Source organism: Amblyomma americanum, chromosome 2 (assembly GCF_052857255.1).
Source record: "Amblyomma americanum isolate KBUSLIRL-KWMA chromosome 2, ASM5285725v1, whole genome shotgun sequence".
Lineage (NCBI taxonomy): Eukaryota > Metazoa > Arthropoda > Arachnida > Ixodida > Ixodidae > Amblyomma > Amblyomma americanum.
In genome coordinates, this window is record NC_135498.1 from 182,668,602 (window position 1) to 182,740,690 (window position 72,089).

General features: G+C 47.2%; 1 protein-coding gene across 1 annotated transcript; it reads right to left on the minus strand.

Moving 5' to 3' along the window:
• Positions 1–14,899: 14,899 nt before the first annotated feature.
• Positions 14,900–33,009, minus strand: LOC144120290 (sulfotransferase 2A1-like). The gene is made up of 2 exons (XM_077652682.1): positions 32,901–33,009; positions 14,900–15,886 (listed from the first exon to the last, which is right to left on the minus strand). The coding sequence occupies exon 2, from the start codon at positions 15,857–15,859 to the stop codon at positions 14,900–14,902; it is 960 nt and encodes a 319-aa protein (XP_077508808.1). The 5' UTR covers positions 15,860–15,886; positions 32,901–33,009.
• Positions 33,010–72,089: the final 39,080 nt, after the last annotated feature.

Below are 72,089 nucleotides of genomic sequence, written 5' to 3' on the forward strand. Positions count from 1 at the left end.
TGGCCTCTTCGCGCCGCCGCGGGTTGGGCTCTCAGTCGTGGATATTTATTGTATTTCTTTTTATTTACGTACGTACCTGCGTGCATAAGTGGCTTTTTGGTCGGTGCTGGTGAGCGCATGACTGCTTTGGCACTTAACGAAAGTAGTGCGTGTGGCAATGCACTTGCGCACCGCGACAGCAGTGCTTGCAAACGGCCAATCGTGAACGTAGCAGCGCTCGATGGTGCCGTAGGTGTGACGTGGCTGCTGTCGGGAAAAGGTGAGGAAACACCTGTGACCTTGCCCCGTTTACTGCGGGAAACAGCGTTTGTGTTTAATCGAGGTAGTGGTATGCAGGCCGAAGCAATGAGCAGCGTTTCTGGTCGTCAACTGGCATTTCGCGTCTGGGGTCTCATTTATGGTCTCTTACAGTCTTGACGCCATACTTAGCTCCTAAAATCAGCGATTTTTGTGCGGTCCAGCAGACAAAATTTTGGGGAGACCTAACTTTCACGTTTAAGAGTATGACAGGAGTTGCGTATGTTATAATCGCAAAGAAATTTTAACTTAGCCCACAACGCATTTATGCCGTCGTCACAAAAGGATGAGAAGGCTTCTTGCAGATAATGCGTAATACATGAGTACGAACTGCGAGGCTCTCGACCTGTGCCTGCAATGTCGTCGTCTCGTCACGTAGCCGCGTTCACGCGTGTTAGACTGCCAGTATCTCACGCTGTAGTTTGAAAACGTGGTCTGCATGCAGCAAACCGCACGAAATGGCGGGAGATTAGATGCAATAAAATTCAGAAGACCCAATGCCGTCGCTATGTCACCAGGTAATGGTAGTTAGGCGACCTACTAATTTTCCTGGCTCTGAGGCTGTTCTGTGCTTCCAACTTATTGTAATTGTCGTGGTAAATGCTACTGCATTGTTTTCTGGTTATTCTGGGCGTATTTTAGTTTTTGTACGCAGACAAAACAACACGCTGACTCATTTTAGCAGTGCATATGATTAACAATGAAATGTTATAAATGTAGGGCACATGTATGCTTGCAATGCGTGCCAGAAGTAAAGGCAGAATAATATTTGGGACTCAACTAATAACTTCCTCTATTTTTTTCTCACGTGCTTGCTCAAACAACTTATGCACACGTCCACAGACAACAACATTATCATCTAGCCTCTCGCCTAATCGTGTCTTGAGGGCTTGTATTATATGTTTATTACTGAGAAGTGTCGCCAGAAGTTGCCGACTACAAAAAATAACTCGAGTTTTAAAGCAACTGTTAGTGAGAGTGGGGGAGGGCCCACGATGTAAGGGTTAAGGCGAGAGAGGGCCAAAAATTTTTTAAAATTGAGGGTGAGGGAGGGCGGACAAATTTTCAAAATGAGGGTTAGGGAATGCTATGAATTCAAAAGTTATGGTGCGGGAAAAAAAGTAAAAATAAGTGCATTGGCCCACCTCCGCTCCAAAGGCATTCGGGTGACTCTCGTCCCACAGAAATGATGTCTTTTTTTTTGTAAGAGGTAAGTCGCCTTGCAATTCCTGCAAAATTAGCGATATCCCATGTGTAGTAACCAATCAGGCCGAGAAACTTTCTAACTTCCTTCAAAAGTCCTCCTCTTCCTCGTCCTCAGCGTCTAGAGCTACACCTTGCTGTGACACTCTGTGTCCTTAATATTTCGAATCGGTTTCCAAGAATTATCATTTTGATGGTTTCAGTTTGTGTCCTGCCCCTCCCAGTTTCTTTAAAACTAGGGAAATATTTTTCAGACGTTGTTCAAAGTTCGCGCCACAGGTAATTACATCATCCAGATAAGCATAGCACGTTTTTCCTAGGCTGCCACACAGTATGGCACCAGCAATCTGCTGGAATTTCGCTGCGCTGCTAACAAGGGTCATAAGGACCCTTGTACACTGGTAGTATTAAAAGCCATCTTCTCTCTCTCCCTCTAGTTCATCTTAATTCGCCAGTAGCGTGATGCCAAGTCGACTGCAGAAAAATACAGCGCACAGCGTTGTATTCCAAGGGTCTCAATGTTCAGTAGCAGATACAGATCTATTCATGTGACTTTTCTAGGTTTTCCATAGTCTCTGATGAACCGATTCAATCCATCCCGTGTCTCTAAAGCAAGGCTTACGCTCCCCAAGGCGACATTGACGGTTCTAGATGCCCTTTTCAAGCATCTCGTACACTTGTTCCAGGTCTCCTCGTAAAATGTAGGATATCTCTGTCTTTGCACTGCTTTTTTTTCTGGAGTGCCCTGCTACATCACACTGACCAAGGTCAAGACGATTCCGTGAGAATGCGCTTACGTGGTTCTTTATAAGCACGACTAACCGGGACTTTTCTCCCGCTGTCAGATGTTCGGGATCAAACGCCAGTGCAGTAATATCAGCGTCAGCGTTTTCATGGCGCTATGTATTTCTGGAGACGCTGGCTTGATTACTCCAAAGGACCTTGTCTTTAAAGTACGTTAGTCTTCACCAAGGTTCAGTTCGAGAATCAAGCCGGCATTGGTGGTCTTTGCCTTCTAACTTTTGGAGCGCCTGGAGATGATTAGAGTGAATTTCAGCCTTTCTAAGATTTACCGACACTGAAGAATTAGAAGTGGCCACCCCGGCTGTCCGACCTCCCACGATGGCATTAGGGTCGCCTGCCAAAAAAGCCAAATGTCTCTTTGGGCCTCCTCACTGATAGTCTCCTTTCAGTGCCGCGTCTGCATGAAGCTCCCGGTCTTTGAGCGTCAAATAATTTCTCATTATTGGGGTTCCTCTAGTTTGGCCTTAGCAATGCCACAATAGGTATACCTTGGAAGCACTCCCAATGTCGCCCTCTGCCACTCCCAATGTTAGGACCATGTTCGGCCTCGACTTACTTGAGTAGGGCATGCTTAATGTATTGAGAACGAGAACTACTTCGTGGCGGGTATATGAGAAGCGACATAAATCAACCACTCAGCTCACAAGCGCCCGCTCATCGACGCTCTGTGCAAAAGAATGCTGAATTCTACAAAAAATACGCTGTGTGGCGCAATTTGCTCAGAGGGCAGATGTCTTAGAAAATCTAATGAATGGCTAATTATTATTTTTCTTTACTTCTTCCTCAACTACAACGGCGGCCCACTAGAGCTGCTCTTTCGCGCGGAGCGGCTAGAACGGTGAATGACGGAGCGCACTTCCGAGATATGCGCCACCGGCTGCTGACTGAGCGTTGTCCCAGCGCGCCGTCAGTAGCCGCTGCCGCTCATCTCGGAAACAAGTGCGTAGGCAGCGCAAAATGCGCGAAGTAGAAGCGCTTTACAAGAAGCAGATGACACCGCTGTAATCGCGGCGCAGTTGGGCACATGAAGCGCGCAAGCACAGGGTATCTTTTAAGGTTTATTCATTAATTTATTCATTGAATACTGTGAACCCTAAAATAGGCCAAAGCAGAAAAGGCGAGAAATACCTAGAGAAAAAGAAGGTTAATTAAATCGCAGGAAACTAACTTATGTGCAATTAAACATAGTAATAAAGAGAAACTACAACTCAGCAACTCCCAATTAGAAATTTTGTCAATGGCATTGATGCTGTTTGTTTAGTACCTCAGAAGAAGTTTATTCGAGTAAATTTGCGAGGGAATAAAGAGGCTTTTGAAAGCAATGATACCAGCGCTGCATGGTTTTATTGATTCCGTGTGACGATGCCTTGTTAGTCGCGTTGTGATCGGCTTAATCAGTAAATCAGGGTACATAAAGAGTTTGTTACTTTTGATTAAGAAAAGAAATTTCAATCTTTGAATTTTTTATGATGAATGCAATGTCGCTATGTTGTGTAGTGCCATCAGAGTGGTTGGAGAGTCAGTAGAACGATATTAATTAAAGATGGCTCAAACAGATTTTCGTTTGTATCATTTCCAACGGATTGATATTATGTTTGTGTAAGGGTCCGAGACGGTGCACGCGTACTCAAGTTTCGGTCTGAAGATGCATGTGTAGCTAAAAGCCTGAAAGGGGCAGCTTTTAATTTATTCCTGAGGAAGAAAAGTTTCCGTGAAGGTGCAGTACATATTTTTGTTATAAGCGTATTCCGCTAAGAATATTGGTTACAGTAACACCTTAGTATTCGTATTCATTAACGTTCTCAACAAACTCTTTTTCAATGTTAGACTTCATCTCCAATCGACTGCATCAGAAATTAATGTTCTAAAGGTTAGAATTAAGATTGAATTAGTATTCGCAGGATCTGATTTCATTAAAACAAAACGAAGTCATCAGTAAGACCTTAATTGACGCTGGTTCACTAATTACATCATCAATGTCATTTATAGAGACCAAAGAGAGTTGTGGCCCTAGTACACACCCTTGCGGTACGCCAGAAGTGACCGGAAGGCGTTTCTTACAATGATCAACAATCCTGACGAATAGAGGATATTCAAATTCAAATTCTTTATTTATCCATAAAAACACAATAAAAGTGTGTCCAGCACTGTTTGGACCCGTAGACTTAGTATACTTATGGGTCCAAAAAACTAAATGATATAATGCAGACACTTAGTCACATGCGCAATAAAAACTTGGAAGAGCGGAGATTAAAATATATACATAATACAATTGACAAAAAATAGTATAACAAGGAACAGTCGCCTCAATTCGAAAATATCGTGCATGCTATATTGCAATAATAGATCGGATGCGAACAGCAGACAGATGACCTTTAACATGGTGAATGCATGCACTGAAGGAAGTTTTTAGCTGTAAGTGCAAAAGTTTGAGCGTATTTTATTTCTTGTGGACGAGTATTCCATATCTCACCACCAATGAAAGAGAGCAGTCGTGCGTGGGTGGTAGATTCAAAATCCCGCAAGTGCGCTTTCCTGCATAACCGCGTCGCCAAAGAAAAATGGCGGACCGTGCGCTGCCAGCTGAAACAATGCACGGAGTAGTTTTTTTGTTTGATTCTTTCCAAATACGTTTTTTAAATTCTGTCCACACCTCTAGCGCCTGTTCCGTAGCCCACGCGTTTTTGTTTTTTTTTGTAGAGAAGTCGGCCTTCTTTTCTTTGGCAGCAGAGTTACGTGAGAAAGCGCACTTGCGAATTTTTGAGTATCCCTTATTGTGCACGGTCAGAAAGTTAAGCAGAACTCCTGTTAATTATGGAAGAAAGATGCCGGATAGATTCAAGCTTATGCATTAGTTTGGCATGTGAAACTAGGTCTGTTCTAAGTGGTATTAAAAATATTTACGAAAAGATTTTATCCGACAATATTTGCAAATTCTTAGAAAAGCATAACTTACTCTGTCAACAGCAACATGGATTTCGAAAACATTATTCAAAAGGATCTGCTGTCCTAACCTTGACGCAATTACTTAATACAGCATTACATGAAAACAAACTGGCCGCCGTTGTATTTGTTGATTTAAAGAAAGCGTTTGATACCGTGAATCACGCTATTATGCTCCACAAACTAAACCATTATGGATTCCGCGGTGAAGTCTACAACTTACTTTCTAGTTACATCGATAACCGTGAACAAGCTGTAGTTATCAGTAACATTATATCATCACTTCAATATTTACAGACCGGGGTTCCTCAAGGATCCGTTTTAAGGCCCGTGTTGTTTTCGTTATACTTGAATGATTTGCCGAAAGCCCTAAGTTGCTCTGATATTTTAATGCATGCTGATGACACTGCGATCTTAGTTACAGCTGACAACCATCAGGATTTAGAAGCAAAAACAAACGCTGAACTCAAAAAAATTTCAAGCTGGTTTTTTACTAACAAGCTAACGATTAATTCAAGCAAAACCAAATATATAGTATTTAGCTCATGAGCAAAATTCATTGACAGCAACCAAATTAACATTATATTTAACGACCAGTCACTTGAACGAACACACTCACTTAAGTATCTTGGTGCCATTCTCGATGAACACCTTCACTGGAAAAATCATGTTAGCGCCGTCTGTTCGAACTTGACTTCTGGCTGTTATGCCTTATTACAGACCCGCGATTGTTTTATTACACATACACTGCGTACCCTTTATTTTGCCCTTATTAACAGTCATTTAACATACTGTGTAGAATCATGGAGTTTGATATACAACACTTACCTTGATCCTATCCGGCGATAACAAAAATGGGCTGTCGAATTACAACACAAAGCAAGTATAACGAGCCAAGTTGATCATTTTTCCAGTTAATAAATGTCCTTCCTTTTGACCACTTGCTGACATTTAAGATAGCGATGTGTGTAACATATTAAAATATAATAAACCTTTCAATGCTTCCCTGTTTCGCTCTCCTTCTCGACTCACAAGAGACCTCACACATAGTAACTTTAATCTGCCCCCCGAATAATAACATCTACAGCGGAAGATTGGTGCAGTTTTCAGGAGCCAAGGTTTCAAAATCTTTACCCCCAGAAATAAAACAGTCCCATGAAACAAAACATTACGAACATATTTTATGAGTCTTATTGGACCTCTGTGGTAGTCGTTTTCTGGTTGTATTTCTCCTACAGTGTTGTTCTTGATAGATCTTTACTCATTCGGCTGTAAAATGCGCATTATTTTGTTTTCTTCTCATTGTATGCGCTATTTTTGTCTTTCGCCGTTGATTTTCTGCTTTTCATTTCACACAAGTGCTGTGTCATTGCCATTATGTATTTTGTTTCTGAACCCCACACTAGCCTCTGGCCGTGGGTTCAGTCAGTGTTTTGATAATTTGTATGGCAAGATTATGAATAAATGAAAATGAAATGAAATGAATGAAACACTTTCTTAAAATCTAGAAAAATAGCGTCCATCTGCATTGACTTGCTCAGAAAATCAGCAAAGCTGTGAACTAAAGTTGTAAATTGAGTCACGATCGAAAAGGCCTTTCTAAATTCATGTTTATGTGCCGATAGAATGTTCGATGCGTTTACATGAAGATGAATATGTAAGGAAAATTGGACGAAAATTTGTAAAAGATAAGGCCCTAGTTTTATTTAGCATTCGCAACTCTCCAATCCGAAGCATCAGTGCCAGTTAATAGGCTTGTACGGAACATTATGACAAGAAATTTGGATGCGATTTCACTGTAGCGGCGCAAAAACATATTTTGAATCCCGTAAAGGCCCAGCAGACACTTTTGTTCTTATCTCGCGTGTTTTTCTTTTTGCCGCATAAAAAAAGCTACGTAAAGGCATATCATCGGAAGCACCTGGGTCAGGATAAGTGGTAATGATCAGGACAGAAGGCATATTTTATTTTTAAAGAAGAAGAAGCTTTTAAATTTTCTTGCAGAAGCACAAGAAACTTATATGACGCTTTTGCCGAAACATATCAGCGAAGATTGCAGGGCAGTTCGATTCTTCTGCTTCATCCCGGCCACGGCGCCGTCAATGTTTATGGGTTTGTATACATACATACATACATACATACATACATACATACATACATACATACATACATACATACATACATACATACATACATACATACATACATACATACATACATACATACATACATACATACATACATACATACATACATACATACATACATACATACATACATACATACATACATACATACATACATACATACATACATACATACATACATACATACATACATACATACATACATACATACATACATACATACATACATACATACATACATACATACATACATACATACATACATACATACATACATACATACATACATACATACATACATACATGAATTTTATTGAGATATATATATATATATATATACAGTACATAGCGTGTGCCCGCAAAAGCGCAAGCGCTTGTGGGCGCGCCACGGCAGTCACAAGAATGCCCGGTCAGTACAAAACGTTGAAAGTACACAACTGCAATTTTTAGCAAAAAAGAAAAAGAAAAGTTTATAACAAAACAAGGCGATACATTGCATTAGTTAAGTCAACGAATTACCTATTGATAATCATGTAAAACAGAGGAAATCAGCAGCCAATAAGCAGAACACAAATTTCAATAACAAGGTGAAAATTACAAAGCAACTCAGTAATTTCCTTCATTGCAACTTTCCATCCACGCTTGCAGTTCAGATTTCACAGCTCTCATAGAATCACAACCCAACACCTTTGCAGGCAGTTCATTGAAATGTTAGGATATATAGAACTGTCATCACCTTTTACCATAGATGGTATAAACTCTAGGAACTTTGTAACGCGCTATGCGCCTGACTGATTTTTTTTCAAGCTTTTTAAACAGCACCTACAAGTAATTTCTGAGAACTACCACTTGCACGTACAAGTAATGCAGAGGAATAACTCCTGCTTTAACTATTCTAGTTTTGTGGTCGGATTTCTTGTGAGAAGTGCCATACAAGAAATTAGTGAAGATTCTGCACAGAAAACCATCTACCTTCTTGATCTTTCAAAGCCCACAAGAACGGTACACTGAAACACCGTATCTAAGTATAGATTCTCCTAAGTATCTATACACAGTCTGACGCAAATTTGCCGATTTAGTGTATATTATATGATAAAGCTGCAGAGAAAGTGAACGGAGTCGATCTAATAAATTGTCAATTTGGGAAGACCAACACATGTTGGAATCAAGATACAGGCCAAGATATTTAACACTGCTCGAGTAGGGTAGTGGCGAACATTCACAAGTGACATAGATGCTACCATGCAGACGAACAGACTGGGCAAGATCAACTCTCTTGTGCGGATTTCTAAAATATATTAACACATTTTTTTCTCTGTGTTTATGTATATCTGACTTCCAGATAACCAGCCTACTATTTTATTGATATCGTACTGAAGTAGTTTTCAGTGCGAGTGAGGCTGATTCGTGGGAAATTACTAAAACTCTGTCATGAGCATACTGAGAGAATTTTGCATTTAATTTTAGGTTAACCATATCATTTACATAAATATTAAACAAAAACAGTCCAAAACAGAACCTTGTGGAACACCGCACTGAATATCAGAGGAAGTACTAAATGATTCTTTAATTTTTACTACTTGTTTACGGTGCGAAAGCTAGCTTGCAAGAAATTGATGGTATGAACCACGGAATCCAATACTTTTCAACTTATGTAACTGTTGTAGCGGCGGGTGCCGCCCAAGTACACGAACTGCTAGCAGCCAAAACCATCCCGGTTTATTGCCACATACAGCCATATATATACACATAGCGACACTGGTGCCTCTGGCGGCAGGTGATCCCCAAACCGAAACCGAAACCACATATACAACATATTCCCTTCCTTATAAAAAAAAGACAGCTACATGGGTTAGTGATTTAGTAGGGGTAGTACGTTAGTGCTCTTTAACAGAATTATATTTACAGTAACAACAATGTGCTTGTCTTATGCACTTAATACAAAAATATAAAACAAAAAGAGGAAAACAAGATACAACTCCATTTATGTCCATATTTCACAACGTCAGCAAACTCAACACTCGTGCAGATTGTGACACGTTCATGTTCACTGCAAAACGTGTCTTTCTGTACTCAGAGTCCATAGCGGTCTGGAGGTCGTCTATTCCTTGATGGCTGTACCCTACGCTGAGGTCCCGATGCTTCTGAGAAACCACTGGCGGCAGGCGAAGTCTCTTCCGGCTCACAGCCGGTCACTGGTGACATAGGCGGCTGCTTCGCAGCAGCCACAGCTGAAGTTCCGGTTGGCGCTTCTGAAACGGGTCTCTCCAAGGTAGGCGGTGAGCTGCTTTCCCTAGCGGTGTCATTTGTCTCTTCCTTTTCCCCCACCCACATATAGATGCAGAAGCTCGTGGCATCCTTGACAACTTTGAAGCGTTCCACGTTTTTCCATCATCAAGTTGGAAGGACGATTGCCCCTGCCTTCTTATCATTTTTCTTGGGCGGCTAAAAGCCAGGTCACCTTTAAAAGCAATTTGTCTGCGTACTCGTACAAGGTCACCAACATTCACTTTGGTTTCCCTTGCGGCCCGGCGAGCGTCTGTGTATAGTTTACTGGATTGCTGCTTTTGCTTCACCCGCTCGCGTAGGCGGTGGGGCTCTGAAGTAGGGTCGGTTGCAAATATTGCTGACGGATACCCAACGACATCGAGCCGAGTCCTTGGTAGACGTCCATGCAGCTAGGAGAAGTGCTGGAGCAACTGCAGTTGTGGCATGCGGCGTACAACGGTAAATGCCCAAGTATTCTGTTACCGTTTGGCGTAAGGGACGCTGCTCGAGTGTAGCCACTTGAACAAAGCTTTTAAAAACTCTGTTGAACCGTTCTATCTGTCCGTTTGCTTGCGGGTAGTATACGGACGAATGCCGCAAGCGGATGCCGCGATCCTGCAGAAAAGCTTGGAACTCTCGAGGTGAAAACTGTGGCCCGTTATCGCAAACAATTTCCTCTGGGTAATCTTCACGTGCGAACACTGACACCAAGAAGCCTGTTACTGTGCGTGTTGTGGCTTGGTTGCAAAAGTATACTTCGGGCCACTAAGAAAAGTAGTCGACCAGCGTGATCGCATATCGACAATCGTGTGGTGCTCTCTCAAATGGGCCAACAATGTCCATGCCAAGCTTTAGCCACGGTTCCTTTGGTAAGGGGACCGGGTTCAATGGTGCAGCCATAACCTTGTGCTCTTGTCCGCTGCCTGGCATATACTACACGTTTGAATAGCTAGCTCGACTTGCCTGTCCATGGCTGGCCACCAAAATTTTTCTCGCAGACGTGCTTTCGTTCGTACAATTCCAGGGTGAGCCTCATGAGCAGCGGTAATTATTCGCGCTGTAAGTGATGCGGGAACCACAAGGCGTTCGCCACGCAAAATCAAATTGTCCACCACTGACAGTTCATCGCGAAGTTTGAGGAAAGGTTGAAGCTCACCCGGCAGAGATTTTTGCGCAGGCCAGGACGATTCAATGTAGGCCTTGATTCGTTGCAGAGTGCTGTCTTCCGACTGGGCCTGTTTAAACTCTTCCCTGGTAATGCAAGAAGATATAAGGGCAACTGATACAGTTTCATCTGGTAAAGTCTCTTCTTCCTGAGGAGGCGACGCAGGGAGGCGAGAGAGCGCATCTGCTACTCGATTTTGCGAACCCTTCCGGTACTTTACTGTATAGTTGTACTGCAGTAGGCGCTCCGCCCACCGTGCTATCCGCAAAGGACGCCTTCCTGGCCCTTGAATAGACAGCAATGCGACCAAGGCTTGATGGTCAGTAAGCAACGTGAAATGGCGTCCCCACAAGTAAACATGCCACTTCTCGCACGCCCAAACACACGCAAGCGCTTCGCGTTCTCCTACTGAATATTTCCTCTCTGCAGATGAAAGCGCTCGAGAAGCAAAGGCGACAGTGCGTAGTTTCTCTCCCTCCACCTGTTGGAGAACCGCTCCAAGCCCACCGTCTGAAGCGTCAGTGGAAACAACAACTGGAAGAGATGCATCGAACATCCGCAGGACTATGTTGGACGCAAGTGCCTCTTTGGTCTTTCGAAAACTGGAGTCTACCTCGCCAGACCAAACAAATGGTTGCCCTTTCGAAGCAGAACGCGCATCGGTTCAACCATATCGGCAAAGTTGGGAACGAACCTAGGGTAGTATTCAACCAGTCCCAGGAACGATCGAAGGCTGGCTGTATTGGTGGGTGCCGGTGTATCCTTGATAGAAGCAACCTTTTCCTCCAGCGGAACAATACCACTTGGTGTGATCCTGTGACCCAAAAATGAAAGTTCCTGCGTATCGAAGATACATTTGCTGTTCAGTTTGGGTCCTTCCTCTTTAATGCGTTGAAGTACTGCTGCAAGGTTATCTATGCGCTCCTGCCGGCCCCGCCCGAAGACTATAATGTCATCTATATAGAAGAGCACGCCCTTACATCCTTGGAGGACTTTGGACATCATACTCTGAAATGCAGAAGGCGCGGAAGCCAGTCCGAAGCACACTCGTTTAAAACGAAAGATGCCTTCGTGAGTTATAAATGCGGTCAAATCGCGACTCGCAGGGTGAAGCATGACCTGGTGGTAAGCTGATGCGAGGTCTAGCTTAGAAAAATTTGTAGCCCCCACTAAACTATGCTATAGCTGTTCTGTATGAGGAAGGGGAAAGCTGTCTATTACGACAGCTTTGTTTGCTTGTCGAAGGTCTACACAGAGGCGAATACCTCCCTCTTTCTTCTTAACGACCACAATGGGTGACACCCATTCAGATGCCTCCACCCTCTCTATCACGTCCAGATTTTCCAACCGATGGAGCTCTTCCGATACCAATGGTCGTAAGCGAGAGCGGAAGGCGCCGAAGTTTGGATTGCACTGGCTGCACCGTGGATCGCGTTTTGACGTGATGCACAAAACCTTTCGCGAGGCCAAGGCCTGGATCGAAAAGAGATCCAAACTCGCCAACTCATTCCTTTGGGAGGTTAATATCCTGCACGGCTTTCGTCGGGTCAGGCGCTGTTCCCTTCGAGAATTAGAAGTTAGCGTCGTTTCAAGGCATTGCAGGGATGACCCATCAATCTGCAGACCGAGGGCCTTGATGGCATCGATACCCAAGAGCGAGGTGCCTTGTTCTACGACGTAGAAAAGAAGGCTTGTTGTGCTAGCTTTGTACGTAACGTCAGCGAAGAAACAGCCACGAACCGGAATTGGCTGTTTTGAATAGTCCAGTAACCGAACAGTCGGGGCCAAAAGTACTTGGCCTTCAAAATACCGCTTAAAAAGATCGTGTGCAACAATGGAAACTGACGACCCAGAATCTACAAGGAAAGTTATGTCCGCACGGTCAATCGAAACTGTGACGTAAACAGCGGAGCGAGCGGCCGTCGTCACAGCCAGAATGCTCAAAACTTCCTCGCTAGGAGAGTCTTGGCTGTCTACCTCACGCACCGGAGCGGAGCCTCGTTTCTGGCAAACAAAGCGGAAGTGACCCATGACACCGCAATGGTGACAACGCTTGCTTTTGGCTGGACAGCGAACTGGTGCTGCATTGTGCTGGGATGAACCGCAGCGGTAACAATGAGACTGGCGGTTGTGCGACCACTTCGAGCTCTCGTCGGATTCTGGTGTGCGCGTAGGCGCATTTCCACGAGTATTTATGCGTCCAACATCTACAGAAGGAAATTCTTCCAGATCATTGTACGCCTGCTCAAACTGCCTTGCCAGTAGTACTGCTCCAGCGAACGAGAGAGACGATCCTTCAAGCAGAAGACGCTCGCGCAAGCTCCGAGACGAAATACCAGCAACGAACTGGTCACGCAGCGAATCTTCTTCGACAGGAAAAGAGCATGTAGCAGAAAGATCCCGCAATGCAGTGATGTACTCATTCACTGATTCACCAGCTTGCTGAACTCGCCTACTGAAACGATTCCGTTCGGCAAAAACATTGCTTGTTGCCGAAAAATGAGCATGCAGAGCGGCGACTGCGATATCGTACGACGATACTTCAGGCCTTGTGTCGCCTGTGCCCTTGCTATCTTCCGACGTTTTCTCAGTAGCAGTTGCTCAACGAGCTTGACGTTGTTCAACGATGGAAGTGGTAATGTGTAAAATATGCGCTGACCTTCTACGCCGAGGCTGTGAAGAAGTAGTGCTTTGCGACGATCCGGCGTGCAGTCAGAGGCCCCCGAAGCAAGCACGTAGTTCTCGAAGATGCGGAACCATTGCGGCCACGCAACAGCAGGTCGACCAGGCACAGGCAGGAACGGGGGCGGCGGCGCGAGTCCAGAAATGCTCATGGCGCCGGAAAGCAAGCGGCGAAGGTCACGCCCCCCGAAATGATCCCATCCTCGTCGCCAATGTTGTAGCGGCGGGTGCCGCTCAAGTACACGAACTGCTAGCAACCGAAACCATCCCGGTTTATTGCCACATACAGTCATATATATAGACATAGCGACACTGGTGCCTCTTGCGGCAGGTGATCCCCAAACCGAAACCGGAAGCACATATACAACAGTAACAAAACAGAGTTATCTACCGTATCGAATGCTTTCGATAAATACAAAAATAACCCTAAAACACATTGATTCTCATCCAGGTTACCACTGATAAAATGACAGCAATCTTCAAGAAGCTCAACCGTACGAATATTACTACGGAAACTATACTGGCTAGTACTCAAACAAGAATACTTCTCATAAAAAGATGTCATATATTGGTGAACAATTTTTTCCATCAGGATGCTAATGACTGGTAGTATGGCACTTGGTCTGCAATTTGTTTCATCTGTCTTTTTCCCCGACTTGTAGATTGGTCTTAGAACTGAGGCCTTGAGACCTGGTGGTATTTCTACTGTCTTAAAACAACCATTAAGCATATGTAAAATTACTTCTTTAAGTTTGGAGTAATTGTTTCGCAAATCACGCAGTCTAATCCTATCGTAGCCTGGTGGCTTGCCGTCTGGTAGCGTACTAATAAGGTTCCAAAACACGTCTTGAATAACATGAGAAAATCTGCAGAATCAATTGTTTTCTTGCCCTGGTATTGGATGGTAGAAGCGATAGTTTGTTTTTTAAGTTCTCTAATGAATGATACAAACGCATCATTAAAAGGATTCGCAATGATCGAAGGATCCGCTTTCATAAAAGTACAAAGAAACTTCCCATCCAAATGAGATTTCTTCTGTCTACCTAATAACTCATTTAATAAACTCCAAACTTTCCTTGTATTGCTGCTGCACCGAGAAATCTCAGAAGAAAAATATTGCTTCTTTGCTTGTCTCAGCATAGCACTAAGCTTATTACGATGTGCCCTATACTGCTCTTTTTAAGGCAAGGTTGTCAACGTCTTGTTTATAGTCATTCCATAGTTTGTCCTTTTCATGAGACAGTTTACACATGCCATGTGTAAGCATCGAAACGCATGGCCGCAATCGTGTCTCTCCTTCTTTGCAAAATATTCTCCTTTATTGCCTTTATTGAATAATTACGCAGAAAAGTGCACCTTCTATCAGGTCACTTTGGAGTGAAACCATAATTCACGCTCGCATGCGCGACATGGCGATGGCCTCGTCATGAATGTCAGCCCACAGCTCCATGAAAAACGCTTTTTCCCCCTTTGCTTGTATTTTGGCTTCGAAACGAGTCAGCAGCTCAGGTGTGAAGTAATTCTTCCAACATCCTATCTTGGCCTCTTTGACCAAAGGGTATTTGTTTTTATTCCCCTCGTATCCATTCTTGCTTGTCATCTTTTTCTTCGTGAAGAGATCTTTCCATTCAGGAGACTCGTTCTCTTCCAGATTCATCACAACGACCTTCCTCATATTTTCAGGTTTTGACCATTCCAAAACATTCGCCAGCGTTTGCCCGTCCTCTTCTAAAGCTCGTCCATATTCCTCTCCCAGAAAATGAGCCAGTCTGAGCACAGTGCATCTAGTGTCTTGCTTGAGCTCTTCATAAGTTAAAAAGAAAACATTCGGCTCGTCCCTTAGGGCGTATCCCGAAGCCACGTGGTCAAAGTAATCCTCGTGGCCAAGGTCCCCTTCTATGAAGGGCTGTACGAACTCTTCGAATGATCCGTCTTGAAATCGAAAAATGCTCAAGTCAGACATCATGCGATATTGGGAGACGCACACGTCCCACGGGTTTCGAGCCATGTATATGTACTTGGCGTCTTGATTCATGGCTTCCAGTCTTAGTGGGAGTTGGGTGAATAACAGTCGTTGAGGGATATCTGACTTCCATTCTTTGCATTCGGTGTACTCGATTAAGCGGTGGTTGCGGGTGTATTCGTTGTAATTCAGAATGGGCTTGCCTTTTGTGATAATCAGCTGCGTTAGGTACTGGAGCCAGTTCGAGCCACTCTTTGGGTACGTGCACTGAACGATGTCTCCCTTGGCTGCACGTAACGATAAGCTTTTCCTTAGGACATCTTGATTAAGGAAAGCGCTTCTTGGAACGCCATCGTTGATTTGGCGGTAGGGCCTCCGTCCTGACATAACTCTGAACGGTTGGAGACCAATCTCCTGGAATGGAAGCAAAGTTATTGAGTTCGCATGTAGTATATACAACTGCGTCCGTATATTCTTTGTTAGACAGCTGCGAAATATTCATACTTTTCCTAATATAAATATTGATTGTAATGACGGTGCATGAAGTTTAAGCTGTAACTTAATTAGGCTCAGTAATATTGGAAGATAGTGACTTTACACTAGATTGTCATTTAAATATCTTTCAAATGCTGCTTTATAACCACTTTCTTGCACATTATATTGTAATTGGTTGTGCATTTTTTAGAATTTTTTCACAGACGTAAGGGAAGCAGGAGTGTAAAAAGCAGGATGTTCGAGATATACTGAGCGGAAGTTCATCATGGACGTGTGAGCTCAAGAATCGTGAACTCTACCTTTCTTGTAATATAGGAATGGAGATACGTGTACTCTGACTGGAAATTTAAATGCGGCGTCCGTAAACAGTCGTTATACACCTCGTAACACATCTACCGGCCGTGTAAAAATCTGCTCGTTTACTTGAATGCCTGAGCGGGCACTGCGAAACGAGCAGTTTAAACAGATATTCAGTAGGGTGAGGTGGGCCAGCAATGTTTCGAGGTAGAAGTTGAATGGCTATAGTTTTAGCGCTTTTTATTTTCGCTGATGAAACCAAAGACATCGCAGTGGTCTTCGGTGATCTGCAAGGTCAACCCGCAGAATTTCTGGGTCTGTTCGCAAGTCGTATTGTACTAAAAATTTCCTTATATGCGAGAAGAACGTCGTGAGCCGTAGCATTGCTTTCCGATACATAAATTACAGCGCGCATCAATGCAGACGGGTGCATCGATTAGTACCCTAGAACCCTCATTGCCAATGTGGCTTTAATCACAGGCCACTTTAGTGGCAGTCGAGAGTGCATTATTGAACGCCAGAGGGTTGAAAGAGCGGCAGTGATCGACTTGGAGCTGGCGACAGCCGCCTCAAAACGCATTTTTAGCAGCTTGCACGGTTATATTTTTTAATACTGTCAGTCTCCTGGGGTAATTTTTACAGGCAGGGCACATGTGAAAAACTACTTTTGCATTGTTGGAAAAATTTTTGCCAGAAAGAACACCCATTTTTTCAAAAATAAACGAAATTTAATTTCGTTATAAGTAGAACAACAAAAAACAAGCGTCTCAAACCACAATTCCACAACCATTTCACCAATTGCTGGTCCGTCTTGGGCAATTGGACATCATCTCTGCTCAAAGACGCTCTCATACGTCATAAGTGTCAGGGAATTAACTCGGTTAAACCGGCTATGATGCGAAAGCACGCGTGCGTCTTCAACTTTATCAAGGTCATGGCAATACGTTAAGTACGATGGCGGCCTATGATCCCGTGCCACTTTTCTGTAGCACTGTTGCCAAAGCCAACGGGTATTGTTCTAGTGCATTGTTTCTGACCCAACGTTGTCCACGCCAACGCAGGCAGCCCACATCTTTTTGTCACTACCGCCACATAGCTCAAAGCGCATTCATTAGTTTCACAGCAGTATTAATGAGCAGAAAAGAAGATGTACAATGCACAGCAGCAGAGTGTGTTGCAGTTTTAAATGAGGCGTGTCGCAGAGGCATTGCATTTACTCCTTTCTCGTGCTTGGTTCCTTAGCTGTATCCATTTGCCACTCTTTTCATATTGTCTGTCCACAGCGCATGTGCATAAAGCATCGCAACGTTCTAATAAATACCACGTTGAAAACAAAGCGATAGTATGCTGATCTCTTCGCTTCGCCGTTGGTTGTACTTCCAGTCGTGGATATTGGATTGATTTCTTTTTAACTTAACGTGGCTCCACTGTTACAACGCAACGTCACATGATCCAAAGGAGACGAGATTCTTCGTCAGAGTTTGTGAGCGTTTAATTTCCTTTGCACCAAATTACGGCATACTCTGCACCGATACTGGATGGCCTTACGCGAACCACGAAAAAACGCTTACATATAGCTCGATATTTTCAAGTGTGTTTGGGTGTTCCGCAAGCTACTACTAAATCTCTGGCTACTGTAGATCCACAGCAGCCTCGATTTCCCGTTTTGCGAGCAACTGAGACTTGTCGGCACATTTTCCGTTCAATGTCCCAACATGAAAGACACCCGTTAGTTTCCGGCCTACATGTCGTGATGGAAACGAGATTTATAAAGCCTTTCTGAAAAACTAACAGGGTCTTCCGAAAGGTGCTTTTTTTTAAGGAAGACATAATGCATCCCCTGTTGTCGGTTCAAGGGATATTAGAAAACGCGAATTGATGGTACTTGCAGTCCACAAATCAGCCGCGTACCAAATATATATGTGGCATCCTGGCCATATTCTTGTATATACTGATGGCTCATGCCTTCGAAATTCATCAACAACTGGATTCGCAATTGGAGATCTGAATGAACGACCAAAGTTAAACTGGCTCACGGGACAGTGTGAGTGATGGTTGATTTATATGCTATTTATTTAGCACTCCAGTTCAGGATATCATTAGCAGATCCACGTATCTGAGTGATATTTGATTATACATAGACTGCATTAAAAATCCTCCACAGCGCAAGTAAGAGTTCACAATCGCATTACCACTAAAAAAAGTCTAGAAGCTCCCATTCACTGCGTACTACTGGCAACAGCTTACATGAATCACTTTCTGCATAGAACTGAGCATGCAGACAACCCGCGATGTGGACGACGTTGATCCACGTTTGTGACTGGATTGCCCAGAGCATGAGTGTTGGGACTCGACTTAAGAAAGACTTGACCACCCTTGATAAAAGGCCTTTCAGTCTCCAAAGGGTATTAGGTCAATGGCTGACGTATGCGTAATGTTGCCAGTTCCAGTGTTTTTCTTTCATTATGTGAAACGGAGTAGTCCGCACCAGAAGCTGGAAACTACAGATCTTTTTATATTCATGTCATTGTAAAAAATTGCATCACCAGAGATATGTTGCTCAGAAGAAGACGCATCAAGAACGATCTATGAAAATAGAAGGTTATAGAATGACAAAAATGAAAACGTTATAATGAAAAACGTCTGCGTTTAAAATGCATGTTGTGTGCATGAGATTTATATCAATGAAGTATCACTTGCCATTCACAAATGTATGCCGTTATGAAGTTGGAGCATAAAATAAGAAATTTTCATGGTGCAAATCCGGGACAAGTATAAAGTATGCCATCCAGTACAAGCATATTGTGTAGTCGATGGTTCATTGCTGTTTCATTTTCTAACTTCAAGTGGAAAGAATGAGTACTTGAAACGATTAGAAAATGTTAGTTTTTTAAATCATCGAGAGTCTATGACGTATAAGTTTTATATCTGCTGCGATAATGTAATTGAACGTGTATATAATAATTTGCCGATGGATGAGTTGGTGCAGGAACTTTTTTGGTGCAACTAAGGTGACGTTTTCGACGTTCATCGTATCAGCTCTCTCGGGTAAGTACGTTTGCGAGTCAGTCATCTTATATTTGTTAAAAATACTGCCACTCCTCGCCATTGCTACCGTGGTTAATATTGACGACTCGAATTGCGCACAATTTATCTGAGGACCAAATTTTTCAATGTATTTACGCCTCCTTATTATGGAAGCTGACTGTCCGGACCATGGAGAGGACGAACATGCATTGAACTCACTAGGGCCATGTATATTTGTTGAGTTAATATGGAGAGCGATGAGAACAGAACATCGCCTGTTACAACTAGACGTTTCCATTTCTGCGTTTTTAGTGGAGGACACCAGTAAAAGTCGGATAGTTAGGTTAGGTTGCAGGAAGGTCTGCATACCCGCGCAACTGTGCACGGTTCTGGACTATATACTACTGTATCGCGGGTTCTTGATCAAAGGGGAGTGAGAGCGCAAGCGAATCAGCAACGATATTTTCTGTTTTATGCTTTATACTTGAAAGGTGCAAAGGTCAATGTTCGTTTCCACTTTTCGTATTCTATCTAATCCCGTAGCAGGGGCGAGGAAGAAGGGCGGATTTGTGGTTCACTTTTGAAGGGGCTGGTCTCGTATGAACCATGTAGCTTTGTACATTTTTTTGCCGAAAGAGCGTGAGCTGAGCACAATTTTGTCATTTCAAATTTCTTGCTTGCGGGTAGCGCCCCAGCTGTCTGTACAGTGCGTATCCCACACAACTCATTGGTGCCATGAGACCAGGGGGGAGGGGCTTTGTGCATAGCGTTTTATGCATTCAAGATGTTTCCAGTGGTCGATCACGCGCTCTACTATTTCGAACTGTGCCTCGACACTTGTGCACTGGCAACACGAACTTTAACCATTCTTGTATTTTGTGTACAGTGTAACTATCACCTGTTGTTTCTCACTATCGCTCCCCTCTGAACTACAGCCCGCCACCCTCTCCGTGTTCTATTGATTTCTGTCGACCGTAGCTCGGGCGCCTAAGATTGCAGATAGCTAGTGCTGCGGCCGGTAACCCATGTTACTTACGTTTTTATTTCATTCTATTTGCGTAACAAACTACTAAGAAGAAGAAAGGGCCACATAAATCCACTCTTTGCTGTGAAGGAAGATCTCTCTCCAGCTTAAGCTACCCCAAAATCCACTTTGAACCCCTGCCATCTGATTGAGTAAAGGTATGACAACAGGCGTAGTAAGAGACACAGCATAACGACTTGTCTCCTGCATTGCTAGGGGCCCCAAAAGCTAAAATGGAGGATAATGCACTTAGAGCTACAAAATAGTTCCAGGTTCTCCCCCCCATTGCACACGGATATGCAGAACCTATAGTCATTAACGAAGGCCTCCAAGGCCCTGCTCCGCTTTTTGAGGACTCATGGCCTGCACGATAGGCTGTGACTTTACTGAACGCTGTTACTTTGTCTTTGGTACTAGCCGCAAATACACACCTAAGATGAATTATGACCAGCTCGCCCAAGACGTTCTTTAAGCTGTGACTTCGCACAGTGACTTTAATTTCCTGCAACTGTCTTTTCTCTTTCATCTTTTTCTCCCTCACCACTTTCCCCCCGTGCAGGGTAGCAAACCGGCGGTTCATCTGGTTAACCTCCCTGCATTTCCTCCTCCTCCTCCTATAGTCGTTAGGTGTTACTTAGATATCTGTCTTTAAGTTGTCTTCCCAATTTATTATTGCGGATGACTCGCTTTGTAGAAACTTTTGCTCGGGAACCAAAGTGTCCACAATAACGAGGCACGTCTGTATTTCTGATTGCCTTTCATTTTATTCCTTTTACTTTGCTGTATATCTGATTGCCTTTATTTTCCATGCGTTTTTCTTTATTTATGAGTTTTTTTAGTATACGAGAGCCATAAGGCATTTGAATATTCCGTTATTAATCGCATAAATGTATTGTAAGCTAGCACATTGGTTTCAGATGGAGCACTCGCTTTATGTAGCGGCTGCTACGGCCTGATCTACTGGCGATGGAAACAGAGTGTGATGAATTTCTATTTCTACCCGCAAAAGCGTCTAATTTGATGACGAGAAGGTATGACGGCTCAAGCTTCTAATGCCCAACGGAGAAAAAATGCAGTTTATTGACGTCTTGATCAAAGCGTTTAATTATGGCGCGTTGTCTAAATTATACGACAGTACATTTTGAACCAAGCTACGAACAGCATAGGTGCGCGTATAATTCGTGGACCAGCAGCGATAGCTTGGCAATGATTACATTAAGTAACGAGAGCTTCATGGCAGCACTGCACTTGGTGATTAGCTGATAGATTCGCTCAAGCGGCTGCAGCTCTTAGTAAATCTTACTGGCGGTGAAAGACTATTTGGTTCCCCACGAAGCCTTTCTTGTACAATAATAGAAAACAGAGCCCTGCAAAACATTCAATTTGGACAGTTGGGCGCTGGCTCGATTTTTACTCGAGTATTTAAGAAAGCTCCAATATCGCGCTATTTTATGGTCAAAACACTTAACCTCCTTGAGCAGTTCTTATGCAATGTAATTGTACGGAAAACACTGTAAATCCTGTGTCTAATCATGCCAGCCTACCTGTTCGACGTGCTTCGCAAGTGAGCGCGCCTATTTTTCGCCATTCAGAAAAACGGCCACCAGAAGTCTGGAAAGTTGAAAACAGAAAGAAAAACGAGTCGCTAAAAAGCGGCTGAGCGGCGACTGACCGTGAACTATGTTCCGTCATATAAATGAACAACTCCTGATAAAAATAGATACATCCTGATTACGTCCTGCCATTTACAATCCTCGGCCAGAGCGATGACTCCATCATTCAAAGCAGTTATCACAGCTGCCTATCACGTCGCGAACAAAAGAACAAAATATTTACGCTCTATGACAAGGGTTATGAGGGCATAAATAGCCACCTCGCCGAATTCCCCTTTTCTTCCGAATTATACACAGTGTTTGTTAAATTAAAGTGGCCTCTGTTGAGACGTAAATTCGTGAAATCAGTCGCAGGTACATCACCAAAAGAACGGTCCCCACACGCTCAACGTCACCATGGTTCAACCCAAAGCTACAGACATGACTTGTGAACAAAAAGAAAAAACTCTTCCGAAACGCCGAACGCACTACAGATCCCCAGACACGGTTAATGCACGAATGGACACAAAAGAACTTGTCTTACAGAACCAAAGATAAACATATTTAAATTTTCATTGATAGCTGTGATTTGAAATAGACCTAGACATTTTTGGCCATTAACTGACCCGTAACGAATATCACCCACATCGCTACCTGACGAAGGTGGTTCACCAATTCCTGTCACAATGCAGCTGAAAAATTTAATTTAGTATTTTCGTCCGTGTTTATAAATGAGCCCAAAGGTTAAAAGCCTAATACCCTCATTTCGACCATTCGCTCCTGCTTGCCATAAATTTTGACCCTAACGGGAGAAGAAGAAGAAGAAGTGGTGGTGCCGAACGTTCTTTGTTTGAGCTCTTCCACTTTTCTGCAGTTTTTTGCTTTTGTGCGTGAACTGTGTCCTCGTCATCCTTCGGGATGGCGGGAGTACAACCCCGGCGTCCACCCGTGGTCGCCGTTGACAAGACTGCGGCTCTACCAGGTGGCAACTCTAGTGCGGATTTGGAGCTTCCAAATTCGTCGGATGAATCCACGGTGACAGCGATGGATTCTGACAGCAGCAGCTTCACGCTTGTTGTGTCGCGCCGCCTGAAAAGGAAGTTGCGCCGGACATCGACAGCGGGTGAGTTGCCTACGAGGAATGTTGACCAGCCAGGTGTCTTCTCAGTGGCCTTCGTTCCTACAACGCAGACGGCTAATCTGAACACCATTAACAGACAGCGGCTAACCCAGTTTTTCGGCCGGGTTGTTCCGGGACAAGTCTGTGAAGTCAGAATTAATGCATGGAAGAATGTCCTGACAGTAGATGTTACATCTCAGGCATCAGTAGACAAGCTGAAAGAAATTAGCGTCCTCGGTGGCATGGCGGTCCGCTCCTACGTTGCTTACGGGAAGCAGACAACCACTGGAGTTATCACTGATGTTGACCCGGAGATAGCTGACAAGGACATCTGGTCGCTGATTAAATCTACGGCCCGGATTGTTGACATTCATCGTTTCGGGCGCTCCAAGTGTGTCAAACTAGTTTTTGAAACTGACGCTCTGCCATCCCACGTCAAGGCGGGCTATGTGAGGCATCCAGTCCGCCTGTATGTTCCCAAACCTGTTCAGTGCCACGAGTGCAACAAGATAGGTCATGTGAGTGCTGTTTGCACGAATGAGGTATCCTGCCGTCGATGCGGCGGGATGCACCAGCATGACACCTGCACGACGGAGACTATAATGTGCGCCAACTGCTCGGCTGCCCATGAAGCCACAGCTAAGGACTGCCCTAAGCTGCAAAACGAAAGGCTCATCCTGAAAAAGATGGTGAAGGACAATTCGACCCACCAAGAAGCGGCGGCGTGTATTCGTCGCCGCAAACATCGTTCCCGGCGGCGTCGTTCCTGTTCCACACAATTCTAATCCACCTGCACCACAGTCGCAGGAAGTATCAGCTCAGCCGGCACAGCAGCATGAGCCTAACAACGATAACAAGACGTCTGCGGCCGTGTCCCATGTTACCGCAGTAGCTAAGTCTGATGCGTTTTTTTTACCTTCTTCCTCTGATGCTGAATGGCCTGCTCTGCCATCCAAGGAGATCGCCATGGCAAGACCAAGACCGGTTGCCACTCCAGCTGACACTGTTGGCAAGCCCGAAGGTCAGTATGTAAGCATAATGTTAAAAAAACTTGTGTGTTCAACGCGCGTGCTGCTTTCAGGCATTAACACGCCAACAGCAAAGATTCTTGTGCAGTTTTTGGATGCACTTGAGCCGCTCTTGGCGGCGTTGCAGAAATTCATTATGGCACAACTAAAATCCACCTCATCTGTGCCAATGCACGTGCGCCGTAGTGTAGTGGTGCAATGGAATGCCCGAAGCCTACGAGGTCGTCTGAGTGACTTCCGGCAACGCGTCCACAAGTACCGCTTCCCTGCGCTGGTTATATGTGAGCCCAACATGCTGTCGCCTTTCCGCCTTTCTGGATACGTGCTGCTGTGGTCTCGCACAGAAGACGAAACTAGCAAAGTGTTAGTTTGCATATGCCAAGACATTGCGCGCGTCCGCCAAGGTCTACAGCCACACAACACAAACCATTACATTTGTTTGACAGTCACGCTAAAAGGACGGGTCTTTTCGATAATCGGTGCCTACATTCCACCTAGAGATGCCATTGATACTTCGTACATATATTCAGCCATCCAGAGTTGTCCAGCTCCTCATATCATAGTGGGCGATTTTAATGCTCATCACCCTCAGTGGGGCAGTGCTGTTATGAATAACCGAGGCAGGAACCTGATTGACTTTATGCACTTCCAGAACTTCATCAATATCAACGATGGTTCACCTACGTTTCTGCGTGGCACGTCGTACAGCAGCTGCTTGGATCTGGCGTTTGTTTCAGCAAGTCTCCAGTTTTACGTCAGCTGGTGCAGTGACGTGGAAGCACATGGGAGTGACCACATTCCAATGTATGTTTGCGTCAAGTGGTACGCCCCTTCTACTCCGTCTCGCGTGCGATATACAGACTGGCCTGCCTTTAGGTCGTCCGTGGAGATTTCCTGTGTGGACCTCTCAACACCATCTAAAATAGAAGACCTGATTACGTCCTCTCTCAGTGAGACCACGCGGTATATATGTGCGCCTACGCCAGGGTCTACTATTGACGTGGAATTCGAAAGACTACGCGCAGTCCGTCGGCGCGCCGAAAGGAAATACAGAAGAACCAAATCCACGTATGATCTTGCCCTTTGTCGCCGAGCTCAACGACAAATAAAGCGCCAACTAGCGAGACTAGGGAGACAACGTTGGAGGCAGTTCTGTTCATCGCTGGACCCTCGCAAACCACTGTCGCGTATTTGGCATGTAGCCAGGAGCTTGCGTTCACCCCCGCAGGAACGCTATCCTTTCCATGCCCTGTCTATTTACCAACGCCGTAATAATGTAGAGGTAGCAGAAAAATTCTGCAAAATGGTTGTGGGCACACGTATGGTACCATCAACCAGTTTGGAGGCTTTTGTACCACCTTCACCAGATGACCACTACGACATGCTATTCACGATGCCTGAACTAGAAGCTGCTCTATCCTCGTGTAGGCGTCCATCTGCACCTGGTCCTGATGGGATTTCGTACGCGTCCCTCTTTCACCTTGGCATGGAAGGCCGAACTGTGCTGCCCAATTACTACAATGATACATGGGCTTCCGGAATCGTTCCAGAACACTGGAAGATCAGCCGCCTGGTTGCGCTTTTGAAGCCTGGCAAACCTCCTTATGAGCTTACCTCATACCGGCCAGTTGCACTAGCAAGCTGCGTCGGCAAAGTTATGGAGCGAATGGCGCCGGCGCGGCTCGAATGGTTTTTAGAGCAGAATGCTCTCTATCCGGATATGATGACCGGGTTCCGGAGGGGACGTTCTTCGATTGACAGCGTAATCGACCTCATATCGATAGTGGAACATGAAAAACGTAGTCGCCGACTCGTCGCTGCTGTCTTCTTGGACATCAAGGGGGCCTACGATAATGTACTTCATGACGCCATCCTTGATGCCCTTGAGGACATTGGCGTTGGCGGCCGGATGTATTCGTGGATTGGGAGCTACCTCAACGGCAGGTCTGTTTACATGTCTACGCCTGATGGGGAGACTACCCGTCATCAGGTTTGCCGTGGAGTTCCTCAGGGAGGAGTTCTTAGCCCAACCCTATTTAACGTGGCATTGATTGGACTGGTTAATGAACTTCCCACTAACATTCCCATCAGTGCCTATGCTGATGATATCTGCATCTGGGAGTCGGGTTCGACACGTCCGCAATTGCGTGCGAGATTACAACGTGCCGTGTCATCTACTTCAAGGTACCTACGGCGTCAGGGTTTGCACTTGGCAGCTGAAAAATGTGCTGTGGTCGCATTCACGCGCAAGTCTGTCTGCCACTACCCGGTAACTCTTCAAGGGGTTGCAATACCATATGTCTCCCACCACAGATTTTTGGGCATTATCATTGACCGCGATCTGTCATGGTCGAGGCATATAAACATGCTAAAGAAAAGACTCACTCTTTTTTGCCATGTGCTTCGCTTTGTGGCAGGCATTAAATGGGGCCCAACGGAGCGTCCCTTGCTTCGACTTTACTATACCCTCTTTATTGGCTACATTCGTTACAGCCTTCCTGTACTCTCTAACATGAGTATTTCCTGCTTGCGGACATTAGAGAGTGTCCAAGCACAGGCGCTCAAAATATGCCTCGGATTACCACGTTGTGCCTCGAACAAAGGCACGATTGAGGAATCTCGTGCGTGCCCAATATCGGTCTACCTGTCACACGAACCACTTCGTGTATATTTACGTGCGCTTACACGCCACCGCTGTCACCCGCTGACGAAGATTTTTGATGAGCGACCGGACAGCAGTTTTGCACGCGCATTGCGCTTCCATCGCTCCGAATTGCCATCAGACTATGGGCTGCCGCATCATTCCTTGCAGCCCCCATGGGTAATGGCTCAGCCTTCAGTCTGCCTGCATGTCCCTGGCATAATCAAGAAGTCTGCGATGCCGATTAGCGGACTGAAGCAACTCACACTTGCCTACATCTGGTCAGAATACCACAAATGTGTGCACGTCTACACGGATGGATCTGCGTCTCAAAAAGCATCAACAGCAGCTTTCGCAATCCCTGCACAACAGACGACCCGCAGATTCATTTTGGGACACAAGTCTACTTGAACCGCTGCAGAGCTTGTGGGCCTTCGGGAATCGATTCGCCACATCTGCGGAGAACCGCCTCAGGAGTGGTGCATTTTCACCGACTGTAAACCTGCGCTACACATTTTAGGATGCTTCCGACGCCACACAGCCTACCAAGCTCTGGCTCTTGATATCATTAGTCTCGTATCATTTGCTCAGGGAAACGGCCACCGTATAGTGTTTCAGTGGATCCCCGGACACTGCGGACTCGATAGAAATGAGACCGCCGACGCTGAAGCAAGGAGCGCCTTCAGCAGTGGCCTGCGTACAGCTGTACCGTTCTCTATAGTGGACACAACTTGTCTCCTTTCGGAATTGATGAGGAGGGCGACGGCTAGGTACTGGGTCCTGCCAGACACCCGCCACATCCGCCTTCAACGGCTAGATCCGACGATGACCTTTTCAGTTCCTCGCGGAATACCTCGCCCTATTGCATGCGTTATCCGTAGACTACGTTTAAATGTGGCATTCACGCGCAAATACTTGCGCTTAATAGGACAAGCGGACTCTCCGGAATGTACCACATGTGGCGTGCTAGAGACTATAGAACATGTTTTAGTGGCGTGTCCAGCGTATGCACGTGAAAGACTCATACTCGCATCTGCTCTGACGCCTATGGACACATCGCTCCTCTCTGAGGATTTGATCCTCGGCGCTTGGCCAGATAGTTTTAGAACTGTAAAGGCAACGCGAGCGCTCTCACACTTTTTGAGCGACACGGACCTTGTCTCGCGTTTGTGATGTCAGAAAGTGTGCCTTGTTTTCTTTTTTAAGTAGTTTTTCATCTGCCTCCTCTCATTATCATCGTCCCCCATCGTGACCTTCTTTTATCTCCTCTTCCCGTCCCCCAGAGCAGAGTAGCAGGCCAGATATTTATTTTTCAGGCCAACCTATCTGCCTTTCTTATCAATAAACCCTCTCTCTTGACCCTAATGGATTAATAGCTCTAATCAATTTCCTGAAAATGTCATCATCAGCAGGCATAGATATGTTAATTCAGAGGTGTGCCTGGAGATACACTTAGCTCTGCTACGTTAGCATTACAGTCTTGATGTCAGCATAGTCATGTGATATACGGAAACAGCTGTGAAGCACGACGGAAACTGCGTAGGAAACGCACTTGCCAGTTGTTTTCGCTCTATGCGGCTCCAGATGCCCGTTCAACCTCCCTCTACATGTAGGTGACAGACAGTTTATCGTATTTATTGTATTTGAGGAGCTTAGAAAAATTTATTCAGTATTTTTGAATTACAGGCGAATAGTTGAGAAGACATATTAAAATTTCTTCTTCCCTTCGTTTCATTGCTTTCCTGAAATAGCAATAGTATGGCCACTCCGCAAAATCTCGTAGTCGTCGCCTCAGTAGCCCCCTCCTCTCCACGTTCTCAGAGCAGTGCTCTTGGTGCGCTCATCCCTCCTTCTCCCCACATTCTCACAGCAGTGCTCTAGGTGTGCAAATCCCCCACCCCCCCACCGCATCTCACATTTTCTTAGCGCTGCTCTTGATGTTACCTCCCCCCTTCTCAAATTCGCAAACCAGTGCTCTAAGTGTGCCAATCCCCCCTCCTCACAATCTTCGATTGTTCGTCTTTGTGGTACCTCCTCTTTTTTCCCGCATTCTCACAGCAGTGTTCTAGGTGTGCTAATCCCACCTCCTCACAATCTTAGAGTGTTGCTCTTTGTGTGACCTCCGCCCCTTTCCCACATTCTCACAGCAGTGCTGTAGGTGTCCAAATCGGCCCTCCTCCATCTCACATTTTCTTAGCGCAGCTCTTGATGCGACCTCCTCCCCTTTCCCACATTCTCACAGCAGTGCTCTAGGTGTGCCAATCCGCCACCTCACTATCCTACTGTGTTGCTCTTTGTGTGACCTCTTCCCTCTTCCCACATTCTCACAGCAGTGCTCTAGGTGTACCAATCCCCCAGCCTCCATCTCGCATTTTCTTAGCGCTGCTCTTGATGTGACATCCTCCTCCTGCCCAGTTTCTCACAGCAGGGCTCTAGGTGTGCCACTCACCCCTCCTCCATCTCAAATGTTCTCAGCGCTGCTCTTGATGTGACCCCCTCCCCTTTCCCACATTCTCACAGCTGTGCTCTAAGTGTGCCAATCCCCCTCCTCACAATCTTAGAGTGTTGCTCTTTGTGTGACCTCCTCCTCCTTCCCACATGCTCACAGCAGTGCTCTAGGTGTGCCAATCCCGCTCCTCACAATCCTAGTGTGCTGCCCTTGATGTGATCTCCTCCCCCTTCTCGCATTCTCACTGCAGTGCTCTAGGTGTGCCAAAAACCCCTCCTCTATCTGTCATTTTCTTAACGCTGCTCTTGATGTGACCTCAACTTTGCCACATTCTCACAGCAGTGCTCTAGGTGTGCAAATCCCTCCTCCTCCATCTCACATTTCCTTAGCGCTGCTCTTGATGTGACCTCCACTCCCCTCCCACATTCTTACAGCAATGCTCTAGGTGTGCAAATCCCTCCTCCTCCATCTCACTTTTTCTTAACGCTGCTCTTGATGTGACCTCCTCTCCCCTCCCACCTTCTCACAGCAGTGCGCACAGCAGTGCCAATCTCTAAACTTCCATCTCACATTTTCTTAGCACTTAACGACACGCCCCCCCCCCCCCCCCCCCCCCCCGCTCAGGAATATCGTACTTCGGGCATCATTCGAAAAACAAAAATTTTGGCTCCATGGCTGTCCTCGCAGCTGTAACAAAACACGAGATGCGAGGGAACACTGAGACGTCTAGCCAACGTTTCGACAAGAGGACAGTGCCACCTGGACAAGTTGGGTTATTATGGGCAGGGATATACTGGTTCGTAACTCAAACAGGAGGGAGAGGTTTATGTGTTGCAGGTAAAGGGTATGGGGTGAAGAGTCTAGTAAGGTTGCGAACGCGGATTTGAAACAGATTTTGTCGAGGCGGGAGGGACTAGGCGTGGGCTGCCAATGCTGGCATGGGTCACTTGGGCACCAGGTTAACCTGGAAATAGAGTGGGAAAAAACATGCCGCAGCCGTGGAACCGTTTGCCGACATGGGGTGGTAAAAGATTATTTTAAAACACCGGAGAAGTAAAAAAAGACGAAAAAGCGTGTTCCATGTCAGAAGAGTGCCAGGCGAGAGAAAAAAGGGAAGATAGCATTGCCGAAGAGCAAGACATCAGGATCAATGCGCAAGGTCGAAGACAGGTAACTAATGAACAGAAAGAGAAATAGCAAGCGACCGGAAGCGTGGCATAGGCACGTTTGAGTTTTTTTTTAATTTTAGCCTAACTTGGATCATGGCGAAAATCTAATTTGAGGATTACGTCTGCGGGTGAATGCACTTGAGATATGGTATGTTTCATTAGGATTCAGTTATACGTGCTGGTTCTAATTTTTGAAGTTTGCAGTTTGGAATATGCTTTACGCATTTTTATCTCTAACTGATTTCAAGGCTAGTAGACAATAATTTCTTTCAGTTCATCAAAGATCTGATCAGGTTGAATAAAATCTACGAAATCTGCCTTCGGAAGATTTTTTATCTTTCAGGAAGGTGTAGATTAAAACACGTATTTTTTATTGTCCCCTCTGTACTTTATTCAGTTAGCGACTATTTAACACCTGCCAATGATTACCGCACTTGCCCCCGAAAAAATCGTCTTTTTGCCGAAACATTATCTAACGGACAGAGGATTACGTTTAGGCCCTTGTTTAATTGCTTGGGCATTACAGTATCCACTCGGTGATAAATCCGTTGTCTCTACGTGTGTGCGAAGCACCCTCCAAAAGCACACTCCAGTGATGCACGTGCTGCAACCGACAGGTAAAAACGCATTTTCCAAATACGAGACTCCACTCATCAAACAACCACCCACCTCTACCTTGAACGATCTCCACCTACGTCTTACTCCAGCAGCCTTCGGGCCACCAGAAATGCACACAGCAACGCAACGCAAGAAGTGCCTGCGGAATTAAATTTAAACAAACAAGTGGATGACGATGACTCCACAAGCGAAATGCATATGCAATACTGATAACGCAGGTGGTGCCACTGCGGTTCGTAAGATTGGCCGAGCATTTTTTGTGCAACCGAAATTTATTCTTTTCGCTCTGTGTACTCTGGATGCTGTCTTCATGGCTATTCATGCGACGATGGTCATTGCTCATTACAATGCAAATGCAACGCAATGTGTGCGGGCTTGATGAGGGAAATACGATGCGTTCAGATAATTATCCCAACTATGAATATTCCTTCATTAGTTGCTGCGCGATGGGAGAAAGAGACGACTGTGAGGTTGCAAAATTGTTTTCAATCACAACTCGCTGCTGAGCCAGAATTCTGCAGACGTAATAGGAAAGACTATGAGGTGGCCAAAGATGCGATTGATTCATATGATGGTCTTTGCTAAGCAATGTGCCAGTCTGGGAGGCCCTGTGGGTTCACTGCGTCTTGCGAACAATTGAAACTGACGTTTTCTTGCTTTTCTGGTGAGCTGTGCGGATGGGGCTGTATTTTTATTTATTTTACAGCCCACCATAACGGATGTCTTAGTGAGCAATATATTTAACAGTGGTACGCGTCCTTCATGTTCCTATCTGCGCAGTGCACATTCCGTTTTATATTCACTACGCGTTTTTTATTTAGATAAATGCTGCAGAATTTAAATAAATTTCTGCGGCGAAATTGCAGTAGTAAACATTCATTACTGCCGCCACCTGATAGATGTGAATCGTGCAGCTGATAAATAAAACATTCTCTTTGGCTTGTAGAGGCGTAGCGCTTAGGCGCCACCACAATCCTAAGTGTTTCACGCGAACTTTGCAAGGCAGGAAAGGTGGCCCCAGAAAAACCGGCTACGCTGAAGCCTGACTGCGCTCCAGCTCCTCCATCAGCAGTAGAACCCAAAATAAATTTACCCACATAAATACAAAGCATCATACCAACCTTGAGGTAATGAGTCTATACAAGACGGGAGGAAAAGAAACAGAAATGCATCTCCCATCGAACACGCCACATTAAGGACATACATAAATTGAGAGTCACAATCACATGACTTTCATAAGCTATGCAAGAAAAAAAGGTCAGAACGTTAACGTGCAGTTCAATTGTTATATTTGAGATAATCATATCGGGAAGTTCATATATTCATTTCTAATCATTAATTTTAAGCAGAGAGCATGTGGGGTTTGAACTCCAGAAGCTGTACATGGGTTGCGGGGGAAGTAGTTGTAAAGGGCTCTATGATTGTGCAGTTCTTTCACACACATGTCACTACACGCGGGAGTGCAGTGCACCAAATTAATTCCACAGCGCTAGAAAATTGGATCACCTTAACTTTGTTTGAGAAGCCGAGCACCAAAACCACTTAGCCACCAATGTGTGCTTTGACTTTCAAAAGAAAACATCTCAGATATTGGATTCTCAGAAAAGAAAACTTCTCAGATATTGGAATGTCTTCGGGAATGCCTTCTAACTTTGGTATTGTTTACTCACTTTTTGTTTGAAGTCCGCTAGGAAGCTTGGACTGATTTTTTCCTAGATAACTGTAAGAAAATTTGGCGAGGAGAGGGCGAGAGAAGTTGTGACGGCCTTCTCCTGACGGCCACATTAAGAGTGTGTGGCCGACACTTGGGTCTTTATTCATTGCGGCTGCTGCTACCATGACCTTGTTGACGCTACGGTCCTACACGAGCGACCTAACCTGGTATTCGACACGTGGCACTGCATCTGAGCTGTCCCAGCGTTGTGGGTGACAGCTGATAGCGACAATAGTATTATAGTGATTACTTACCCGTGGTCTTCTCGAGTTACTCGCACTGCGGCAGGATGAGTGCACACGGGGAGCAGCGGCGGTCGTTGAACTTCGTCCCTACGGCATCCGTTTGTGTCACCAACCAGCTGTGGCGCTCGGTAGAACCGCTGTTTCTGTGGCTTTCCTGCGCAGCGATTATTCTTTGAAGCGCGAGTATAAATGGAGCATTTACTTACATGCTGTTTCTACGTTTTTAGCTTGTCGAGTGGTGAGGGTTATTATTTGTGTCGACTTTCGGTCCAAACGGACTCTGCTGCCAGGATGTGACTTGTGACGTAAAGCAATTTCTACCATTCGTGATTTTCAGCATGGGGGAAGGGGGGGAGGGGCTTTATTCTCCCTGCAACGTTATGGAACCGTATGGCGTGGGGAGTGAGCCCTTTATGATGTGTGGAGCTGACATTCTTCAAGCGCCGAATGCCGTTTCAGCCCCGTAGCGGGCTCGAAACGTCATTTTTTTAACGAATGGTCGGCGCTTCAAGTTTCGCAATGATCATACCCGACCAGACGAGATTTTTTCAAACCCTGGATTTTATGATGTGTGTGTAGCGAAAAACTGGCTTTTCTTCAGATCATCTGGTGCCGTAAATTATGCGAAATAAAAACTGGTAATTTGTATGCGTTTAACTAATAACAGCGATGCAAAAGTATAAAACCATTACCGCCGCACGTCATCAGCTAAAGTCGAGCGGTCAGCTCTAGCTGGTTCGCGGAATGAGCGCAATGAACACGCTATGCATGAATGTCAGTGAACACGTTTGGAACAGCCGCTCAGCGGTCACTGAAAAAACAGAAACAGCCGCAGTAGTTTATATAAGATTGGGCGGCTTTGTGGCTATCGTGACACAAAGGCTTACGATATGCGTGTTCGCGGGAAAATATATCGTCACCTACAAACGTAGGGCGACACAAAAGGAGCTTTTAATTGGATGGCCAAGAAGAGCAGCAGCACGCGTCCGAGCGGGAATGTCGACTTCCTCGCTTCCACACGAGCCCAGCCATGCCGTTCGGCCGTATGAAGGTGCTCGCAGAATGTGAGCAGTGTGGCATTGCCCCCCTCCTTTCAAGAGGCATCGCCTCGATGCCTCAGGCAAGGGGGGAAACTAGAATGGAGGCACCGAAAATGCGAAGGCGCGTTTGGTGTCGGCACTGAATGTGAACCCCTGGCAGGGGCTAACGGGAGTAATACGGTTTCATGCGGGACACGTGAACGACTTCAGACTTGGGCGGTCGAGAAGAATGTACAACTCCTTGCGGGAACACTTCGCAGTTCACATCGCTTAGTTGACGTAGCACCTCGTAGGGGCCGAAGTAGCAGCGCAGAAGCTTTTCAGACCGCTCGCGCTAACGTATAGGGCTCCATACCCAAGCGTGCTCGCCGGGCTTGCAAATCAGCTCCCTGTGGCGGAGGCTGTAAGGCCGGGCGTCAGTTGTCTCCTGGTGGCGAACCCGTTGTCTAGCAAGGTGGCGAGCGGCTCCTGCATCACGAACGAATTGGTCAGCGCCTGTGACAGACGAGGGGGCACAATCCGGGAGCAGCACGGCGTCCAGCATCATAAGAGCGTCCCGGCCATACACCACACGGAATGGAGTGATGCGCGCCGTTTCTTGGAAGGCGGTGTTATACGCAAACGTGGTGTAAGGGAGTATTTCGTCCCAGTTGCGATGGTGAGTGTCGACATACATAGACATCATATCTGCAATGGTCTTGTTCAGCCTCTCAGTCAGTCCATTCGTTTGAGGATGGTAAGCCATCGTTTTTCTATGACTGGTGCCACTGAGACGCAGGGCCTCATGTGTAAGAGCCGACGTAAACGCGGTTCCCCGATCAGTTATTACAACCGCGGGGGCGCCGTGGCGAAGCACAATGTGGTGAACAAAGAACTGTGCAATTTCAACCGCGGTGCCATGGGGAAGAGCCTTGGTATCACAGTAGCGGCTCAGGTAGTCTGTGGCAACAACAATATACCGCTTACCGATGGAGGACACTGGAAATGAGCCCAGTAAGTCTATGCCGACTTGCTGGAATGGGATTCGTGGTGGATCAATTGGCTTAAGAAGGCCAGCGGTTTTGTCGGCGGTATCTTCAGTCGTTGACGCTCACGACAGGTTCTAACGTAGCGTTGGACGGCCGCAGCAAGCCAAGGCCAGTAGTACTTGTGGCGGAGGCGTCCCAATGTTCTGAAAAAACCGAGGTGGCCAGGATAAACGTCGTCGTGGCATGCAGCGAAATTTTCTGACGAAGCGTGGTGGTAGTGGTTTTATTAAAAATAATAGTAAAAAGGAAGGAAAAGATTTTTGCTAGCCCCGGCATCGGCCATCCATACTGAAGCACCTGAGCTGGGGCAGCGGAAATAAAGGATAGCAGGCAGAATGGAGAAATGAAATGAAAGAGGTGAGGGGACAGGAAGAGAGGATAGGGGGAGAAGTAATATGTACAAACTATTTACACAATAAGAAATGTGTCCAGGTTGTGTGCGTGATTAGTTCATTTTGGAGGAATCACACACGCTAACAGCACTGTGTTGGTTACAACTGAAAAAGGGGCGTCCAGTTATTAATCGTTCAAGGTAGAACTCGCGGAGCGTTCGGTGACTGCGTGTAACTACCTGACGGAGAACAGACGGGACGTCAAGCCCGTGTGTTCGAGGAATGCACAGAGGCCCACCAAAGTTCGCTCACGAGTGCGCGCTAGTTGGGACAACGAGGAGGTACGCAGTTTCGGTCAGGCCGTAGTTTTTCTTGCAGACGAATCAATCTATTAAGCACAACGACGAAAGTCCGCGCGAGAAAAGTCTTTGCGGAGACGGAGCGGCTCCTTCGAGGTACTCGATTAGAGGCAGCAGTTCGCAGTCGGCCCTCTGATGGTGGGCAAGGTCGGACGTGGTGACAGCGCCTAGGAAAGCAGAATCGTCGTCTGCCTCATCTGGATGGCACGGAAGAGGAGCTCGGGAGAGACAGTCTGCTTCGCTATGTTGCTGACCCGACTTATAAACGATAGTGACGTCAAGCTCTTGCAACCGAAGGCTCCACCGTGCAAGTCGCCCCCTATGGATCATTCAGGTTCGCAAGCCAACACAAGGGATGATGATCGCTGACGACTCGAAACGGGTGGCCGTACAGGTACGGACGCAATTTTGTGATTGCCCACACAACAGCGACACACTCCTTTTCAATGGTGGAATAATTCACCAATGTGAGCAGTGTGGCAATATATTTCGAAGCAGTCACGAAAGCATATCGTTTGAAATGTCTCAAAGTGCATGCTAATGAGCGCGTCCCAAGCGCTGTCGAAATTATTAGCCGGCTGGAAGTCGCGAGGCAGCGCAACAATACTTCTTTTTCCAGTACGCGCATCCCGCAAATTTTAGTGGCCGACTGAAAAATTGAAAATTGGTTTTGAGGAAAGCAATTTCCGCAGTAACTGTCTCTCGGTGGACACCCGAACAGCGCCTTAAGGGAAGGGGTTAACGAAGGAGCGAAAGATGAAAGGAAGAAAGAGGTGCCGTAGTGGAGGGCTCCGGAATAACTGAGACCACCTGGCGATCTTTAACGGTCACTGACGTCGCACAGCACACCGGCGACTTTTGCGTTTCGCCTGCATCGAAACGCGGCCGCCGTGTATGTGGCTCGTCTACAAAAGGAAACTCGGTTCTTAATGAGATAGTGGCTTGATTTTTCTGTGCTTTTTGCTTTTGGTTTTTCCTTAGTTTTCAAAGTCATTTTTTCTTAATTCTACCATGGGTGCTGATCATGGCCTGGCTTTGTTGTGATACCGTATGCGCAGGCGCACACTTGTCTTGGACCACATTGTTTCTAATAAACCCCAGAGGCCCTTTACCGCTCGTCCTTGCCAGTTTTCTTCCCACGTCCTGTTCCAGTAACGATTATTTGCTGTAACCTTTAACATGAGACTAGGCTGGTACAGAGAGAGCTGTAAAGCAATGCAACGATTTCGTCATATTGTCTGCAAATACGTATCCTAAAGCAGAAGCACCGAAAGGTGTTCCATCTATTTTGGATGTGCGCACTCAGAGACCAAGTACTGCCCACCCGACGCTTCAATCGAGAAAACCTGATTCAGACCCTGTGTCGCCGAAGACAAGACAAAGCTTGTGCAGCTCAAAACTGGAGTGAATACTTATGGACTCCCAAAAAATACGTCAGTACTGGTTATGTATACCCGGTGTCCCAGCTAACTTAAGCCGAGGTTTAAAAATGTAAAAGGGTGGAATGGGTTACCGTAATTTCAACAACGTGGTTCACCACTGTATGTAGCTGATCAGAGCATTTTGTACATACTTTATTAAATGCATGTTATATACCAATTAAAAAAAGTTTACTTTTCAGCTGTAGCGTTTCGGTTGAAAATGAAGATTCCAATGCCAAATTTTAGTGTTCCAAAAACCTGTAATCATTTCATTTTGTTTTCTTATGTGTTTTACATGACATTATTTCCCGTTGAGAAGAAGCCCGCGAGAACAGAAAAAGCCACGCGATATTCCGCTTGCTCGCTGCGAGTGTGGTGCTGCTCTCAATGCTAGAACTCGTGAAAGTAGCTGTGCTGCGAGGGCAAGATGTCAAAAGCAGTGACGTGCGCGTTGGCGGGAACATGTGCGACGTGGCCGCATTCAGTGCGGAAAAAAGCATTCGTGCTAGTTCGAGGTAGCGTTATGCTGTCCCCGAACGAATGGCGTCTAAATTTAGCGTAAGCGCGATAGTGAACTGAAGGGAAATTGGGTTAGCGTGCCGGAAGCAACTTATTACCACAGACTTTTAAGATAGTCGTCCAATGCTTTTGAAGGACTATGGTTTTAGTATTGCCATAGTTCTTCAATGCTGTTTTGCGTTCCGAAAACATTCAACGCGATTTATTCCACGTGGATGCAAAGGATCCTTTAAAAATAGCCGCAACCGCCCGAAGTTACCAAAATATTATATTTAAGTATCTTTTACGGGCAATAACACTGTAACGTTTATTTCGCCAGAAAAATGCCCCAGCAATTATTCGATAATTTAAATTCTGTGAAATCAGAAATTATAAAAACAGTGGTTCCTTCTAGTCAAAGCAATGATAAGTGCAAACTACTCGAGCGGGAGTATTTTCTATTAAATGGAGCGTTTAGCTCGAAAACCTTTTAGCAATTTTACTATCAATTGCCGTGGTAAATTATTTAAAACATCAAACAAAATAACAATTGCTAGAGACAAGGACAAATGCAGGCGAGAAGACAAGGATCTACGTGTCCCAGTGTCGATATAAAACAGTTTGAAGACGATGCCGACATTATTCTGGTGGGTGACATGAATGGCCACATCTAAGATCTGGTTGGATACAAAGGTTGTAACGGGAAGCTAATGCTAAACTTCTGTGAGTGGCGCAAGCTAGTTATTGTAAATAGAAAAACTAAATGGCAGACACAAATCACGTGGGAATTCCGTAAAAGGCAGACGACCATTTACTACTGCCTAATTAGGAAGGGAGTCTTTAGCAAGCTCGCAAAAGTGGAAATAGACGAAGAGAGGGAGTACAATCTGGGATGTGATCCTTAGAGTATTAGCATGCTGATGGGAGCCCTCATCAAAAGAAAAATGCAGAAAAGTGAAAAAGGGAAAGCGAAATTAAATGACAAACAAGTAGCGCTAATAGCAGCAGGCATTGATGAAGCAATAGACAAACGCAGCATCGAAATGTAGGCCGATAATTTGTACCATTCATCAGTGCGAAAACGTAACAATTAGGAGTGGCAAATTTCTGAAATCAAAAGAGAAAGCCACGAAGCTGGTGGAGTAAGGAAATTAAGGACGCCGTCGAACAACAATGGTTGGCTTCAAGGTAACACACACAGGCAAAAAAGGCGCAGTTATCTCAAGAGCAAATTGGCGAAGAATCGGAATCTTATCTACAAAATAAACTGGAAGTACAGGCCGTCGTCCACAGTAAAATAAAGGAGTCCTCTGATTGCTGGATGGCCGATGTTCGCGATGCAACTGAAGGTGTGCCCAGAAAATCATCATCAGCTTTACTACGTCCACATTAGGGCAAAAGGCCTCTCCCATGCCTCTTCAATTAGCCCTGTCCTTTGCCAGCTGCGGCCAGCGTACCCCAGCAAACTTTAAAAAAAGCATAGAGAAGAATTAAAAGCAGGAACGCACTCAAAATGCCGGAGCAAAATTTTTAGAGGGAGAGGACGCTGTGAACTGCATTAAATCAGTTATAGCTGAGTAATTAGGAAGTGACGTTAGGGTAATCTCCATGAATTAGGGAGCTAAACTGGACACCATAATATAAAGCATCTTAGAACTGATCAATCTTAACAGGAAAAAGGCGGAAGCAATTATTACTAAATGCGCACCGGCAAGAATAGACGAAATTTCAGTCAGCGTGAATAATGAACTTGGTCCAAGAAGTAGAGAATAAGTCTTAAAGCATTGGAAACAGTCATAACAAATAAATAAAAAATTGCGCACTGGTGGCGCCAGAGTAAAATGAGTTTGAGTCATAAAGAGAAAGAATACAGGACGAAAAAATTTTTCAGACTGATTACGATAACATGTTGTATAGAGGCTGGCAATGCAAGCGATGAAATGAAAAATGCAGTCATGGGCACAAAGTAATAAGATACTAGAACTTCAGTACAAGTTCAGAAGGAGTAGGCGCTTATATGGTAGCCTGTTTATCTTTAGTCAATGCATAGAAATAGCTACTGCGGAAAACAGACCTCTGCATTTGGCCTTCCTGCACATAAACGGTGTATACAACAACGCAAATAGGTAACTCCTATGGCAGATAATGAAAGTTCGTACTGAAAGTACCGTTCTTGAAATAACTGATTTCCTTCTGGAGATATACCGAGATAATGAAGTTGAAACTACATGGAAGAAATAAAAAGTACATCTACCGAGGTACGGCAAAGAATAAGGCAAAATTGTCGTTTATAACCTCTGGTGTTCGTTTTTTATATGATAAAAGGCACTTAGATATGTCTTAACTGCCGGAAGGCGAGAGCCAGTGGGCAGTGGGCAGTTTGCTCACAGTCCAGTTGGCAGGTTCTGATCACGTGACAAGGTGACGACCAAGGTGGCGATGTAACGGACGGACACCGCGAGGTCACGTGACCGGACGGACGGTCACCGCCAGTATGAGCCATTAAAGGCTTTGGCCTTAATATGGAAAGGAGTCGATAAGAAAGTAGTCCAGTCACCCAAGAAAAATAGGGTCACGTCATGAAGCGGCTCTAGGACGCAAGAAGGACGGCACATGAAGGATCATGAATGGCACTTTTCAAGTATCCCTCATGACATAAGTATATAAGAGCTGTACCGTACCGGCACTCACCTGTGGGGCAGAAACGCGGAGGCTAACGGAAACGATTCAAGTTAAATTGAGGACCACGCAGCGAGCTATAGCGTAGCATTAAGAGACAGGAAAAGGGCAGAGTGGGTCAGGGAAAAACTCGGGTTAATGACATCCTAATCGAAATCAAGAGGAAGAAATGGGCGTGGGCAGTGCATGTATAGCGAAGGCAAGATTACCGATAGCGCTTAAGAGTAAGGGAATGGATTCCAAGGGAAAGCAAGCGTAGCACGCGTGGCGCAAAGTTGGTGGGCGGATGAAATCAGGAAGTTTGCAGTGATGAGGTGGCGGCAACTGGCGCAGGACATTTTTTAATTGGAGATACATGGTAGAGGGATTTCCCTGGAGGAGGGGTCGTCAGGATGATGATGATGATGAATGTGCGCTGACAATTACCTTTCTCATATTCATAGTAACGAAGTCAAAGCCTTTTCCCCTTCTCTCTTCCTCTTTTTAGCCCCCTAATCCCTCTTCCCCAGTGCAGGGTAGCCGACCGGAACCCCTTTCTGGTTAACATCCCTGTCTTTCCCTCCTCCTCTTTATCTATCCATCAGAGCATACAGCGTATGCCTGCTTTTGGTTTTTTGGATGTTTCTATCTCAAGAAGCACGAAATAAAGGCTCACCGATGTCATATTATAGGAGAAAATTGGCGCAAATATGGTTCCTTCACTGGCGTTTACACAAATCGCAACCCTTTCAAAGCATGGCCCAGCATTTGCGCCAAGAATAGGCTCATGTTCAGTCACTCTGACTTCCAACAATGGCCCTAAGGTCACTGCCAGTGCGTGACCCAGTATGCACGAATAGTGGCTTTTCAGTTATTGGCTTAGCGTGGCAGCCTGCAGGCATTTTCATCACCTTTGGGGAATTATCGTGTGCAATTAGAGGTCCCGTGTGTGTTTTTTATTACCGTGGGACATTTTGCATTGTAATGTGTGATATGTTGTAACTCATGAAACTTTCAAGTAATACTGGAATCTGTCATAATGCAGTGTATAACTTGACAATAATTAAGTGATTCAAACAATTCTACCAGACATATTTTATTAAAACACCATTTATTATCACGTTTTCTGCCCTTCGGATTATTGAGGTTTGGCTACACAGCTTAGCAAGATGATGTGCATGACTAAGACATCCATAAAGTGATTCGTGGCGCGGTCCACCAGTGAAGTGATGAGTCGTATCGGAACTACTCATGGCACACTTGTATTACAAGATAACTTTTGCAGCGCCTTGAAACAAAATTCCTCGTCCAGCTATTGCAAGATGACCTCGCACTGCTCGAAGCTGTAAAGAGATGCAAGTTGGAATATGAACATAAGTATGACCACAGCGACGACGACTCAAACAAAGACGGCGCCCCCGCCCAAGCTGCCGGGGAGTCCTTAAACCTTGACCTTCGGCTGTGGGCGACCTACCTCTCGACGTGAAGTTTTGAGGATAACCGTTCATCAGATCATCTCTTTTATCTTGGTGACAAGCCTTTCATCTTCTTCTATCGTTTCTGGCCATGCTCATTGTCAACTCACCATTCAGAATTCAAGGAATCGATGCGGACGATCGCTCGGAGGACCCAGGTAATGTTACGAGAACGAAGAAGAGGGCAGTGGCGCGGGACGGAGCGCTTGCGCTAGGACCTGAGTTATTAAATCATATTAGGGGCAGTGGGCATAGCCCCTTGGAAGCGCACTCTGTCAGCTGTCTTCGTCACCGCCTGCCAGCTTCGTTTCCTGGTGGTGTCGGGCATTTATTTTGGTCGGGCCGTTCCACTTTCGTGGGCTTTTTGCCAGGCTTCCGGGTAGCTGTGCTGACTCGGGCGATGTAAGGTTTTCGGCTCGCTGTGTGTAGGCATGTATTTCACCTCCCCGGGAGGAGCCTCGGCAGCCTGGTTCGCCCGCCGGCCGGTCGAAATCTTGCCTTTGAACTCATTTCAAAAGAATGGTGCCGGTTCAATTCCCGTGGCGCTTGTACCTATAGGAGACGGAATTCTGAAAATAAAGAATCCGAATATAATAAAGAAACAACTGAAAAGTCTAACCAGTCACTATCTCGACATCTCTAAAGTGCGACCTTTCAAGAGGCGTGGCATTGTTTGTAAGTCAGAAAACATTGAGTGTGCGTCGGATCTGCCCCGCTGTAATACCTTCGCTTCTCTTCCGGTTAAAGCCATCATTCCTGAGCAGCTTCCTGCACTAAGGGCATTGTACGTGGAGTGGCCCCGTCATCTTTAATTCAAGAAATTTTGGAGGAATTTCAGGATGCCGGGGCGGGAATTATTTCTGTTCACCGCTGCTCTCTCTAGATGGCTGGAGTGTGTGTTGCAACAAAGTCAGTCATAACAACTTTTGCTGGTCACACAATCCCCTCGGAGTTGATAATTTGGCCAATTGTCTACCGCATGGACCCGCGGCGGCCTCGACCCCTGCAATGCACCAGCTGTCGAAGATTTGGACATAGTGGTTAGAGCCTGTAAGTCGGCGACCAGATGCCGGGTGTATGGTGTAGGACACTCTACCGACACCTGCACCGCTAATCAGCCAAGCTATTGTCTATGCAGTAACAGTCACAGCGCCGACGATGCCACTTGTGAAAGTCGGTCACAGGAGCAAAGTTTATTGGAATTAATAGAACAGAATCGCTGCACACGAGCAGACGCTTATGCACTCCTTAACCGCAAAAACATTCTTACACCAGCCTTGTGCGTTCCTCTACTCCTGACCTCGAGGCCACACTGTCTGCCTCAATAGTGTCAACTGTCGAAAAAGCACACTCAGTTGTAGTCGAGCGCATGCTCAAAAGCTTCACGCAGGCGTTGTCTGATATTGTTGCAAATCAGGCTGTTTCTCAACGTCAGCCTGTAGCTGCACCAGCACCAACATTACAGCAAGCCTGTGCTCAAAGTCTCATTGCCACGTCATCACCCAAAGTGCCGTCTCACGTGCCCCCTGTCGACAGTGTCCCTGTTGGTCTGTCTAGAAACGCTGTTTGCACTAATGATGTAGAAATGGCTTGTCCTACGCAGAAACGCAGTGCTTCCACCTCTCCTTCTAAGTCCTCCGTTCCTCAGGGTCAAGACAAAAAAGGGGCCTTCTAGAATGTCTTCCAAGTCTGATAAGCTACAAGAGGATGTTTCAGCCTCTATTCTCGAATAGGCAACATAGCGGGCGTAAAGGTTCTCCAATGGAATTTCCGCTCTATTGAATCTTATCTTCCTAATTTAAACATTATTGTATTTTCTCATAACCCAGAGATTGTGCTCTTGCAAGAAACTTGGCTTTCACCTGTAAAGTCATTTTCTTTAAACAGGTTTCGTGCTTCCCGAGCGGACCGCATAAATGGTAGGGGCGGCGGGTTTGTGACCCTGATTTCGTCAAAAATGTGTGACCGGGCAATAATTACTAAAAAAGTAATGAATTCTGATTCGAGGTTCTAGCTATATATCTCACTATGCCGCACTGCGCTACTGTCACAGTCGCAAACATCTATTTTCTCTAACTATAGTATGCAGAAAAGACCACCTAGACAGCTTACTTGCAAATTCTAGCAGGGTAATCGTTGCAGGGGACTTCAACTCACATCACGTGGTCTGGGATTCCTGTACTGATTCACATAGAAATATGTTAAGCGCATGGATGTCAGCAAATGATGTGCGCTGCTGCAATTCTCAGGCCATAACCTTCATCCGCAGACACTCGCGCTCAGTTCTCGATTTGCCCTTGGCAGCAAGTGGAGTAGGTATAGGGGCATGGTCTACAATTGACTGTGGCACATCTAGTTACCACCTGCCAAATACTTTCACCCTATTGGTGAGCCCCCTCCGAGATCATGGTTCTCCCCGAAAATTAGTTAATCTTGCAGCCTACAAATCATCTTTGCGTGCCTCCCTTACATCTGATCCTTGTTCACGTAGGACCGACAGGCTCAGCGAGTGTTTTCTTCAATTTTGAAGGCTACGGAGAGCTCCCACTTGACTGTGCGTTCTGCTATTTGCATGAAATCACCATCCCCATGTAATGACGCGTGGGAGACAGCTTTCCGTGGCAGGAAAGCACATTGTAGGAGCCTTTTGCATAATCAGAGCCCGGCAAATTGGATCGCCTACAACATTTTCTCGGCCTCGTTTAAACGAAGTATAGCAAAAGAAAAGAATGGATATGATAACATTTGGACACATATTTATCAAACCCAAGAAAATAGAAAGGCCTTCTATCGTTTTTTGGAACGGAACGTGAACTCCTCAGTCATGCAGTTAACCAGCTCTGTTGTGCTCTCTCCACATGAGGCGAAAGATGAGTTGAAGCGAATCGCACAAGGGCTTGCATCACGTTTTCAGGAGCAGCGTAGAGTCCCTCTCTTCGCCCCCTACCCCTGCTCAGACAATGTTATGATTTACGAATCAGAGTTAACAACTACAGTTTCTTCAATGCAATCCTCAGGTCCGGGCTGGGTTGGTGTCAGGGTCGTTATGTTGAAAATCTTAGCGCAAGATTTCACTCAGGGCCTCTTCGATCTGGTCAATACATCATTGGAAACTGCATGGTTACCGCCCTCCTGGAAGGTGGCGAAAGGAGTATTGCTCTTAAAAGATACAAAGAAAGGCTTCCATATTGATGACATTCGGCCGATAGCTCTAACATCTAGTGTGGTAGAGCTCATAAAAAGAATTGTGCACAGCCGCCTATCAGCACGTGTTTCAGAAGTCAACGCATTGAGCTCTGCCCAGATTGGCTTTCCCCGCGAATGCTCCATATGGTCAGCCCATGCCGATTTAGAGAGCAGAGTCTGCTTTGTTATGCGCAAAAATTAAGTATCAGCATTAGTGACGCTTGACATTGCTAAAGCGTACGATTGTGTGCAATATTCGATCCTTCTCTCTAAATTGGAATCACTACACTTACCGTTCTACATTTATGCATAGACCCGCCAATTTTTAACAGGACGGCAGTTCTTTTGCTCTGACGGTTCCTTCACCTCAGACACCTATGCCCAGACCAGAGGCGTGCCACAAGGTTCTGTACTTTCTCCTCTCCTCTTCAATCTACATGTGCTAATGTGCGACATTCCAGTAAACCCTGATGTTACAGTATATGTTTTTGCACATGACAAAGCCTTCTTTGCTTTTGCAACAGACATTCATGCCCTATATCGTTCTCTACAAGATTACCTCAATGCGCTCGAGGTTTGGTTGGATACAATAAATTTGCTATTAAATGTGCAGAAAAGCCATGTGCTAGATTATAAAACAAACACGCCTTTATATACATCGCTACACTATCGCCCGGACAGCATACCTCAGGTGGAATATTTGAGGCATCTATGCGTTATTTATGATTCCAGTATGGATTAACGGCCCCACATCAAGGCCAACGTTGAGAAAGGTGAGCGTGCACTAGGTAGGCTACTACGACTAAGTAAGAGAAAATTGGGCATGTGCCGGGACACGCTTTTATTTCTTTACAAAGCCTATGTCAGACCCATTTTGGAATTTGGCTGCATACTTTTTTCTGGCTCCCCTAAATATAAGCTTCATTCGTTGCTGCTGTTAGAAAGTCGCGCACTGCGCATCTGCCTAGGTCTCCCTCAATCAGTTTCCACGGCAGTTCTGTACCTGGAGGCTCCTATTGCCGACCTTAACTCCCGTTTTCACCTTTTAACTGTCAGGACGTTTTTGCGGGCATTTGAATTTGCTCCTGGTGTGGCTACACCTATTTTCGTCTCGCACCCAACCCTCTTTCTCACAAATCATTGGCCAAGGTACCGCCTCCCTCAAGTTGTTTTCACTCAGAACCTTTTATCGAACATTGGTGTGGATCTGAATTTTGTATGCATGGCTGGTTGGGCAGCGTTCCCTGTGAGTATTGCTTTTGATTATATTGCCGCCAGGTGTCCCCGGGTGGCGCCTTGAGGACAAAGAAGGGAGACGCGCGTGCTTTTGCAGCTGGGACAATGCTTGACTGCTTGCAGCCTGTGCCTAGCCCTTTTGGTTCTGAAACCTATTTGTGACATTTCGGGGTAGAGTGCGCTGGGGAAATCGCCCTGAAATATGTCGCACACCCCTCCTAACACCGATGACGCCAGACATTTCCCTGCCGACACACCAGTGCGCCGGGTCGGCAGCCGAAATCTTCGACTGCCCCCTGAGTGTGGGCTATTGGAGACAACCTCGCCGCCTGGCCGACTGCCTCCTCTGCTCAGGCCATTCGACTCTACCTCGGCGCCTATCCCTCAACCAGTCATGCAAGGCGCCGTCTACTACACCCTCCAGAACCCACGGCTACCAAAGTCCTTTCACGGGACTCAACTGGAAGACGTGGATGATTGGCTCCATCAGCTTGAACGTGTCGCCGCATCTAACCAATGGGATGACACCGCCAATATGAGAAACGTTTTCTTCAGCTTTGAGGACGGTGCTCGTACGGAATACGAAAACCGTGAGGAATATCTTTCATCATGGCCTGAGTTCCGACGTCAACTGCTCGCCGCGTATGTCAGCGCTGATCGTCGGGAGCGAGCTGAACGAGCCCTGCAGCCCCGTATGCAAATGCCCAACGAAACGGTTACGATGTACGTCGAAGACATGACGCGGCTCTTCTGACGGCTGACCCAGCCATGTCAGAAGCCAGAAAGCTGCGCTACCTAATGTGCGGTGTTAAGGAACAGATTTTCGCTGGCCTCGTGCGCAGCCCCCCAAGCGCGGTTGCCGAGTTTCTAGCGCGAGCAGTCCTGATGAAGCAGGTCCTGCGGCAGCGTTTCACCGCGTACGACCGGCCAGTCCTTGCTGTTTCTGTTACGGAGTCCCTCCCAGCTTTCAACAGCAGTACCAACTTTCTCCGCGACATGATCTGCGCTGTTGTCCGTGAGGAGCTAGAGAAGTTTTGTGGTACGTCGCAGCCAGCCGCCAGCTCCCTTACGAGCGTTATCCGCGAAGAGGTGCAGCAAACTATCAGGCATCCGTTACTACGCGCCGAACCACAGCCAATCCAGACTACTGCCGCCCGACATACGCTGAAGCTCTGCGACGCCCTGCCCCAAGTCCACCGGCAATTCCACCGCTCAACCAGACAGACTACTGCCGCCCGACGTACGCTGACGCTCTGCGACGCGCTGCCGCAAATCCAGCGGCAGTTTCTCCAACCCATCACAACGTCCTGCTACCCTCCGTGCAGCCAGTGCAGCACCGCATCCCGAGTGATCGACAATCCCTGCGCAGAGAGGACGTCTGGCGTGGCTCTGGCCGTCAGCGTTTGTGCTTACACTGTGGGGAGCCCGTCCACCTGTTCCGCCGGTGCCCATGTCGAGAGCTTAGCCTGCAGGGTTTTTCCTCCGATGCGCCAAGGCCCTGGTTTGGCCAGCGCCCCCTGATATGACAAACAGAACCCATCTAACTATCGACCCATCTCTCTCACATCAATAGCCTGCAAAATAATGGAACATATAATTCTCACTCACCTTGTTAATTTTCTTGAAGATAATAGCTTCTTTTCTGTGACTCAGCATGGCTTTCGGAAAGGTTTCTCCTGTGAAACCCAATTACTTTCCTTTACTAATGATCTGCACTTCTACTTAGACTCCGCGTTTTCCACAGACTGCATATTTCTCGACTTCGCTAAGGCATTCGATAAAGTTACCCATTCATTACTTCTATATAAACTCAGCATTCTAAATATTGACCCTTCTGTTCTGAACTGGATTCGCGCGTTTCTTTTTTCTCGCCTTCAGTTTGTGCATGCTAATGACACTAATTCTTCTACCGTGCCAGTTGGTTCTGGGGTTCCTCAAGGATCTGTCCTTGGCCCTTTACTGTTCCTGATTTATATTAATGATCTGCCTGCTACTGTTAACTCTAGGATTTGTTTGTTTGCCGACGACTGCGTGATTTACCGTAAAATAACTAACGATTCCGATATTCGCTTTCTCCAGGTCGATCTTAATAACATACTAGACTGGTGTCATAATTGGAAAATGGAACTAAATATTAAAAAATGCAAATCTATGAGAGTTTCACGTTCAAATACTACTTGTCCTCCTTATTTTCTTCACAGTCATCCCCTTGAAAGCGTAAGATCGTACCGATATCTTGGCATACATATAACTAACACCCTGTCCTGGAAACTTCATATAGAACATATAGCATCTAAAGCAAACAAAACGCTTGGTTATCTTCGAAGAAATTTTACACTTGCTCCATCTTCATTAAAATCATTATTATACATGACCTACGTACGACCGCAAATGGAATACGCTTCATCTATATGGGACCCTGGACAGGTCTCACTGACACAGGTTCTGGAAACTGTCCAGAATCGTGCAACTAGATTCATTTTAGGCAATTACAATCGTACATCTAGCGTCACCCAAATGAAAAAGTCTTTAAACCTCCTGCCCCTAGCTACCCGCCGTAAGCACTTCCGCATCTGCCTATTCCATAAGATTTTCTACTCCAATTTTCAACTTCGCTCTCGATGGATTCAACCAGCACCGTTCATTTCTCACCGTCGGGATCATCAACACAAGGTCACAGTGCCTCATTGTAACACAGTGACATGTGCGCAATCATATTTTCCGCTAACTTCTAAAGAATGGAATTCCCTACCCGCATCATTAACTAGCATCACTGATTCAACTCAATTTAGAAGAATACTTACCACTCTGATTACATAATGATCGCTTTTATATTTTATTGGAGTGTTGTGTTCTCCACGTATTAGTATTGTTCTTAAACTATTTTATTAATCTGTTCCGTGTTCATTTTGCTCACTTCTTTTTATCCTGCCTCCGTTGTTCTATAGTTTTGTATGAATTGTGCTTTGTTTATTTTTCTTGTTAACAACTGCCCTTCCCCTCTGAAATGTACTTTGTACCTTGAGGGTATCACAAATAAATAAATAAATAAATATTGAAGAGTACGTAACCCAGCAATCTCTGTGGTCAATGGCGCGCCGTCAGTCCCGATCGCCGTCACCTCACCGATCATCGCTTTCACCGAATGCGCAGAACTCCTCGCGAGTGACGGCGAACCGCTCGCCCAGCCCTCGCCGGGAAACTGAGGACAGCGACCTCCGGGGGTATGGTCGCTGGATATCGACGCTGTAAACACCCGCTGACGACGAAAACGACGCAGATATCCGATCATAGAGCTTTTACGACGTCGACGACCGCAGCTGAACTAAAGCACCCCTTCCCCCTCGACATACCCGTGCTTCTCGATGGTCACAGCATTAGCGCGTTTGTGGACACAGGAGCGGATTTTTCAATTGTCAATGGCAAATTGGCAGCGCTTCTAAAGAAAGTTACAACTACTTGATCTGGCTTGCAGATCCGGACGGCGGGGGTTATGTCTATACTCTGCTTGGACAGTGCATGGCTAGGCTCCAGACCAGCGACTCGACGTTCATAGTTAGCTGCCTGGTGCTCCGCGAATTTTCTCGCGACCTGATTTTGGGCGGAGATTTTCTCCGTTAGAATGGTGCTGTTATCGACCTGCGGGAACGAACCGTTACGTTTTCTACAGAGAAAGCCGATGACAACTCCGACTTTCGTCAACGCAGCTCCGCCCTTCGTATTTCCACTGAAAGTGTCTTGATCCCGACGCGCTTTAGTGTGTTTTCAAGCGTCGAATGCGATGTTGGGCTACGTGATGGACTTGCAGTTGCCGAGGGCAACCTTTCTTTGCGGCTGACACATGGCATTTGCTCGGCCCGAAGCGGTGTCCACCTCCGCAACGGTCGGTCTCAACTCCTGATTGCTAATTTTACGAACGAACCTCGTAACCGCTTCCGAGCTACTGCCGTCGCGTGAGCCGACCAATTGGCCGATGTTACTGAGTGCTTTGCGTCCGAGGCCATGGACCGTCCGGACACGTCCCTTGATCGCATCGATATTAGCTCCGGGCTCTCAGCGACTCAACAGGGCGGCCTCCGCGCCCTACTGCTCCAGTACAAAACCTGCTTCGCATCCTCGTCGAAAGTGCGGCAAACGACAATCACGAAGCATCGGATCATCACTTCTGATGACGCTCGCCCCATACAACAGCAGCCGCACCGCATTTCCCCGAACGAACGCAACACCATCCAAACGCAGGTGAAGGAGACGCTTACAGACGACATTATTCAGCCCTCTAAGAGCCCGTGGTCGTCGCCCGTCGTGTTTGTTAACAAGAAGGATGGGACGCTGCGTTTTTGCGTTGATTACCGTAACCTGAACGCCATAACGTTAAAGGACGTCTACCCGCTTCCCCGCATCGACGACTCACTCGGCAGACTTCGCCGTGCGAAGTATTTTTCCTCGATCGACCTAAAGAGCGGATATTGGCAGTTTGAGGTTGATGAACGTGACCGCAAAAAAACTGCCTTCATCACACCCGACGGCCTATATGAATTCAAGGTGTTGCCCTTCGGCCTTTGCTCTGCGCCGGGGACGTTTCAGTGCATGATGTATACTGTCCTGACTGGCCTCAAATGGCAAACCTGTTTAGTTTACCTAGATGACATGGTGGTGTTTTCAGAAATTTTCGACCAACACCTTGAACGCTTGCGGACCGTGTTGGATGCCCTGCGGTTGGCCGAATTGACACTTAAACCCGAGAAATGGCACTTTAGCTACAAAGAGCTCAAGTATTTCGGTCATGTTTTGTGCGCCGATAGCATACGACCCGAGCCCGAGAAAACTGCGGCCATAGCCAAGTTTCCCCGTCCTACTACAAAGAGAACGCTCAAGCGTTTCTTGGGTTTGGGCGCCTACTACTGTCGTTTTATGGTCTTCTCCAAGGTCGCTGAAACCCTCACCCATTTTAAAACATGGCGACACACCGTTCGTCTGGACTGCTGAGCAACAGGCCGCTTTCACAGAGCTGCGCCAACGGCTGCACCCTACCCCTGTGCTGGCTCATTTCGATGAGGAGGCTGCTACTGAGATACACACCGATGCTCGCAACATCGGGATTGGTGCCGTCCTCGTTCAACATCAAGAAGGCATGGAACGTGTGATCGCGTTTGCGAGTCGCACACTCTCGCGCACTGAAATCCACTACTCTACATTGGAAAACGAGTGCCTCGCTGTCGTCCGGGCCACGATGAAATTTCGGCCTTATATCTATGGTCGTAATTTCAAAGTGGTCACCGACCACTATTCCTTGTGCTGGCTTACCAATCTTCGGGACCCATCAGGCCGCCTAGCATGCTGGAGCATTCGCCTTCAAGAATTTGAATACACAATTGCCTATAAGTCCGGACGTAAACACGAAGACGCCGACACGCTCTCACGCGCACCCGTCGAGCAAGCTGATGACAGCGCACAGGATGACAATCGTTTCCAAGGCGTGATCAGCAGTTTGGACTTGGTGGCAAGGCAGCGTGCTGACGCCGACCTGCGGTCTGTGGTGTATCACCTGGCGGGCCATGCTTCCAACGTACCTCGACACTTTTCCCGCCACTTATCCTCTTTTTAGATTCGCAACGGCGTACTGTACAAGAAAAACTCCAGCAACAGTGACCGGACCTACCTCCTAGTCGTGCCATCAGACCTCCGAGACGATATCCTTTCGGCGTGCCATGATGAGCGCACCTCTGGCCACTTGGGATTTGCACGCACGCTCGCTTCAGGGCGTCAGGCCTATTTGGCCTAATCTTGCGAAGACCATCCACCGCTACGTAAGAGGTTGCCGTGAGTGCCAGCGTCGTAAGTCACCACCGCTAAAGCCCGCAGGTTTGCTCCAACCAATTGCGCCACCTCGCACACCTTTTGACTAAGTCAACATTGATCTTCTGTGCCCATTCCCTGTGTCGTCTTCTGGCAATAAGTGGATTATAGTTGCAACTGATTATTTGACACTCTATGCGGTAATACAGGCGCTGCCGCGCAGTACATCCTCTGAAATCGCGCACTTCTTCATACACCACATTGTTTTACGACATGGCGCCCGTCCTCCGTCATCACCGATAGGGGCACCGCGTTTACAGCGCAGCTCACGCACGGGGTGTTCAAGCTGAGTAACACGAACCACCGCAAGGCTACTGCAAGACTACTGCATACCACCGGCAGTCAAACGGGCTCACGGAGCGCCTCAACAAAGCCTTAGCGGACATGCTCGCAATGTACGTCGACGTACAGCGCAAGACTTGGAACGAGATCCTTTCATATGTGACGTTTGCCTATAACACGGCGATTCAGGAAACGACTTGCTTTACGCCGTTTCGCCTCGTCTACGGGCGTGATGTACAAACGATGATAGACGCCATGCTTCCGTGCACCCCTGATGACCACGCGCTCACGCCAGACGCCGATGAATTTACCCGACACGCAGAAGAAGCCCGCCAATTGGCCCGTATGCACATCCGCCGGAAGCAGGCAACGTTTGCACAGCGCTACAACCAACGACATCGCCACGTCGAGTACCACTCCGACGACAAAGTGTGGGTATGGACTCCACTACATCGCCCAGGCCTGTCGGAGAAGCTCCTGAGCCTCTACTTTAGACTATACACAGTGCTGCGCCGCATCACGTATGTGGCCTATGAAGTCCTCCTCGCTACACTCTGCTGTGTTCGTGGCATCGACCTCAACCTGAGGTCGTGCTTTTACTGCATATGAAGCCTTTCTTTACGCAGTAACGGCGCCTATTTCGCGTTTTCTTTTGTTTTATTTTTGCCTGCAGCCGTTCGGCGGCCCGTGATCGTTTGTTCATTTGTTTTCCTTCCTCCCGTTAGCTTCAAGTGCGCCCACGTTTTTGCTTCCTTTTTTTGAGGGGGGAGGGGGTATAATGCCGCAAGGTGTCCCTGGGCGGCGCCTTGAGGACAAAGAATTGAGACGCGCGTGCTCTTGCAGCTGGGACACTGCTTGACTGCTTGCTGCCTGTGCCTAGCCCTTATGGTTCTGCAACCTATTTGTGGCAATATTTTCTCACCTAATGCGAAGCATCTGCCTGCAAGGACATTAATTGCATGCCTCTTTGATCAGATTACGTAATATTGCACTAAGTTTAAACCTATACCTGTTATTTTTTTTTTTCGTTTCCCCGTGACCAGATATTTGTTTTTCTAATACCTATGTTTGTGCTGCAATGCATAGCGCTGCTTTTTTACAAAGTGTTTTGTTATTTTGTTTCAGTGTTTATTTGGAAAATTGAAAATATCTGCCTGTGTACTGTACTGCCAAGTTGATAAAGGGGGCAGGACCTCTGTCAAGCTTACGAGCTTTTAGTCCTGTCTCCTTCTCTGTCCAAGAGAAAAATAAAGACAATGAACAGGAGCAGGAACAGCTTGCCCATTTCCCGCACCGTACTGTAATTGCTACAGATCGGTCTGGGGCCCGCCAGAAGGCAGCGGTTGGTACTTTTTCAGTCGCTCTCTCGTGGAACTTTTCGGTTAGAGTCCCGGTTTACAAAACCATATTTCTAGTAGAGTTTGTGGCTCTTGGGCTGGCCACTTTGAAAATTTCCACAACTGTTTCTCGGGTGATATTCCTCTCAGATTGTCTCTCTGTTTTGTTGGCGCTAGAGTCCACACGAAAAGCTTTTCTGAGACGCTCACTAAATTTTTTTATTCCTAGATTGGTAAAAGAGGTGCGCTTCGTTTGGATACCAGGTCACTGCGGTATTTTATAAAAATAAGCAGCGGACTTTTTGGCAAAATCAGCTCTAAATGCACCAGTTTGCTGCAGCGTCCCTAATCTTGTTCTTTTTGGAATGACTCGATTTCAGCGTTTTCAGTTTATAACCACAACGTGCAACGATCTCTTACTCTCTGCTGTTGACTACCAGCATCTCATGTACCCATGAAAGGCTCGTGCGTGTAAAACCCGACAGTGATGGTAGCGATGACACTCATGCAGTGAGTATTTCCCGTTTAAATCTTTACTTACGTAGGTGCGGGTTCCGTCCCACAAACGTTTGTGCGGCTTGTGTTGAATTCGAAACATTGGCGCATTTCCTACTCTCTTGCCGGAGGTTTGCAGCTCAGATGAGAGCACACCTAGAAACTTCCATTACAAAGTTGGGACTCACTTTGTCGGTTCCCCTCCTCCTCTCCTTTGGCGCGAGGGCCAGGGGTTTGCAGTGCATCAAGTTTGCGAATACCTCCACAATTACATAGCAGCTACAGGCAGATTCCCTTGCTAATTGTTTCAAAAATTTTTTGATTAAGAGCGTTTGGGTATTTTCTTATAATTATTTCTCAGATATTCTCTTCCTATATGTGTTTTTTTGCTTTTTAATTACTCTGAAATTTCATCCACGGCACTAGTTTACCCTATTCTATATGGTCCCCCACTGAACCCTGGCCAATCCCCCGTCGTGGGTATGTGCCATGTCACGAAGGCAACAACAACAAATCATATTTTCATCGGTCATCATGTCGTACTGTTTCTTGGCTTGCCACCTCTTATAAATAGTGTGCACAATATGTTTTTGAGCTATTGTTTCATATATGATACATGAGGCAATCAAAGTAGGATAACACACGTCCAAGCAACACAATTTTTCAATACAATGATTGGCTAGCAGAGCGAAGAATCCTGTACGTACATTTTATGCACAACAAGTTCGGCCTCAGGAATGGTCATGCGGCCTGCCCGCGCGTGTTGGCGGTAGCCAAAAAAAATGAAAATGAAACGTGTGCAATTGTGACTGGTAACAGCTTCCGATGCTTTTTATTAAATAAAGGCTATTTTATAAGCAAAAACATATGCAAGAGCCACGAGCTGAAAATACTCAAAAGCACAGTAAAGAGGCAAAGGCAATTTAATATCATAAAAAACCTAGCCACGTTAGCCTCACAGTTTCAGAAGATAGATGCGTTTTCAGCTTTTTTTTTGAAGCTATACCTCTTTTTTTTCTCTCGTCACCTGCCTCTTCACGCAGTTTATGTACAGCAAGTGATCATGTCCACAGTTCTTCAGTTTGGATAAAACCTACATCTCGCTTTAATCATATCGTCTATTTTATAGAAATGAGGGTTTCACACTAAATTATCAGAGGATTAATACGCTAAGTTTAATTATGATAATCTTAATATTCACTTTAGGGACACGTGCGTTTCCTTAAGCTGTTGAGGGGGCACGAAGGAACCGATCCGGTTTATTGCAGCAAGGTATCTTCGACGTGGTCCTTTTGCAGAATTTAAAGAATGCCCGCGAAATATGAAAAAAAATAGCGCGTGATTGCGCATTTAGGCTACCGTACTGTTGCACTGCCAAGCGCATTCTGACTGAACGATGCGTGCGCACTCACCTTCTAGAAGTTGCGGTGACGCTTTCAGTTACCATATTCTTGATAGAGCGTTAATTAGCACTTTCTCTCTGAACATGGAAAGCTCGTGGCGTGATCTGCGATATGTGATATGCAGGTCACAAACAGCCACTTCAGATGGAGATTTTACTGAGACATCACACTTACAAAACAAAAAATGTAAAGAAAGCAGTCAACTGTCATATTTCAAAGTAACTTCCGTGTTTATTTTTGTCATTTTGCATCCCGGTGAACTGAGCAGCGGCCGCTTACTTGGGCACGGTTCAAGCGCACGTGAAGTTTGTTCATATTACGCCCGTTCGTTCAATATTGTATTGTTCAGTCAGTTAAAATAGCTAACAAGTTTGTCCGATTAATAGTTTATCTAAGGTTAATTATGCCAAAATTTAGATATTCACTTCAGTGTGACATGCTTTCCGCCAAGTTGCAGTTGTGGTTAAGAAAGACCCAATCTAGTTTTTTGTAGCAACGCCTCGTATACGTGGTCATTTGTGGCTCTTAAAGTCCGCGAAATATAAAAAAAAACCATGTGACTGTGTTCATACGCTACTATATTGAACGAACGAGCGTAATATTGTCACGGACGCCGGTAGGACGTTCAATCCCTGGCAGAACAGTACCTGGCGAGCACACTGCGCAGAGCGTAGCCGGCAGGGCCTAGCACCGAGCAGAAGAGGACGAAGTCCGGCGCGCGACCAAGGTCGAAGATAGACCGCACGGGGGAGCCGGTAGCGTGATGGCTAAACTAAGTGCGGCATTGCCCCTCCCCTCTGGAAAGGCATCGACTCGATGCCTGACAGTGAGGGGGAGCCACGTGTTGGTGTTAACAGAATCCCAGGCACCGAACGTGGTGAGAGTTGTCCTAGCGGGCATGGTATGGCTTGAGTCTTGCGACGTGCACAATTTCGGATGTCGGCGGGCGTCTGGAAGAACGAACACTCCCTTCCGGGCGCACTTCATACGTAACGTCGCTGAGTTGGCGGAGTACCTCGTAGGGGCCGAAGTAACGGCGCAAAAGCTTCTCGGAGCGACCGCGCAGACGGATGGGGCTCCAAACCCACACTTGATCGCCAGGCTGGAAAATGACTTCGCGGTGACGGAGGTTATAGCGGTGAGCATCGACTTCTTGCCGCACGCAGGTTCGTTGCCGAGCCAGCCGGCGGGCAGCCTCGGCATGGCGAACGAATGCATCAGCGTCGGCAACGGATGGGCGGGCAATATCGGGCAACAACATCGTGTCCAACATAGTCATGACTTCACGACCGTGTACCAAACGAAATGGCGTGAACCCCGTCGTCTCTTAAAGGGCAGTATTGTAGGCAAACGTGACGTACGAAAGGATTTCGTCCCAGTTCTTATGGTCGTCGTCGACGTACATAGAAATCGTATCAGCGATAGTCTTATTGAGGCGCTCGGTTAGGCCGTTGGTTTGAGGATGGTAAGCTGAGGTCTTACGATGACTTGTGCCATTGAGCCGCATAACTTCCTGAGTAAGCGTGGACGTGAACGCTGTGCCTCGGTGAGTTAAAACAACATAAGGGGCGCCATGGCGGAGGATTATGCTGATGATGAAAAAGTCAGCAATTTCAGCAGCAGTGGCGCGGGGAAGGGCTTTCGTCTCACAATACCGGGTGAGGTAGTCGGTGGCAACCACAATATACCGGTTACCCAATGATGACGTGGGAAACGGGCCCAGTAAGTCCATGCCGACTTGGTGGAAAGGAATTCTCGGCGGAGCAATGGGTTGGAGCAAGCCAGCCGGCTTGAAAGGTGGTTTCTTCCGACGTTGACACTCGCGGCAAGTACGTACATAACGCTTGACAGTCGCAGAAAGCCTGGGCCAGTAATAACGGTGACGAACTCGTGCCATCGCTCGAGAAAACCCGAGGTGGCCGGAAGGAAGCTCGTCGTGGCATGCCTGCAAAACGTCAGTGCGGAGCGCCGTTGGAACCACGAGCAGGTAACCAGAGTCCGTCGGGGCGTAATTTCGTTTGTAGAGGACGCCATCTCGTAAGCAAAACGACGACAAGCCACGCGCGAATAGACGAGGCGGTAACGAGGCGGTACCCTCAAGATAATCGATGAGTGGCCGCAATTCCGTGTCGTCCCTCTGGTGTTGAGCGAGGTCGGACGTGGTCAGAGCACCAATAAAGAGGGGGTCATCTTCGAGGTCATCAGAGCTGGACGGGATAGGAGCACGGGACAAGCAGTCTGCATCGCTATGTTTGTTGCCCGACTTGTAGACAACTGTTACATCAAATTCTTGCAAGCGAAGGCTCCAACGAGCTAGCCTGCCCGAGGGGTCTTTAAGATTCGCGAGCCAGCACAGTGAGTGGTGGTCACTCACGACCCGAAACGGGCGACCATACAAGTAGGGCCGGAACTTCGTTATCGCCCACACAACAGCTAGGCACTCCTTTTCAGTGGTTGAGTAATTGGCCTCGGACCGAGACAGCGTGCGGCTGCCGTAAGCAATCACACGCTCAACACCATCTTGCCACTGGACGAGGACTGCACCGAGGCCAATGTTGCTGGCATCGGTGTGAAGTTCTGTATCCGCCTCCTCGTCAAAATGGGCAAGAATGGGCGTTGTTTGTAGGCGTTTGCGGAGCTTTTCCAAGGCGTCCTGCTGTTCCTGTGCCCAGACGAAAGGCTGATCGTCTTTTGTCAGCCGTGTGAGAGGCTCAGCCAGCCTGGAGAAGTCTTGCACGAAGCGTCGGTAATATGCGCAGAGGCCAAGAAACCGGCGCACAGCTCGCTTATCAGGTGGAGTCGGGAACGCAGCTACAGCAGCCGTCTTGTCGGGGTCGGGGCTGACACCCTCAGGTGTCACAACATGGCCCAAAAACTTAAGCCGTTGGTACGCGAAGTGGCATTTTTCGGGTTTTAGAGATAGACCGGCTGATCGGATGGCCGTCAATACTGCACTCAAGCGTTGGAGATGTTCTTCGTAGGTCGCAGCGAAAATAACCACATCATCAAGATAGACGAGACACGACTGCCATTTGAGGCCAACCAGGACAGTGCCCATCATTCTTTGAAAGGTGGCAGGAGCGGTACACAGGCCAAAGGGGAGCACCTTGAACTCGTACAAACCGTCAGGCGTTATGAACGCGGTCTTTTCACGGTCACGTTCATCGACTTCGATCTGCCAGTACCCACTGCGAAGATCAAGAGAGGAAAAGTATCGGGCATGACGCAGGCGATCGAACGAGTCATCAATTCGGGGCAACGGATAAACGTCCTTTTTAGTAATCTTGTTGAGGCGACGATAGTCGACGCAGAATCGGAGAGTGCCATCCTTCTTGGCGACCAGCACAACGGGCGAAGCCTACGGGCTTGTTGACGGCTGGATAACCTCGTCGCGGAGCATTTCCTCAACCTGCCTCCGAATCAGCTCCCGTTCTTTCGCAGACACTCGATAGGGGTGGTGTTGTATAGGCCTCTCGCCTTCATCTACTACAATGCGGTGTTTAGCGACCGATGTTTGTCGAACTTTAGAAGTGGTCGCAAAGCAGTCACGGAAAGAGTCGAGGATCATGTGGAGGCGGTGGTTCTGATCGGCGGTTAGGTCGGGGTTCACGTCAGTCATAACGGGGGCGTCAGACGTCGATGCATGGGTATCGTTGAGGGAGCAGGCGCAGTGGGAGACTGAGTCACTAATTTCATCGAAATAGGCTATGGCGGTTGCTTGCGGCAAGTGGCGGTATTCGGCGCTAAAGTTCGTAACAAAAAGCTGCGTTCGCAGTCCGCGGAGGGAAGTAACACCCCGCGCAACGCAGACTTGTTGACTAAGCAGTAACGACAGGTTACCTTCCGCAACCCCGTGAGGAGTGCGTGGGTTGGAGCATTCCACCGTAATAAACAAACTGGAGCGTGGTGGTAGCGTGACATTGTCATCAAACACGCGAAAAACAGGCCTGTCGGGCTCGCTGCTGTCGGCTATGGCACAATGAGGTGAGGACGTCACGACAAGTTCGCGGAGGTTGATTATCGCACCGTGTTCCCGAAGAAAATCTAACCCGAGGATGAGGTCCTTCGAGCAATGAGCCAACACAGCGAAGCAGGCAGTGAAGGTGACACCACGAATCTCCATTCTAGCGGTGCAGACGCCAAGCGGTGTCACCAGATGTCCTCCAGCTGTCCGGATGTGTGTTCCAGGCCAAGGTGTCAGTACTTTCCTCAGGACAAGCGTCAGACCACGACTCATGACGCAGAAATCGGCGCCGGTATCTACGAGAGCAGTCACGCGGCGGCCATCAACGATGACCGAGATTTCAGCCGAAGCTTGGTCACCGTCAGAAAAACGCTGTGTGAGGGAGGTCGGACTAGGGGATCGTTCTCGCGGTCGGGTTGGGGCGTCAAGCGGAGGCGTCTCCGTTCGTCGAAAAGTCGTCGGACTTAAGGGTCGTTCAGATTGTCCATTAGAGGCGTTAAGCGAAGAAGGCGTCTCTGGGCGTCGAAAGGTCGTCGCGGCGTGGGGTCGGAGGTCGGGTCGCATGCTAACGTCGGTGAGCGGAGGTTGTTCGTCATTATGTCCGGTGACGGCGGCCCTACCTCCGGGGGTCGCCGTCCTCAGTTTTCCCGGCGCGGGCTGGAGGACTGCCGGACGTAGGACTGGCGAACTGGTGAAGAAAACCGTCGAGGCGACGGTGACCTGGACTGACGTTGGGCAGTGGGTACAGGTGGGACGTTGGCCGCTAGGTACTGATCGATCTCGCGGGGTCGTTCACCATAGCGCGGCAGGGGTGCGTCGGGCGAAAAGCCGCGCAGGCAAATCCGGCGGTACGGGCAGTGACGACGGACGTGGCCGGCTTCACCGCAATGGAAGCACAGGGGCATGTTGTTCGGCGTTCGCCACATGTTTGCCTTCGTGACGGGTGGGCGGTCGTCTGGCAGCGCTGTCGTAAGCGGGAATCGGTGGGACGGCGCGGTAGGGGCAGGAGAGTAGAACGCCGGCGGTGGTGGCGCAGGACTTCGCAATATCTCGCTGTATGTCCTCACATAGGGCGCTGGCGGTGGCGGCGGTGGAGTGGGCTGCACCGTGCGGCGTATCTCGTCACGGACAGCCTCCGAGATGGCGGTGACACTAGGAGGTTGCTCCACAGAGCGAAGCTTCTGCAGCTCTTCGCGAACGATGCTCCTGATGAGCTCTCGGAGGGAGGTGTTCTCGTCCCCGGGCCTCGGCATGTGGCACTCCACAGCAGTGATGTTTGAGGAACGGCCGTAGTGCGCAAACCGCTGCTGCAGGGCGCGCTCCATGCCTGCCGCCTCCTTTGCAAAATCGGCGACTGTAGCCGGAGGATCGCGCACGAGCCCAGCGAACAATTGCTCCTTGACGCCCCGCATCAAATGGCGCACCTTCTTGGCTTCCGACATCGAAGGATCAGCGCGGTTGAAAAGCCGGGTCATGTCCTCCACGAACATCGCCACGCTCTCGTTTGGCTGCTGCGCTCTCGATTGCAGGGCCAATTCAGCACGCTCCCTCCGCTCGTTGCTGCTGAACGTATCCAGCAACTGGCGCCGGAAGTCTTGCCAGGTGTGGATGGCGGACTCGTGGTTTTCGAACCACGTCTTGGCGGCGTCCTGGAGGGCAAAGTAGACGTTCCGAAGCTTGCGGTCCTCGTCCCACAGATTAAATTCAGAGACCCTGTCATACCCGTCCAACCAGTCCTCCACATCTTCAAACTTGTCACCATGAAATGGCGCGGGCGTATGAGGCGAATGAAGAAGCAGCGGTGGCGGACTCACAGTTTGCTGGAAGGTCTGGCTGGCCACCGTAGAGTTCATCTTGCGGGATGGCGCGGCGAGGGGATTGTACTCGGTAGCTAAGCCTTTCAAGCGGCAGCTTGACTTGTGGACAGGTGTCGTGTCCAGGGGGTGTGGCTGAGCGCTGGAGGTTCCTGGGACCTCTTCGTACATAGATCGCACCCCGCACCTCCACCAAAAATGTCACGGACGCTGGTAGGACGTTCAATCCCTGGCAGAACAGTACCTGGCGAGCACACTGCGCAGAGCGTAGCCGGCAGGGCCTAGCACCGAGCAGAAGAGGACGAAGTCCGGCGCGCGACCAAGGTCGAAGACAGACCGCACGGGGGAGCCGGTAGCGTGATGGCTAAACTAAGTGCGGCAATATGAACGAACTTCACGTGCGCTTGAACCATGCCCAAGGAAGCGGTCGCTGCTCAGTCCGCTGGGATGCAAAATGACAAAATTACAAAATGAGGCTACTTTGAAATAATCCAATCCACTGCATTCTTTACATTTTTTTTTGTTTTGTCAGTGTGATGTCTCAGTAAAATCCCCATCTGAAATGGCTTTCTGTGACCTGCACATCACATATCGCAGATCACGCGATATGTGATACATGTTCAGAGAGAACGTGCTAATTAACGCACTTTCAGGACTATGTTAACTGAAAGCGTCGCCGCAACTTCGAGACGGTGAGCGTGCACGCATCGTTCAGTCAGAACGCGCTTGACAGTGCGACAACATGGTAGCCCAAGGGCGCAATCACGTGCTTTTTTTTCCTATTTCGCGGGCTTTAAATGATGCAAAAAGGACCACGTCGACGATACCTTTCTACAAAAAATGGATCGGTACTTTCGTGACCCCTCTACAGCTTAAGGAAACGCACGTGTCCCTAATGTGAATATTAAGATTTTCATAATTAAACTCAGCTAATTAATTAAGTAGATTTTAAAAAGTTCTCTTAGGAATGCCACACGACGGAAAACAATACGTCGTTGGTTTCACCTAGATACGGCACTGCACGTTTTTTAATCCTGTGTTAATATATTATGAAACACCAATTTCGATAAAATAGACGGCATGGTTGAAGCGTGATTGAGGTTTTATCATAACTGAACAACTGCGGACATGACCACTTGCTGTACATGAACTCGCGAAGAGCTTAGATAGCTTAGATTTAAAAACAAAAAAACAAAAAGGAAGACGCATCTGCCTTTTCAAACCATAAAGGTAACGTAGCTAGCTTTTTATGATATTAAATTGTAATTGCCATATTGCTGTGCTTCCGAGTATTTTCTACTCGTGGCTCTTGCAAACCGTTTTGCTTATCAAATGGCCTTTACTTAATAAAAGCATCAGAAGCTGTTGCCAGTCACAATTGCACTCCTTTCACTTTCATTTTTTTTTGGCTACCACAAACACGCGCAGGCAGGCCGCATGACCATTGCTGAGGCCGAACTTGTTGTGCATAAAAGGTACATACAGGATTCCTCGCTTTGCTAGAAAATTATTGTATTGATAAATTGTGTTGCTTGGACGTGTGTTATCCTACTTTGATTCCCTCATGTGTCATATATGAAACACTCTAACACATATTGTGCATGCTATTTTCAGTTATTGTAGCACATTTCTTGCAATTTCTTAGCAACACTTTTATCCCATCTTCAACCAAGGAGGCTACAGCACACGAGCGCAAACATTACTCTAGTATTTGTAGCCTCTATTGGTGAAATCGATGACCAAGCACCAAGTTTTCTGCTTCAAAAAAGGCCGCCACCGTCTGGAAGACGTTGAAGTGACGAGCGCTAGCTCTTTTGGTTTACGTGACGAAGAAAGCGCTCGTCTCGAGAAACAGAACGTAATACCCTTTGAAATGGGGTGGATTCCACCACGCTCGGCAACGCGTGCACGCACGCCGCACAGCGGTGCGATCGACGCCTAACGCCATCTATCAGAGAAATTACGATGCATGTGTACCCGTTGTCGAGTTTCACCTCCTCAAGATACGTGCCAAACGGAACTTGTTTCGCTTGGAGGGTCAAGGTGGGCCTAGAATTCGGCTTGCGATGCGATATGGTAACGCTTCAATTAGTAATTTGGTGTATACAATGTTTACCTATTATTTAATTGTGGTTTTATTTCTATACCACAAACCATAGCGTTTTATTGCCTACCAAATTCAGTACACAATTGTCTCCGGATGGGTGCCCTTTGCTGTCGGAATGTATATAGCTGAACGAATGTACAGATATATAGCGGTTCAATAACGGCACAGCTTTTCTGCTGTCATGGGGTACTTTTTGGTAAGGGGGTGGGAAAGAGATGGCAGGGCGCAACAAATTTTAATGGCCGCCATCTTGGCTTCGAGGAACAGAAACTACGCCGCCATTTCTTCCCCTGATGTCATACTAAGATCCATCTCTATCCAGTTCAGTTCAGTTCAGAAAAACTTTATTTCCGGCAGATGGTGGTCTCCCTACCCCCTCTCAGGCTCGGCCGAAGCCTAAGCACGATCAGGAGGAGAGGCCGTCGGCTGAGGACGGTGTAGCTGATGCTTCACGGCTTCAGCCGCCATGCGGGTTCCTTTGGGCTGGGCGTTGGTGTCATCGCTCCGCAGCAGCGCCCCCCAGGCTTCAAAACTAGTTATGTCTTGTTTAGCCCCTGGTGAGCTAAGACATTCCCAAGTAATGTGGTTTAGCATACCTTGCGCCACAGTCAATGCATTTTTCGTCATCTGGGTTTTTAGCAATTTTGGCTGGCGATATGTATACCCTAGCCTGGATCCTGCTCCAGATGTAAGCCTCTTTGTGACTAAGGGATACGTCCGGAGGAGGGTATACTCTTCTTTAAAATTTGTAATTATCCGTATTTTCCTTGCATGTTATTGGGGCATCCTTAAGATTATTGCAGATGGGTTGCTCCGCTGCTGTCCGGATGTAGGTTACTCGGGCTAGCAGGTGAGCGGCCTCGTTACCAGCTATTTCATCATGTGCTGGTATCCTGCATTAGATCCTGCCAGGGCGAGCGCCACCGCCACTTCTTCAGCAGTTTCTGTGTTCTGGGTTCTGACTGAGGCTGTGATCAGGGGTTTTACCTGACAGTCTACAACGGCCGAAACCGCAGCCGCCTTGGGTACCCCAGCGGCTTCTACGTATGCTACCTCCTCGGCAGGCAGCTCTCGGAATTTTTAGCCATAGCCTTGGCCCTATGTTGTCTTCTATCTTTGTTGAACTGAGGGTGCATGTTTTTCGGTATGGGGAGAATTTTGATTTGGGACCTGACATTGTGAGGTATCTCTACCTTGCCTTCTATTTTGTTGTCAGGCTCTACCCTCCCCCCCCCCCCATGCCATTATTTTCCTACCTGTCCGGGTTTTGCTAAGTCGCTCAAGCTGTGAAATTCTAACTGCTTCCTTAAGCTCCGCCCAAGTGTTATGAACCCCCATTTTTTCGAGTTCTTCAGTGGAGGTATTTACGGGTAGACTGAGGGCTCTTTTCACACTTTTCCTAATGATTATATTCAGTCTGTCTACCTCCCCTTTGTTAAGTTCCATGTAGGGGCTGGCGTAGCAGATCCTGCTTGTGATGAAGGCCTGCGTGAGCCTGAGCAAGTTACGCTCTTTCAAGCCTCTTCCTTTGGTGGCTATCCTTCTGATTAGCCCTGCTATCTTATCTGTATACTGCTCTAGGTTCTTTATTGTGCTAGCGTTATTGCCTTTGGAATTGATGAAGAAACCAAGGATTCTGATTTCCTCAACTCTGGGAACCCTGCGCCCCTCAACTATGATGTTTATGTCCGGCTTAGGTCCGTATATGCCTTTGGTGTACACTAGAACCTCTGATTTCTAAGGAGAGCAGGCTAGCCCTCTCTCTTTGGAATATTCAACAATGATGTCCGCAGCTTGCTGTAGCTTATCTCTGGCCTCGAATGTACCAGGTTCGCTGATCCAAAGATTTATATCATCTGCGTACAAGCTGAATTTCAGGTTGCTAATTTTGTTGAGGAGGGGTGGAAGCCCTCTCATTGCTATATTGAAAAGAAATGGGGATAGTACTGCCCCTTGTGGCGTGCCAGACCCCCTATTTTCATTGGTGCTGACTTTGCATCCTGAAACTTCATTACCGCTTCCCTGTCTGTGAAGAAGTCTTTTATGTAGTCGTATGTTCGTAGGCCTAGATTTGCTTCCTGTATGCCTCGAAGTATAGCTTCATGCCTAACATTATCAAATGCCTTAGTTAGGTCTAGGCCTAAGATAACTTTCAACTCATGTGAACGGTTCTTGAGGATATCCTGTTCTAGTCTTAGCATTATATCCTGAGTGCGTAACCCTGGCCGGAAGCAACCATCTCATATGGCCATTTGGTATTGTCCTCCATATGCCTGGAAAATCTGTTTAGCACTACATGCTCCATTACCTTACCCACGCAGGATGTAAGGGAGATTGGTCGTACACTATTGAGTTCCTCGGGTTTCCCCGGTTTTGGTATAATTACTACATCTGCCTGTTTCCAGGCTTTGGGAATCTTTCCGGTTTCCCATGCTTTCCAAATGTAGGCCGTGAGGTTCGTGACGGATGCATCATCAAGGTTTTTATGTACCTGGTTACAAATCCCATCTGAGCCGGATGCCTACTTCGTTTTTAGATTGCATAAAGCAGCACGCACCTCCGCTTCCATATTTGATTCATCCAGCTCCGGGTTGTCCTCGCCACCATATTCGGGCAGCGGTCCAGCCGGTTCCTGGTTGATATATATTTCTGCGAGACGCTCGCACAGTTGTTCATCTGTGCCGTTGAAACTGTGTCTGGCTTTCGTTTGTCTAACTCTTGCTTCTGATTTGGTTTTGTCTGGGTCTAATAAATGTCTAATTATATTCCACGTCTTTGCGGGACTCATTCCATTTTCCATCTGGTCACAAGCGCTTAGCCAGTTTTGCTCGCATACCTGAAAGGCATGTTTTTCTATTTCCCTGTTAAGTCTGCTTAAGTCCCTGGGTTTTCTCCTGTCTTTCTTATTTTTCCTTTTCCTCTCCTCGAGGGTCGCTCTCCGCTTAAAAAGATTGAGGAGCCTGCTGTCCACGTTTTGTGGGGCGTCCTTGTCCTCTTCTTCAACTGTAATGTCCTCTACGTGTTTCTTCAGCCGGGTGGTCCACTCGCATATATCGGCTATGCTACCCATGTGCTCTGCTTCCCTCAGGGTTCTAATTTATCCCACTCTGTGATGGTTGGATTCTTATATTTCCTCACCGTGATGCCCTTTCCTAATGAGAAGGATATGATGCTGTGGTCGCTACCTAGGGTTTGCCCTGTGGTGGCCCAGGTTGCCTTAGTAATGTTTCTGCTGAGGGTGGGGTCCGGAGAAGTATCCACCTGGCCACCTGTTCCTTCTCTCGTTGGGCAGGGATCGTTATGCAGTGTGATTCCCAGGTCTCGGATACATTCTAGCAATTTCCTACCCTTGGGACTTGCCTGCTTGTAGCCCCACTCCAGAGGTGCCGCGTTAAAATCCTCCATATTGACTAAGGGATAGCTTCCTGAGAATTTGATTGCCCCCTTAAAGGTGGCTTCTAAGTTGAATTTTAGCCTTGGGTTGCTGTAAACGTTAAGAAGAAAAATGCTTTTGAAATCCCGCATTCCGGTGATTATTTCTACCAGGACGGAGTCTGTTTCTTCGGACTCTATGTCGTGTTTTATGACAGCCAGATTCTTTTTAACCAAGGTGGCCACCCTGGAGTCCATCTTCCCGTTTCCGTAGAATTTATGTCCCTCTATCGTCGCCCCTGTTTTTGATGTTTCCTCTATGGCCATGGCTATGGGTTCAACACCGCTCATCTTTACATACTACTGCAGTAGCGCTCGTTTCCTGGCAAAGCCTCTGCAGTTCCACTGCCACAGAGCTTTAAGCTCCGGGCTTCCCTTGGGATTGCCGTGATTGAGTTTCGCTGCCATTGTGTTTGTTTAAGAACTCCTCTATCCGGGCAATTTTGGCCCCTAGGCTTCTCCCGATGCTTTGAAGCGCAGCCGAGAATGCTTGCATTTTTTCCGTCATGTCTCTCATCTCTTCCTGAGAGATCTTAAAATATTCCTCGTGTTCCTCAATTTTCTTTGCCTGATCTCTGACTGGGTCCAAGTCTCCCCCTTTCCTCTTTAGCGGCGGGGGTCGGGCCTCATCTTGTTCCATGCTATCAGCTGACACGGCTCGTACCAGGCCTGTCGCATTGTTTTCCTTAACTACCGGTATCTTGGCTGCCGCCGCGGCATCCTGGTTAGCCTTGCCGTTAGAGATCTGAGCTTTAAGCGCTTTAATCTCCTGATGTAAGGATTCTATGAGCTCCCTCTGTGTTGCATTGTCTTTTTTTAACGCCTCGAGTTCTCGATTTATAGCCTGGGAGGGGCTGCTAGCAAAGCTCACCCTTTTGGCTTCTGCTCCATTCTGCTGGCCCCAGGTGTTGTTCGGGTCCCGGGACGGCAGCCCATTGTCTTTCTGTGTGGCCGACAGGCCCTGCCCCCTTCCGTTGGTGGTCGCCTCTGCATCCGCCCCAGGGTTGTTCCTGGTTGCAGAGTTGGACCGGGATCTCGATGCAGTCTTGGATCCTGGCTTCGAACTCGACCTGGACTCCTTGGAGCTCCCCCTGTGGCCTGGGTTGGTTCTAGACTTGGGGCAGCTCCTGTCGAAGCTGCCGATTGCTCCCCCCGCATTTTGCTGCTGCTGTTGTAGCAGTTCTGTTTTCTCCCATATCTTCTTTGTTAGGTAAGGGATCCTGAAGATGTGCTTGCACCTATTGTCCCCCAAGAGATGTGGCTTTCCACAAAGTTGGCACTCAGGTTGGCACTCGTGCTCTTTCTCCGGGTTTTCTTGGCCGCATCCCCGGCACGTCCTCTCTGTTGGGTTTGGACATACGTCTGCCCTATGGCACAGTTTGCCACACGCGTAACAGACCTCATATTTCTTTCGGTATAAGTAGCACCTCATACTCATTCCCAGCATAAATATCCGCATGGGAACTCGCCAGTCTTCAAAATGGACCACGATGGTCTGTCCGTTGCCGAATCTTCTCAGCCCCAGGATGGGCGGGTTGCGTTCATCCATTCTGATGATCTCCTTAAGCTGTTCATTGGTGCGCGTGGTGTCTATCCCATAGATAACACCTTTCCCGCAGTTTTCTGGGACGGCCTCGTAGGCCATGACGACCACGTTGGAGTCCCCGCCCGTGGCCAGGCTCTTTATCGTCAAGTATTTTCTTGCCCTATCTCCATCCGTGGTAGCGATCACGATGGATTGCTGCTTTAAGTTCGAGATAACAGTGTCTTTCGCCGCTTCCCTTAGGTCGACTCCAGCTGCCTGGGCAATCACGCAGGCTAAGTTCAGGTTTCCAATCTTATTGAGGATGCTTCCCACTCCTCCGCTCGGTCTCAGCACTATCTTCAAAGCCTCGCTTGACAGTCGGATCGGTAGTTTTTCTATCGACTTCTCCGCTAATCGTCTGCCGCCTATCGGCCAGTATCCCTTCTTCCTCGTGGGCTCCTCTCCGCCGCCGACGCTTGCCAGAACCGGCACATCTCGGTTTTTCCTCCTCTCGAACCAATGTCCTTCACGTAGTCCTTCATCCGTAGCTGTTCTTCCATCTACGGTAACCACGTTTAAGCTCCCAGCGACCACGTCCACTGCCGGGGCCGGCGAAGACCCGGAGCGTAAGGATAGGCAGCAAAGGCTACCTTGCAGCCTCAACACGTGGTCGAACCTAAAATGGTCGTAAAAGCTCCGAAATTCGGCCTACCTTCAAAATAATAGTGTCCGTAGGGAGGGCTTCTATATCCGGAGCCAAATCCAACGATATTTTCGATCGATGGCAGTCCCAGTTTTCACACGCAGCGGATTGCTACAGAGCAAACGGACGCACGTCCGAAACGCTCGGCCGCCTCTTGTCTATCCCCACCTCTATCGACCATATTGGACAGTGACGTCATGATTGGCACACTGCAGGTGGCTGTTTCTACAATGCTATTGTAGATGGCGCTACAAGTCTCAATGCGAGATGTGTTCTAGTTGCTGCCATGTATGGCGCTGTGATCTGGGCATATGGGCTGGGACACGTTCGAAGCACGGGAAGCTCACACTAAAGTACTATACGAAGAACGCCTGAGGAAATTGGACGATAAAAGGTGGGCATCTAAGGTATTTAAATACCTGTACAGAAAGAGTGTTGACCCACAGTGGCGGAAACGAACTAGAAAGCTGGCCAGTAAGTTTTCCAGAGACGCGGAAGGAGAAAGAAAGAGCATTAAACGACAGATTAAAAACGTCTAAGGTAAAAATTGGATAGAGTCAATGAAAAGGAAGCATAGTGTAGAACTATATTGATGCTGGAAAAGGAAGATCAGGAAGGAAACGTGTAATGATAACTCAAGGGGCAGTGCCCTCCTCTTCGAAGATAGGCTACAAAAAGGAATTTAACGAAGAAGATGACACATGTGCTGTGTGCGGTAAATCGGTAGAAACAATAGAACACCTCATTCTAAAATGTGGTCGTAACCATCCCGATGTCGATTCAGGCACAGTCACTCTTCCTGAGGTCTTAGGGTTTAGATAACAATTGTCATGTAAATAAATCTGCGGTGGAAATTAGCAAAAAGCGATTTGAAGATTAGTGGATCAAAAGCAGAAGGGTGACAAGTTTTAAAATGTAGGAAGACGTATTTTAAAGAAAATGGCGAATTTGATTAACAACTTACAGAAGAGTTAACCAAAAATAAAGGAAAAAAACTGAGCATGGTGGCAACTACCATTGCCCTGTTTCAAAGGGTACACTCCTACATTCCATCCATCCATCCGGTAAGAGACCGTCCGAAATCTCGAAACGTGAGGAGTAGTTTCTGCCACAGATGGCGCTGTGATCTCAGTGTGGTAGCAGACCCTAAGAAATCTCGAAACTTGATGAGGAAGAACTAAAGCTCTTAAAATTTTTGTCGCCTAACATTTGGCTCGTTCTTCATTATTGCTTTTCCTTTTGCACTCTGGCAGCAGTAGACACTTTAAAATTTTCGAAAGCGCTGCTACGGGGGACACCAAGAGAAAGAAAACGAAGGACAAGCGCTTTTTCTTTCTCTTGGTGTCCCCCGTAGCAGCGCTTTCGAAAGTTTTAAATGATGTACCAACTCGCTCAACTGTCCGTGTTAGTAGACACTTGCCCGTCGTCTTTCCTTTCCTTTTATCGTCTTGTCAACTGCCTATGGTGCATCCACAAGCATTCCGGAATCCTGTCGCTCGTTTCACCACCTCCCTATTCCTTCCTTTTGTCCCGAACGCGCACTTTTCTGAGAAGAGCGCTGGTCCCTCCCGCGCTAAGCGCTATTTTTTCTTTGTTATTTTACTTACTCACAACCTGTTTTCCCCTCACGCCCAGCTACGCTGGGCACCGCTCATTCACTCTTTAGGGATTTCCCTCTCGCCATTTTTTAGCTGTCGTTTCTCTGGCTACAACAAAATTCTTCAAAAAAAAAAGCGAATGAGGCTTTCCCCACGCTGTCTTCTCGTATCCCTGGCATTAGCTATGCCGTACACGATCCGCTGCAATGCCGCAACTTCGACTAGACGTTCTTGGCCTGTGGCTGGCGTGGCGGCGAATAACCGCACAACCGGTGCGCCGAGAAAAAAATGTACAGTGCACTCGAGGTGATGCCACTCGTATTCTGCGCAAGCGAAAATCCACACCTGATGCCTTATGAAAACTGTGACGTAATTCAGTAGCCTGGCCTGCAAGATTATAATTGTGAATATCGGTATTCGTTCATCTTTAAATGCTTTTGAAAATGAATGTCTCTGGTTGTAATTCCTGCTTGGAGGACGCACCGATTTTTTTTCCAGCAGGAAAAGAAAATCGACAAATTGCTAGGACGACTTCTGGTTGTGTGCGAACTCTGCGAAATATCTATCTTGACGGCTTGCGCAAAGTAATGCAGCCGAAATGGTGAGAACTATTTTTAATCTCACTATTCTAATATAATTTGGATTTGGAGCCACTGGGAAAACCAGCTTCATCCTAAGTGGCAGCACGTCCACCTTTTCACTGAGGTTCACCTGAGCCTGCAGCGAGCCATATCTGGAGCCAGCCGCCAGCCTCAGCGTCATGTCACTCTTCGCAGAAACGTACGGTGAGTTGGCCGCAAGAAGAGCAACAGGCCTCAAAACTACCCGCAGTCTCAACCCAGGCCGACACCAACTGCATGGACCTAGCTGACACAGCAGGAGCCGATGCTACGATCCCCTATGTGAAACGCACCAGGCACAAAGTCAACAAAACGCAGGCCTCATCTTGCGTCCTGTTCACCGCCCCTGGCGCTAGGAACCTGTACGGTGACCCTTCGCCCGAAACAGCAAAACCGCATTGCCAAGGTTCCTCGGCAAGGAGCAATACTAGTTTCTTTTTGGTTCTGGGGCTCGAGTTTGATAGCTAATGGAACGACTAACGCTGAAGAAGTAGTACTTGAAGCATTGATTATGAGCTGGGCAGCCTATTTTTGGCGATCCTTCTCTTGAATTCTGGCACCGCCGCTCGTCGCAGTGCGTAGCGCCTGTCTGATGCACTGCGTCAACAACCAGTTACTATTCTTCAAAACTCTCGCTGTTGGTACGGACGACGGACGGTCTAAAGAGGGATTACATAAAAACTTTAGTTATCTTTCGACACAACATTACTTCATCGTCTCAGTCAATGCATAAGTAAGCGTATACTTTTTCGAAGGTTGCAAAGTATGGCCAAAAAGATATGGTATTCTGAACGTGCAGTGGTAATCAAGAATATCGAGGAAACAAAGT

Bases quoted from the DNA above. Each gene is read 5' to 3' on its own strand.
- LOC144120290 (XM_077652682.1), bottom strand. From the start codon at position 15,859: ATGTCAGGACGGAGGCCCTACCGCCAAATCAACGATGGCGTTCCAAGA.